The following is a 68,379-nucleotide window of genomic DNA, read 5'->3' as shown; positions in this document are numbered from 1 at the left end:
TAGTAGTAGTAGTAGTAGTAGTAGTAGTAGTAGTAGTAGTAGTAGTAGTAGTAGTAGTAGTAGTAGTAGTAGTAGTAGTAGTAGTAGTAGTAGTAGTAGTAGTAGTAGTAGTAGTAGTAGTAGTAGTAGTAGTAGTAGTAGTAGTAGTAGTAGTAGTAGTAGTAGTAGTAGTAGTAGTAGTAATAATAATAATAATAAAGAAAGAGAAGAAGAAGAAGATGATGAGAACTTTGAGATGGAATATTAATGTAACGATTAAACAATGATAATAACAAATGTCAAGGTTAGAGGTTCCACTAATGGTATATCAAACAAGTATAGTATAAACTCTTATTATTGAATTGGAAACCACACACAAAGGAGGTTCCAATCAGATTATATATTGTTAACATGATTACATTAGTCATCTTATTCAATTAATGCTAATACTTGTAAATCTCGTCAAGCATTCATGATTATAACTTATGTTAACAACAAATCAAGTTCCTTTCATAGCTCAGGTGTCGGTTATACCATACATTATGGGCTATGAAAGTGCCAAGCATTTGTTGTACCAAGTGTTATACAACATAAATCAAGATTAGTCATTTAACAAGCAAAGTATTAAAGAGTGAACAAGATAGCAAATATAAAACATGTTAGTATCAAACATTAAAGTCCATATTAAGTTTACATTATACTTATTCTTACACCATTAGTGTAACCTTTTCACCTTGACATAATTAACTTAGCTAGACATAATGAAAGAAAGCAAAATAGATAAACAAAATAAGAACATAAAAGTTAACTAAGTAAAGGAAAGGAAATGAAAGGCATAAACTTAATATTAATGAAAACAAAGCATAAAAAATACAAAGAGAGAAAGGAAGAGCATGATCTTGATCTGGAAATCAAGATGCCTAAATGCATGGCAAATGCCTCCTTTTATAGGCCAAAAATGGGAACTATTGATTTGATGACTAATTGATAAGTGGGTGACCAACTTTTGACTTGGTGACAATCCTTATCTTCTCTTGTCTGCCCAAAACGTCATTGATAACGTCAAAATTGGAGCCAGTTGTAAACATGAAAGTTGTAGGCAATTGTCTCAGCTTTCTTGTGTAAAAATTTCAGCTCATTTGGACTTCTAGAACTCCAGATATGGCCAAAATACCGAATAGTGCTCGGGCTGGAAGACAGATTCGGGCTTCTTTGTTGTTGCTACAATTTGGACTTGATAATGGCCTTTTTAGATCTTGGGCTCCATATGAAAGTTGTAGGCCTATGTCTTACCTTTCCATCCATATAAATTGGACCTAAATCTGAGATCTGTAGCTCCAGATATGACCCAATTACCGAACAGTGTTCCGGTTTGGATTGCACCGACATCTCTTTTCTAAGTTTGGCCATCTCTTTATCCTTGCAATTTAAGTTCTTCAAGTCATCAATCAATCCTTTCATTTATGTGATAGGCCTGCATTAAAAATAGACATTTACCATAAATTATAGGTATCTTATATTATTAGATACATTATTATAAAACATATTTTAGTTAAGGAGTTATTGATACTTCAAGTGCAAAATGATGATATAAAACCATGATAAAAATGCACTTTTAAGTACTAATCACACCCCCCAACCAGCTTATTACTAGTCCCTAGTAATCAAAGCGTTAAAATAGAAAACAAATTTGCAAATTTCACAAAGCAAGGTATTCATCATTTAACTTCCATTAGTCTATCCAGATAAACAAACTCTCATTAAATTTATATATCTGCTCAATACCTCTTAACAAGATATTAATAAACCTTTCTTTTGTGCTCAATGTATCAACACATAATTATGGGGCTTTTCTTGGAAGAAAACAAAATTTTTGTTCTAATGTTTAAGGTTAACTTCCTTGGGTTGGGATTACTATTTTTGTCTTTTTTTTTTTTTTTAACTCTATATACATATACTTTAAAAACATCATGCATCTTTAACCCATGTAACGAGCTTTCAGCTAATGACTCCCAGACCAGTTGGTCTTAGGGCATTAGGTGTTAAGACACCCCTACGAGCTTAGTAACTCGGGTCGCAGATACTGATATGTAGATAGTGCAATGTTTGATTCCCTTAAGCTTTTCTCCTCAACCCATGTAACAAGCGTTGGGCCAATAGCTCCCAAGTCAGTTGACTTTAGGGTATTAGGTGTTAAAACACCCCTTCGGGCTTAATTGCTTAGGTTAGGGAGGCTACGAAATCAAACTTATCTACATTTTTATTATCATCATTTTTTTTTCTTTTTTTTCTTTTTTTTTTCTTTTTTTTTTTCATGTTTTTTTTTTTTTTCTTTTTAATTATATACAATCCCTTTCCCTTAGTTGTTACCTTTAACAAAAGAACATAAATAATGTAATAATCCAATATGCAACCCACAATCATATGTTAAAGTGTGTGTGTGTAAATTAAGGTTTAAGAATACATGTTAAATAAGTATATGAGCAGAATTAAGTGGTAACAATACGAGAGTTTGTAAACCTGAATATTTCAGGAAGTATTATAATAGACCTTGTTAAGAATGGTTACTAAGATGCGTCTCAAGAGTCACTTTAACAAAAGAACTCCTTTACTCTGCCATCCTAGTAACAACAATTATGCACATGCTTTATGAAATGAAAAATATTTTTTTTTATCAACTACTACCCTCTCCCCCCAACCAAAACGAGACATTGTCCTCAATGTTCTAAGGTAGAAAGATAGAGTATAGAAGATATCACCTGAAATAATGAACATTAACAAACCTGAAACACACTGAAACAAAAATAAGAAATGACAAAACACAAATATTATGTTATTAATAAAATCAAAAGACACAAGTTTTTACAAATAAAAATTCAAATCGTAGTTGTGATTGTGGCTCACATCTTCCCTTGGTTTTACGTCCAAGAACGGCTTAAACGCCCTCTATGGGTCGGGGATAGGCTTCCCATCTAGTTTTCTTAAAAACTGGCAAACAAGGTCTTTTTTTAGTCAGATTCCCAAGACTATGCCAAGCATGTTCTTTATGAAAATGGGTTCCTAAGTTATGAATTGCACGATGCTTATCTCGACTATGATGAGACTTAAGAGTCAATAGAAGATTATCTAAAGACTCTCTGTGTTTTGAAATAAATCCCACCTTCTGACAATTTTCACAGTTTTTGCGGAATGCATCTGACTCCTTGAATATGATGGGCCAGTAAAATTCACTTTGTAAGATTTCTACAATCCTCTTTTTTGATGAGAAATGATCCCCACATGCCTTAGAGTAACAAAATTTAATGAAATTACTTACCTCATTGTCGACAATGTATTTTTGAAATATTTGATTAGGACAATAATTGAATAAGTAAGGGTCATCCCAACAAAAATTTTGCTCGTTGCTCAAAAATTTTCTTTTGTCTTCAATACTCCAATGAGTTGGCAAAAATCCTGAAGTAAGAAAATTGATATTTTTAGCAAACCAAGGCATTGAACTAAGAGAAAGTAGAGATTTATCAGGAAAGTAATCATCGATTGGTGTGATGTCGGGTGTCGAATCTGTTGTCACTTTTGATAAAAGATCCACATCAACCTTTTCGGTGCCTTTTTCATCCTCGATTTCTTCCTGATTGGTCATGGCATGAGAAAATGAAAGTGCTGGCGGAGAATCAGTCGTTTCTTTGCAATTTTCAGATTCAACCCCTTCCTTACCCTTAGAGATTGACGCATCATCTTTCACATAAGGTTCAAGAATTAGTTTGTGAATAACCTTACCACTACACAAAGTGATGACTGATTTGACTTGATCCATGTGTTGACTTCCAGGACTACTTGCATTTGCATCATATTGCCCCTTAAGATTTTGCTATGGTTGAGATGGAAACTTACCTTGCTCTTGAAAACTGAGAGCAGATATGAATTTTGCAAGAGTTTCTTTAAAATCTGTTATGCTTTGAGTAAGTTGAGTATTGATTATCTCTTGATTTTCAATGAATGCATACAAAGTTTCCTCAAAATTACTTCTAAGAGGTGTTGAGGCTTTACTTAGACGAAAATAAAATTTTGTTATAATGTTTAAGATTAATTTTCTTGGGTTGAGATTATTATCTTTTTTTTTGAAAAATATATATACATAAAACACAATGCATCTTTAACCCATATAATGAGTTTTTGGCTAATGACTCCCAGACTAGTTGGTATTAGGGCATTAGGTGTTGAGACTACCATTCAAGCTTAATAACTCGGGTTGCAGATACTGATATGGAGATAGTGCAATGTTTGATTTTCTTAAACTTTTCTCCTCGACCCACATAAAAAGCGTAGGGCCAATAAAATTCACATTATAAGATTTTTGCAGTCGTTTGTTTTACAAGAAATGACTTTCACATGCCTCAAAATGATACAATTTAATGACACTACTTATCTCATTATTGAGAATGCATCTTTAAAATATTTGATCATGACAATATTTGAATAAGTAAGGGTCATTCCAACAAAAGTTTTGCACTTCGCTCAAAAACTTTCTTTTATCTTTGGTACTCTAGTGAGTTGGCAAAAATCCTGAAGTAAGAAAATTGATATTTTTAGCAAACCAAAGCATTGAATTAAGAGAAAGTAAGGCATTGTAAGACTTATTTATTATAAAACATGCTTTAGTTAAGGAATTATTGATATTCCAAGTGCAAAATACTAATTTAAAACCTTGATAAAAATACAATTTTAAGTACTAATCACTTGGTAGTCTACTAGTGTTGTTGTTGTGGTCTATAGTGGGGCTGGTTGTGGTGTGGGCCTTAATATGGAGGAATAACTAGAGGCTGAAGGAGAAGTTATTGTATTGAGATGTTGTGGTGTTGAGAATCTAATAACCAAAACTAATGGAGGTTGCTTTGATGTTGAGGAGTTGGTAGTCTGATACGATCAAATAGTTAATATCTTATCTCAAGTGCAGGAGTGTCAAAATAATAAATAACCTGATAAGACTAGGGTCGATCCGCATGAAAGTCAACTACATATATTATAAATAAAGAGAAAGATTTGAACAGAATAATAATAAAAAAAGGAATTGAAGAGAGTTTTGGGATGTAATATTGATGTAAGTATTAAACAATGATAAAATAATTTTCAAGGTTAAAGGATCCAATAATGGTATTTCAAATAAGTATAATCATACTCCTTCTAGTGAGTCATGGTGTAACTGTTGGTGACTCACAGTGTAGTTGTCTTGGAAGGAAATAGAGAGGTTGACAGTGTCTGTTTTGGAGAAAAAAGAAGGGTAAAGATATTTGTGTTTGAGTCTTGGTTTTGTAGAAGTGAGTAAATGGTGAGACTATTGTTTTTCTCTTTCTTTTTTTTTTCTTCATGGTTTTCCTTTCCTATTCTCTCTTCTTCTTTTTTTTCTTTTTTTTCCTCCGTTATTACTTAACAAAATTCACCCCTATTTGCAAGGGGATGACAAAGGGACATAATGTCTTTCTTAAACCTAAATCCTAACCTATTATGCATCTAGTAAGGATCTCATTCGTTGACCATAAGCTAACAACTTGGTACTATCAAACCATGTTGTGAGGCTGGTTGGGTCAAGGGTTGTGGATTGGCGCTATAATGGTTATAGTGTTGCAAACTAGCATGGACAAAGACGAAGTTATAGTATGATGTAAGGAATACCAAATGATGTATTTGTTGTCTCATTTGGGGCATAGGTGATGTATTAAATGCATATGAAAAAAGGCATCTTAGCTAGCTTTTATGGTTCAAATAAAAAAGATAAATGAATAGTGCTAAACGGCATGTTGTCTGATAATTTTTTTTTACTTGTCGTTTGGAACCAAAACATAGTCAAAACACACCATTTTATTTAAATGAATTGATGTTGTTTTGGTGTTTTTTTTTATATATTTGAATTAGGCTATAAATCTTCTTTCTCAATTTAATCCTCAACCTTTAATTCATTCAATTAGGTACTTAATTGAATTTTGATTTAAAGAATCAATTCAATTTCACCCATTGCAAACTCTAAAAAACAAAAACCCTGATTTAAGAGCATTTTTCAACTTAATCTTTGGTTTTGACAATTTTTAATTTTGTCCTTAATTGACCTTTAAACTTCTAGTTTCTTCAATTTCACCCCTGTTTTCAATCAAATTAGGTTCCTTGATATATGTGTCTTTTACAAAAAGATCATTGATCCTGAATTTTTTCAATTTGATTTCTAATTGACCTCTAATCTTTGATTTACTCATAATTTTATTCTTGATTTCACTCATTTGTGCTTATAAAAATTAAATTTGATCCTTTAAAATTTCAATCTTTTCAATTAATCTCAAAATAAACTTCCAAATTTAATTTTTAAACAATTGAATCCCTAATAAAATTAATTTGAGCTATTAAAAATTTAATTATGTCATTACACTTAATTAATTCTTAAAATATAACCTAAATTAATTCTTGGGTCTAATTAATCCTTTAATTGGGCTTATAATTAAACCAAATTATGCTATTAAAAGTCTAATTAAGTCTTAGACTTAATTTTTATACAAATTTGTCCACCAATATTTTAATTTAACCTTGAATCTATATTGCCTTTTATTCTTGGGTATGCTTGGGTTTTTAATTTCTGTCCAAAATCTCAGTTTGGTTCCTTCATGCATTTGAAACCCTTCTTAACCTGCTCTTGTCAACTTACCAATCTTTTTTTATTATTTTTTTTGGCTTTTTATTTTTTTTTCATTTTTTATTTTTAATTTTAGAAGAAAAAAATAATTTTGGAAGAAAATCGAAATTAAGTTATGACACCAAGATCAAGAGAAAATTCTAAAATATTATAAAATTTCAAATATTAAATTGAAATCCAAAAATATCAGCAAAAAAACTTAAATTATTTAATTTTGTCTTGGTGATGTAAAAAAATGACCCGCTATGTCATACTTGAAATTATGGTGTGTGTAAACAAAAGTCAAGTCTCTTCAAATGCTTATTTCTTTGATGGTAATATTTATTTAAGAAGAAAGTCGCAACAAATTTATATGTAAAAATTATACTTAAAAAAAAAGATATAATACTATACATGTAATATCATACCAAACACATTAAATTAATCTATTTTGAACAAGCAAGTTTTTAATTTATAATGCCTTACATTACAATTATAATTTAAAAATAAAATAAAATAATTAGCTAATTCAATGCATGCTCTAAATAAGATATAGTTAGTGTAACCTTAAAAGGTAGCATCAAACCTTGGGTTTGTTCTTTAATGATCACGAGTTCGAGTCCCTTCAAAAGTACTAGAGACTTGCATGGTTGTTAATTTCAAGACTAGTGGAATTAGTCGAGGCATGCATAAGCTAACTTGAATATCCATGTTAATAAAAAAAAAGATATATTTAATGTTATGATAATGATTATTTTTAAAGTATTTTTTAGGGTATTTAGTGAATCTAAGAATTACTCGTGGAGCTTATAAATTAACCTGGACACCTCAGGTTATCAAAAAAAGAAGTGAAAAGAAGATAAATTGCTTCAATAATTTTGTTTGTTCAATTAACCCTTTAGTTACCTATTTTTACTATTTTGCCATTTATGGTCATATCAGCCCATTACATACATTTGAAGAGAATTTATCAATTAAAAGATTAATTTAAAATCTAATACATCAACTATTCTAAAAAAATTACATACCTTTCATATTCTATTAACTATTTTTTTTACGAAGACTCTCACACCTCGTATCATCTCAAGAAAATCATATATATTATAGTTATTTTTTAGGTAATGTCAAAATATTTCTCTTTAATTCTAATTTTACTATTTTTTTTTCTATCTAAAAAATAATATTAATGTAATGCAAGCGTTAAAAAAAAAAAACCTTGATACTTTAACCATTGAGTTTAATATAAAAAAAGTAAAAAAAATTAAATAAATTTTATTTTTAAAAGTAATTTATCTTTTAAAACTATTCTAATGCAAGGTTAAAAAACTTATTTATCCTAAACAATTGAATTATTACCAATTAATTATTTTTATTTTTTTTATTTGGATATTCTTATATCTTTTTAAAAAATAAAATTAATCCGGTTTAGGGTTTATTGTTAGCCCTTCTAATAAATATATTTTTTAAAAAATTAAACTTGTATTTTTATCTTTACATAAATAATAATATTTTAATCACTATATCAACACTTCATTAGTAAACAATTGATCATTTGAAAACTACTAAGTTATTCTTAAAAAAAAAAAAGCTAACAATTTTCTGGTTGGAAGGTCGAAAAAATTAATTACTCTATTCCGATGAATAGGATACGTGTCTATGGAGTTTTCTCAACCTCTCTCACGTTTTTTCTTTAATATATTTCGATTTCGAGATTGCCAAAGCTTCAGAGATCTAAGCTTGAAGCGGGCTGTGAAGATTTTAGTAATGTAATTGGTTCTTCACCATTTGGCACACTTAATGAAGAGAAAATTGAGAGAAATTTTTATGCCCAAAAATTGTTTGTTGAAACGTTTAAAAGGGATTTTATTTTGAGGAATTACGTAAGATAATATTTTAATGATAATTTTGTTATTTCGAGGATTTAAGGGTTTTTTATTAATTAAAATGAATACAATGATAAACTAAGTGTTAGTGCATATAAAATTTAAAATATAATTTTTTAAATTACATTAAAAAAATTAAACTTACGAACAAACTTTAGAAGGTATTTTATAACTAATTTTTTATAAATAATTAAATAATTTTTGTTGATATTTAAAAAACATATTAAATGTTAACGTTCATATAAAATTAATAATAAAAAATATATTTTTTTAAAATTATAATGTGTAATTATAATTTAGACCAAATTATAAATGCTAAGTGTAATTTTCCAAAGAAAAAAAATGACTTGTAAAGTATTTTCTTTTTTAATAAAAAACACAATTTATCTAAAGCGGACCTTTTTATCTATAAAACTTACGTTTAGTTTAATTTTAAAGGTTTGGAAGATTTACACATAAAAAACTTAGTTTTTTTTTTTTAATATTTTCAAAAGATAAATAATGCAAAACGTTTTGGGCCCCATAGGCTTAAGTTTTGTATTGAAATTCAAACTCACGACCCATATATAAAATAGGATCTCATTTCACCCACCAAACTTTTCGAGCTCTCTCCATCGTTAACAACGAACGAGAGGTACCCAAGCTCAGAAGAGTTAAAAAGAAACACCACAAAACAGAACTCCAAAGTTTTGAGTTTTGGATCTCTTATAATTTGATAATTCTAAACATAATAGATCTGTATTATCTTCTTGATTTAATTTCTTAATTTGTATTTTGGGGTTCAATGGATTCTACAATTAGAATTGGGTCATCAACACTCTTGCCCATTTCTTCTTCGTCTTCTTCTTCTCCAAAACCATCAAATATACAGAGGAATGATAAGATTGGATATGGGTTTCAATTCAGTGGAAATGGGTGCATCACAAAAATCTCTGCCATCACTCCTAATGGCTCTGTTTTTCCTTCTGCTTCTTCTCATGGGGTTAGTTCCTTTTTGCTTTCTTTATTTTATTTTCGGGTACATGTTTCTTTTGGAAACTGTATTGGAATGTAGGTGATCACTTATTATTATTATGTTATTTTCTTCTTTGTATTAGCAAATTTTGGCATGACTGCTGTTGTGCACCTGCATTTCTCCATTCATAAAATGAGAGAGCAACCAATGTCTAGGCTGGTGTAAGGATTTTTAGAAAGGTATAATGTAGAAGTAAATAAATAAGGTTGTGCTCAATAAAATAATGGATTTATCAATTTTACTCCCAGAATAATTAAACGATATTACATGATTATGCTGGTATATTTTCCTATATGTGAAATGAGATTCATGGGTGTGCTCATTATTGGCAATCAGTCAATTTTTCATCTTCACGTGTTTTTCAACGCGCGAGTTCCTCAGGAATTGTTGTTTGATTTTTCAGGAGTCAAGTTCAATGGCAGATGTGCATAGAAGGAGAAGCAGTCTTGAATCTCTGTTTTGTTATGATAAGCCTATACCAGAGGAGAGAATTGAGGAGCCCGTAGGTGTTTCGTTGGCTGCAAAAGTAATTGGAGATAATCCTCGGTGCACTGATTGCCAAGCCAAAGGCGCTGTTCTTTGCACCACATGCTCTGGTTCTGGCTTATATGTTGACTCTATAATGGAAAGCCAGGGCATCATTGTCAAGGTCAGGTGCTTAGGTAATTTTTCTTTCGCTTCATAGTGCTTATTCTTACAATTTTCTTTTTCAGAAAGTAATCGCTTATTTTTCATGTGAAATTTATTTAGTTGACTATCGTCAAGATCATGCTGAATAGTAACTGTTAATTGGTCACTATCTATTGGTGAAACCATTTTATTGTTATGGCAAACTATGGTCATCATCAAAACCTACTAATTGTTTTTTAACAAATTGATATGTGCTTACTTTCTGAGCTAATTGGCCAAGTCAATTACTATTTTGTTTGTTTTATGGAGTTAATTATCCGCATGTCACAAGTCTTTTCTCTAGAAATTAATAATTTTGTATTTCAAGAAAGTGCAATGTACTTTTTTCTGGCTCGTGCAAGCCCTTTATGCTTAGGCTCAGCAGGACCTTTTCAGTGTCTCATCAGCCCGTTATGTAGGGCAAGTTTACTGAGTAGAATTGATTCTGATGTAATGCTACTATGAAAGAAAACTTGTTTACCGCCATACCATGGACAATTATTTCTTGTGATGAGATCCCTTTCCGCAAAATAGCTCAATTAGTTACCTCTTTAGGGCTCCTTTTTTTTCACCATTCACCTTAGCTTATAAATTTTGATGTTTATTCATGTTTGTTGTTAACTTCAACTCACCAAGAGGATGTGTTGTAGTGAGTATACATTACAGTATCTCAGTGCATATTTGGGAAGTAGTAAACGTTGACTAGCTTGGCCTGTAGTCGTCCATGGGGCTTGGTCTTGTGGTATGATCACTGCATGCTACTTTAGAACAGTAGCATGGTAGCTGATTGTTGGTTATCTTCATCTGCTGTGTTATATTTTGCAAAGACAATGATCCTATGTCACATTCGTTTTTGTAGGTTGTGGTGGGACAGGGAACATCATGTGCTCAGAATGTGGTGGCCTAGGTCATATTGGACCCAAGTAACTTTTGTGTTTTTCTTTCTCAGTGCATTTTGTTGTACCCTTATTTGATGTTAGCACTAGCAGGTTGTCATAGTTTTTGTAGTCACGTAGCCTCGCATTACTGTATTAAATTTTTGTGTATTTGACTTGATTTCTCAATGGCATTCTTCGTCTGTAGTTTATTCTTCTTGATCTTTTGAATTGTAATGATCTGTTTTCACTATATAGGAAAGCTTCTGATTTTACCGTTTCCATTTCCCGTTCATTCAGTTGATGCAACAATGGAGATGCATTCATTTGCCTTAGTAAGTATTGCAAATGGAGCTTGAAACATATGCAGTTAAAAGAGTTTCTTAACATGATTACTCTTGAGATCAAAATTTGGTAGATATGATTTGCACTGCCTTGGAATTAGATCCTCTGTGACCTTAGATCTGCTGTCTGGAGTGTGACCATATTAAGCATCTGATCAAAGTGAAATTCAATATTTCTGAATATGATCTACGTACTAGAGAACTTGAGTGGATTATATTGAATCTAAAAGCAGACTTAAATGCCACTTACAGGACAACTTATCTTGCACAAACAATCAAAAAATTGTAATTATAATGTTTTCACAGAATCACATGCCTTCTAACATCAATTGATGTAGCTCTAGCGTAGGTGGTGTGTCTGGTCGTGTTTCAAATTTTCAATCTAAAACAATGAATCTGGAGTCAGCAAGCGAGATGAAGTTAGCTTCAGATGATTGTTAAGCTCCACGTCTCTGAAATTCTTGAATGCGAAATAGTATAGTTGGGTCAAGCCGTGGGTTCTCTGGGTTCTCTGTGTAAGCAATGTAGTAAGCTGCAACACATGATTGTTGCCATGCCATTGCTATCCGACACTGCAAGCAAAAAAAATCGTCATCGAACTTTGTGAGTTTCCAAGTACTGCTGTAAGAAATGTTTACAAGGCTAAAGATAGCTGATCTCTTACCATGAAGTAGCCAATCAGGAATGCATAGATTGACACTTCTGTAGCATAGCTCTTGTGAACGGCAAATGTCCATGTTCCTCCAACAAGGGTGCATATCGCACCTCCTGCCATCCCACAAAGGAAACAGAAAGACCCTGTCAGATCCCTGTCAATTATAGGCTCTAACCCAACTCTCCTGAGCAACTCCCATGTGTCCATGGATGCCTGCACAAACCCCTTATTATAAACCCCTACTTGCACAAGACCCCACCGATTCCCATAGTTAACTAGTGTTGCGGCAACAGCAGAATAACAATTAGCACAGGAAAACAAGAACTCGTCTGTGCCCCCTGCAATCAAACTAATTGCTCGCGCTGAACCCCGGATTACGGTAATTATCGGCACAAGGACTGAGCTGAGGCACACACTTCCCATTGAATATTTGATTGTGTCCCGTAAAGCTATTCTCGAGTCCATATCTGCCCCAGATGCAAAGTGTAGGTACTTGATGCGTGCAATTGTAACTTGCAATGTGTTTTTCATCACTTGCATACTCCATGCCAGGCTCGCAAGGATCACCAAAATGAACGAAGTGTCTATCACAGTTCCAACAGCAGTGGCTCCGCCAATCCCAGATACCAAGAAACAGGAATACAAAAAGCTTAGGATGATTGAGAGGTTGATTAATGCGGTGGTCTTGGCAGGAGGGGAAGCAGCAGTAACTGACAAAACCTTGGTGGCATAATCGAATCGAGGATTCACCCAACAAGCATAAAGGGATAGAATCAGGGCAAGAACTATAGAAATGACGCCTATTGTTAAACTTGCAGTAGAACTAATTAATACAAACAGCACGCCTGCTGCACAGGTTAGCAAGGGGCTAAGCCAGAAGGCTGCTCTCAGGGCTCTTGAAGGGTTGCGGAAAGTAAACCATTGCCATGTGAAAGCCACAATCCCAGCACATGCTGTTGATGCAAGGAGTGGAGGATACCACTTCTTAGGGTGAAAATGGTGGTTGTGGGAGGAGAGGAGGCCACGGATGGTGAGGCAGATTACTAGTATGGCGATTAGGAGGGTGTGAACAAAGAAGAGGGCTCGAAAGAGCCTCTGGACTAACAGCCCCGCCACCGTCGCGGTTTCCATCTGGACGCTTGATTCTTGAACCTGCAAAAATAACAAAGCGAGTTGGTAGATAATAATTTTGTAGGGTCAACTCACAGTATGAGCTGCTCAAGAAGAATAAAAAAATGAATGATCAAAACAATGGAGTAGTTAAAAAGACTAAAAACAAGAAATAAAGAATCAATAAAGACTATTAGAGAGAGAGAGAAAGGATGTTGAAGACAAAGAAAGATGATAAATTATTCAACCTTGGGAATTCTTGACTATTTTGATAGAGAAGGAGAACGGGTGAAGAGAACAAAATCAAGAGATTGACTTGAGGTAGGAGGAGGAGGAGAAAGAACCTTGATGGGGATTATGGATGGAGGTTTTCCCTCTTGATCTTGAATGTGGAAGTTCTGCACATTAATACCAGTAGCTGCAGCATTCATTTCGTTGGATCTTTCCTTTGATTGCTACCCCTCAATGATTGTTCTGAATCTAATTCTCAAATTCTTGGTCTTTCGTTGTTTAAAACAAGTAACTTCTGGGGTTCTAATTTCTTTCTTCCACTTTCTTGGTAGCCACGATTCACAAAAGTCTTTATCCTATCTCTCTTGTTCAAGTGTTCCTAGCAAATCATGATCGTTTGAAGTTCTACCGCATGAAACTGTCCAAGTCCTTCTCCTTCACATTAATTTCCACGGGATCTGACACGTATTACCTTGTGTATGAGTTTTGGCTTTGATGATGTGGTGCAACGACGTGGAAGGTAGAGAGGGTGAGGGATAGATAGGTCAACAGAAGTGACTTGTGAAAGAGGGTCTCTTCTCTCTAGGTCTATGCTGGTTCTCGTGACGCAGTTATCTTTGCACAAGAAAGAGAAGAGCAAAGTAGATAAATGGACATCTGTTTCTTTATGAGAAGAGAGGTGCTTGGTTGGCTTAGATGCTGCCAATTTTGGGCTTCTGTTATCATTTGATCAGTGTAATTGTTAGCTTACAAATACTGCAGATATCGCATTACCAAAGAAACCAAGATACAAGGTAACACGATCTTGATGTGTCTTCACTGGGAAATAAGTTGAGGAAGACTCAAAATCTTTCTTGAAGCCCAAGCGACGTTAGGCTACACGACGAAGTCAGTCTTCCTGGTTTCCAAGTCTTATCACACTCCTTCAGAAATTTGAAGAGTAGAAATGTTAAATATTATCAAGCGCAGAGGGCGCAGATTACCAAGTGCATGCTGCTTGTAGATAACGACTGTTAACCAACCAAATAAACAAACAAGTCAATTGCGTTAGGTGGGATGACTAAGGTTTAGTTAGGGGAACAAGAAAGCTGCTAAACGTTCTTTCAAATTATAAAAAACACATTCTCCATGCTTTTGCAGAGGAGAGTTCAAACACAGATAGATTAACGCGCAATCAAATTTGAGCTCCAGTATAATGATTTTGGACTTGTTTTCTTAAAATGAATTATTGATTTCTAGTGAGGCCTATTGGTTTTCTTCCACGTATTTATATAGACTTGGAAATGGCTCCTTCCATGATTCAAAATGTTTACCATGCACCACAGATATAATTATATAAGCTAGTCTTGGTTGACGATTGAAACTTGTTGGTATGAACAAAAAGATCCCCAGATCACGAGTCAAATAGAAGCATAAAGTTGGATTAACGTTCTCATCACTGTAGCGAGAGAGGTCTTTAGCTCTTTGCTATATCTATGGTAATTATTTAAAGGCTTCCCTCGGTGACATTGCCTTGTCCACAGGGAGTGGCCGCCAGACCCCTCCCTTAGTTCAACAATTTCCACTGCGTATTGTGAACGAGGATAAAACAGTTCCGAGTCGATGGAAGTTTCGTAAGCGGTGACGATTGTTATGATTTTCGACATTGAGCTTACGGCTGGAACATCACAGGGAGATCGACCCTGGTAGTGAATGGTTGTCGGATCATCGGAGCAGTCGTGCTGCCCAACGACGAGTATGAGGATGCCACCCTCAATAAATAATAGACATATCCTTAAAAGAGAGAGAGAGAGAGAGAGAGAGAGAGAGAGAGAGACACTTTAAATTATGCGATGCTTTCAACATAACCAAAAGTCATGTGAATAGGCGACGCATGGAACATGGCCAAAGATAGTCAAGAAAAACAACTCATTCAAATCCTTAAAACAATCAAATTACTGTCTATGTCAATTTTGCTCTCAAACTATCTTTATTTCTTTATTGATAAAATAATCACAGGTAAATACTAACAGATATTCCCACAGATAAAATTATTAAATTTGGTAGTGTCACTTATAAGAAATATTATTTTTTATTATTTTGGTTGAAAATATTTAAAAATAGAAGAAAAATCCTTAAATAAATTGATTTTAATTCTTTTATTGCATAATTAAGACTATCTATATTGGTGGTGGTACTTCTCTTGTTGATTTTAGTGAATGCCTTCTTAGTTTTTATTTATTTATTTATAAACCCTAAGTAGTTAAAGTTGTTAAGGCTTGGTTGTGGCTCTTGGAATTGAGCCAAGCTAGAACTGGGACTAGACTATGGCCACCATCTATTGAATTAGCTCATGAATTAGCTCATGTGAGGGACTGCGGCTTTGAGTAGACCCATCTAAGTATATATAACGACACGGATATGACATGACTATCACTTTCATACAAATATATTTTATTTTGAAATAATAACTAAAAAAACTCCTAAAATATCAATATAATCAATAATATCATATAATGAATCAAATGGAAAACTAAACACACAATCTATACAAGTTATCTATATTCACTTCAAGATTATAAATTAATTTGGAGATCTTATGATAATTATGATAATGGTGATGAGAAAGATCACTAATAATATAATTTCTAATCTAGAAATAATAATTAAAATAGTATTTTTATATTAAAATACCTCTAATATAAAAATATGGTCATTTATACATTATATTATGCTATTAGCTACCATCATCTAAATAAAAATAAATGATCATAATAATTTATTTGAAAATATAAAATTTCCATTGAGTGGAGTGTTTTAGCTCCTTAATTTCTAACACTTAAAATTACAATTATATCCTTTTTAAATAAAACTTCATTTCAAAATACATCATCTATATTTCTCCATGCATTTCTACCACATTCCTTGTGTATCCAAAATTTCTACTATTAATTTTATAAATTTCCTTTTATTTTTAGATATACTCCTATTAAATAATATTTATGTAGTCTTATTTATTAAGAATAGAATAGTACTTTCAGATTAATATATATATACTTTATTTGTATTTAGATTAAGGTTAAGCATTCATAATATACAGATTATTCAGAATTCTAGCCTCCTTCTTGTGTTTGATCTTAATTATTTTTACATGGTATCAGAGCTGGTTTTATGGAATGAGACTTAATCCTGAACACAGCTTCGCGGATCCAACTATTTTGGAGTGAGATTTTATCTCCCGCTTCTGCAAAATTTGATATTTCATCAATTTCTACAATTATTTTGGTATTTCGTCTTCCCTTCAGCTTTTGCAAATTTGTTTTGTGTTTTGGAGTAATCGTATAGTAGTGAGAAGATATTTGTTTAGTTTCTGAATTTCTGTTCAGTTTCTGCAATTTGGTATTTGGTTTTCCGCTGCTTTTGTATTTTAGTTTTTTGTGATTGTTGATTATGGCTACTGAAAGAGATGATTCACTTCAGTTTATGAGTGTGAGGTTGGATGGGAAGAACTATTTATATTGGAGTTATGTCATGAGAAATTTTCTTAAAAGTAAGAAGATGTGGGGGTATGTTAGTGGAACTTATATAATACCTAAAAACATTGAGGAGAGGGATGTTGTTTTGATATATACATGGGAGGCAAATAATGTAAAGATCATTACTTGGATCAACAATTCTATTGAACATTCAATAGGCATGCAGTTGGTGAAGTATGAGACAACAAAAGAGGTTTGAGATCATCTGCAAAGGTTATTCACGCAATCAAATTTTACAAAACAGTATCAATTAGAGAATGACATACGAGCTCTTCATCAAAAAAATATGAATATTCAAGAGTTTTATTTTACTATGACAGATCTTTGGGATCAATTGGCTCTTACAGAATCAGCAGAATTAAATGCATATGGTGCCTATATTGAGCGTAGAGAGCAGCAACGATTAATACAGTTTTTAACAGCACTTCGTAGTGACTTCGAAGGACTTAGAGGTTCAATTTTGCATCGTTCTCCACTGCCTTGTGTTGACTCTATTGTGAGTGAGTTATTGGCTGAAGAAATACGTCTTCAATCTTATTCTAAAAAAAGAATTCTTTCTGTTTCGAATCCTTCAGTACTAGCAGTACCTTCTAAGCCATTCTCTAATCATCAGAAGAAACCTTACACAAGGGTTAGCTTCGATGAGTGCAGTTTCTGTAAGCAGAAAGGTCATTGGAAGGCTCAGTGTCCTAAGTTGAGACAACAGAATCAAGCTTGGAAGTTTGACAGTCAATCACAACCTATTGCTCATAGACCATCTTAGGGTTATAAACCATCACACTATAATACTGCAGCAGTAACTTCCCCAGGCTTTATTACCGATCCCAATACTTTGGCTGAGCAATTTCAAAAGTTTCTCTCCTTGTAACCACAAGCAATGTCTGCTTTTTCTTCTATAGGTCAGTTGCCTCATAGATCCTCAAGTATGTCACACTCTAAATGGATCTTGGATTCTGGTGCTTCTCATCATATGTCTCTAGATTCCTCATCTTTTACCTTTGTGTCCCCTTTGTCCTCCATTCCTGTTATGACTACTGATGGCACTGGATTAGTACTTAAAAGTGTATTTTTATCAAGGTTTTATATCATCATTTTGCACTTGAAGTATCAATAACTCCTTAACTAAAGCATGTTTTATAATAATATATCTAATAATATAAGATACCTTTAATTTATGGTAAATGTTCATTTTAAATGCAGGCCTATCACATAAATAAAAGGATTGATTGATGAATTTAAGAACTGAAATTGAAATGATAAAGAGATGGCCAAACTTAGAAAAGAGATGTCGGTGCAATCCAAACCGGAACACTGTTTGGTAATTGGGTCATATCTGGAGTTATAGATCTCATATTTAGGTCTATTTTAAATGATGGAAAGGTAAGACATAGGCCTACAACTTTCATATGGAGCCCAAGATCTAAAAAAGCCATTTTCAAGACCAAATTATAGTAACAACAAAGAAGCCCGAATCTGTCCTCCAGCCCGAGCACTATTCAGTATTTTGGCCATATCTGGAGTTCTAGAAGTCGAAATGAGCTAAAGTTTTTACACAAGAAATCTGAGATAATTTCCTACAACTTTCATGTTTTCAAGTATCTCTAATTTTGACGTTATCAATGATGTTTTGGGCAGACAAGAGAAGATAAGGATTGTCACCAAGTCAAGAGTTGGTCACCCACTCATCAATTAGTCATCAAATCAATTGTTCCTAATTTTGGCCTATAAATGGAGGCATTTACCATGCATTTAGGCATCTTGGTCTCCAGATCAAGATCATGCTCTTGCTTTCTCTCTTTATATTTTTTGTAATGTTTATGCTTTGCTTTCATTAATATCAAGTTTATGCCTTTCATTTCCTTTCCTTTACTTAGTTAACTCTTATCTTATTTATGTTCTTATTTTATTTATTTATTTTTCTTTCTTTCATTATGTCTAGCTAAGTTAGTTATGTCAAGGTGTAGGCATATTGTCAAAACTGCTCATTCTCTCTTGTTGTCTGCTTTTGTTCCTAGTGAGTTTTGGGGAGAAGTTGTTCTTACTGTAGTAAGTTTGATTAATACAATTTCATCTTCTCATAGTTCGGGTCTATTTCCTTTTAAAAAGTTATATGAGTATGCCCTTGATTATTCCTCATTTAGAGTCTATGGTTGTACTTGTTTCGTTCTTCATCCTTATGTAGAATGCAGTAAGTTATCCTCTTGATCCGCTGTTTGTGTCTTTCTAGGTTATGGTGAAGGTAAAAAGGGGTATTGTTGTTTTAATCCAATAACTCAGAAACTTTATGTGTCTCATCATATTGTCTTTCTTGAGCATATACCTTTCTTTTCTATTCCATCCACTACTCATAACATGACTAAATATGATATTATTCATATAGATCCCTTTTCTAAGGATTCTGGTAATGATACCTCTCCCCATATTCGATCAATTTGTACTCGTAACTCTGTAGGTACTGGTACTTTACTCTCTAGCACACTTGAAACTCCATTCCCATCTACAGCCCCTCAAGCTTCATCTAAGATTGTGGATCCACCTCCACGTCAGTCCATCCGCATTCGTAAGTCCACAAAACTACCAGATTTTGCTTATTCTTGTTATTCTTCATCATTTACTTCTTTTTTTAGCTTCTATTCATTATCACTTTGAGCCCTCTTCCTATAAAGAGGCAATTCTTGATCCACTTTGGCAGCAAGCTATAGATGAGGAACTTTCTGTTTTGCATAAGACAAATACTTGGGATCTAGTTCCTCTACTTCTTGGTAAGAGTGTTGTTGGTTGTCATTGGGTGTATAAGATTAAAACTAATTCTGATGGGTATATTGAACGATACAAAGCTAGGGTGGTTGCAAAAGGATATTCTCAATAGTATGGTATGGATTATGAGGAGACATTGGCCCCAGTTACAAAAATGACTACTATTCATACTCTTATTGTCGTAGCTTCGATTCGTCAGTGGCATATTTCTCAACTTGATGTTAAAAATGCCTTCTTGAATGGAGATCTTCAAGAAGAAGTTTACATGGCACCCCCTCCTAGTATTTCACATGACTCTAGATATGTTTGTAAGCTTAAGAAAGCATTATATGGTCTCAAGCAAGCACCTCGTGCTTGGTTTGAGAAATTCTCTATTGTGATCTCATCTCTTGACTTTGTTTCTAGCAGTCATGATTCTGCTCTTTTTATTAAGTACACTGATGCAGGTCGTATCATTCTGTCTTTATATGTTGATGACATGATTATTACTGGTGATGACATTGATGGTATTTTAGTTTTGAAGATAGAGTTGGCTAGACGATTTGAAATGAAGGATTTGGGTTATCTTCGATATTTCCTGGGTATTGAGGTAGCATACTCACCTAGAGGCTACCTTCTTTCTCAGTTGAAGTATGTTGCAGATATTCTTGAGCGGGATAGACTTACTGATAACAAGACTATAAATACTCTCATTGAGGTTAACGCAAGGTACTCTTTTTTTTATGGTTTACCTTTGATAGATCCTACTTTATACCGTACTATTGTTGGGAGTTTGGTATATCTCATTATTACTCGTCCAGATATTGCATATGTTGTTCATGTTGTTAGTCAGTGTGTTGCCTCTCCTATTACTGTTCACTAGGCTATTGTTCTTTGTATTTTGCGATATCTTCGGGGTATAGTTTTTCAGAGTCTTTTACTTTCATCCACCTCTTCCTTGGAGTTGCGTGCATACTTTGATGCTGATCATGGTAGTGATCCCACATATCGCAAATCTGTTACTGGGTTCTGTCTTTTTAGGTGATTCTCTTATTTCTTGGAAAAGCAAGAAACAATCTATTGTTTCTCAATCATCCACCGAAGCAGAATATCGTGCCATAACATCTGCTACCAAAGAGATTGTTTGGTTACGTTGGTTACTTACTGATATGAGAGTTTACTTTTCTCATCCTACTCCTATGTATTGTGACAACTAGAGTTTTATTCAGATTGCTCACAACTCGGTTTTTCATGAGTGAACTAAGCACATTGAGATCGATTGTCATCTTACTCGTCATCATCTCAAGCATGACACCATTGCTTTGCCTTTTGTTCCTTCTTCCTTGTAGATTGCAGATTTCTTCACCAAGACACATTCCATCTCTCGTTTTCGTTTTCTAGTTGGCAAACTCTCAATGCTCATAGCTGTCACATCGTGAGTTTAAGGGGAGATGTTAAATAATATTTATGTAGTCTTATTTATTAATGGTAGATTAGTACTTTCAGTTTAATCTATATATACTTTATTTGTATTTAAGTTAAGGTTAAACATTCATAATATACAGATTATTCAGAATTCTAACCTTCTTTTTGTGTTTGATCTTAATTATTTTAACAGTAATGATAGTAGAAAATTTTAAGTAACTAGATCTAGAGATCTATAATAAACATATTTAATTATAGTAATGATAGCAAAAACTTTTAGAATAAACATATTCTATTATTCAATGAGAATTCAAAATTGTCTTCATATGGGAATTGTAAGAAAGAAGATCATGATTTTGGGTCGAAGTACTAATTCAAATATCGAACATATATAATCATGGTTTTAACATTGAATTCTTCTAGATATTTGTAATATAGTCCACTTATACAAAATTGTAATATAAATTATGAAGTATGTAATATCCATAGAGAGTAGGTTTCTTGTTCCTTTTTGTGATTCTCATTTTTTAAATTGTCCTAACTAGGCTTTCATTCTTTTTCTTTTTTGTTTCTATTAAAAAATGATTCTCAAGAGCAATTTATTTTAATTTCTTATAGGTAAATAGTTTTTTTTGGATTTGAGTTTGTATTATAGGAGAAAGTAGCGTAATAATTCTAAAATTTCAAACCATTTAGTGAGTAGAGAAATATAAAAAAAAATAAGTACAATCAATCATATAAAAGCATATATAAAATTTACATGGTTCATCACCTTGTAATCTTCTAATTTTTATAGTGAATGTCTATAAATAAAAAATTACAAAGTGTTGCACAAAATTATTCTCTCACCTAAAATCCAAAACCTTTTTTTTTGTCCTCTCTCTAGTTAACAAAGTGTAAAGAATCTTGAAATATGATAATTTTAGACTTTTATATGGACTACGTATATGAATATCTATTTTGTCGTTTGGACCCATAATTTAAGATAAACTCAACAAATTTTAATATTGTCTTAAATTGAGAAAACTTACAAAACTTGAATTTCTTTTTTATCACCTCCACTAAGCACCTCTAAAGTAATACACAAACCAATTAAGTTTAAGAAATGATTGAACTTTATTGTAGAGATGGACTTTATCAACATATTTGATTGATATCTAGATTGAAGTGATATCTCACATCTCCCTCTCGCCAACAAAGTGTAAATAATGGAAGCACAAACAAATAAGTTATACCCTGAAATATGATAATTTTAGACTTTTATATGGACTAAATACATGGATATTTATTTTGTCATTTGGACCCATAATATAAGACAAACCCAACAAATTTCAATATTGTCTTAAATTAAGCAAACTTATAAAACTTGAATTACTCTTTGATCACCTCCACCTCCACCAAGCACCTCTCAAATACTAAACAAACCAATTAAGTTTAAGCAATGGTTGAACTTCATTATAAAGATAGACTTTATGAGCATATTCAATTGATATCTAGATTGAAGTGATATCTTATATTGATATGTATGGTCTTTTCTTGGTATATTCGATTCTTGACCAAATGAATAGAGCTCTAACTAATACTATGCATAATAATCAACTCATGTAACAAATAGCGATTACCAACCAAACCTCCCAACCATATATCTTCTTTAACTACCTCTTTCAATGTCATATATTCACCCTCTATTTTAGACAAGGTAATAGTGAATTGCGAAATTTCTTTTCAACTAATAACACATCTTAAAAGAATTAAAACATAACTTGTTAGTAATCTTTTGTCAAAATCACAATGTAATTTGAATCTATAATATCCTCAACTCTACTTCTAGTGCTATAATAGCTATCATTTACCAAATCAACGAATGTGATACATTAAAGATAACAAAGTATCAATTCAATGGCCTACTAATGAAGTCTACCAAGATTTTTCACAAACCTGTTGACCATATTAATGATATATGAAATGTCTGGATGAGTGTAAACCATAGCATTATATATTGCTTCCAACTATATTAGCATATAGAACTCTTGACATATGCTCCTTCTCCATCTTAATTTTTGGTGATAAAGCTGAAGATAATCTAAAATAGAATGTAAGTAGAGTACTCTTTTACTTGCAATCTTGAATATTAAATGCTCAAGTATCTTTTGAAGATACTTTCTTTGTCATAAGTATATAACTGCTCAAAACTTCCAACTCTATGTAACTTTATATTTAAAATCATTTTTGTTGCGTCTAAATTTTTTATTTCAAAATTACTACTTAATTTATCTTTAAAATTATTGATGCAACACATATTCTTGAAGAGAATCAATATGTCATCACTATATATCAATAAATAAACAAATGAATCCTCTGAATGCTTTCTAAAATACACACAACTATTATAAATTATGAAGCATACATAATAAATACATATTATTAATAAATTTCAATTTTAATTAAACACCGTTTTTCTAACAGAAAGATATATATTCAATTTTTAGTGAACATTTATAAATCATAGATTATGGCAGCACAAGTTCAGTAATATGAACGAGAGAAGTGAAGTAGACAAGCATCCGCAAATGAATAAAAACTCAAGCCGACAACCTGAACCATTTCACATTGCAGTATTCGTATTCTTCAATCATTGTAAGAGTTACTAAGTGGCCATTTCACATTGCATTATTCTTCCATTATTGAATCTCGATTTTTTAAAAAATAATCCTAGTTCTTAAATTTAATTTAATGTTTGGTCGAGGGAACTGTAATGGGTAATATAAAAACCATATATAAATACAAAATTCGTACATAAATAGAATAAGACTTAATTTAATTCTTATACTTTTTAATACAGATCTCTTTAATTAATAAGTTTTATTCAATTCTAAAAACATAATTTACTCTAATTCCTTCTTTTCTTTTTAATTGTTACTTATTATTAAATCATATAAATAATTTATTGTTTATTTGAGCGATTGATGTTTCTATATACATTTGATGAAATTAAAAATCAAACTTTTAATACAATTATATTTTTAGAAAGTATTTTTTAAAATTGAAAAATTTATATGTGTGTGATAAAGAAATATTAAACAACCTCCTCCCTTATATATATATATAAGAATTTTGCTTTTATGTTTTCTAGTTTTCAGATCTAATAGTGTAAATTGAGTTAATTAAATTCAATAGTCCACATATGAATATAAAGATAAAAAATATAAATATAAATGTTTAAAGAAATATTTGTGAAAAACATTAAATTGAATATCGTTGTTAATTTCTACCTTTTTGTCTCTCCTTTTTAAAGGAACAAAAAATTTGCTAAGAAATAACTTGAGATATATAGAAATATAAATCAAAAATCCGATTTTGTTTCTTTTTGCGCAACCCAAATATGTTTTATGTTGTTTTTACGCTTCCAAATAAAAGTTCCCATTTAGTTATATAAAAGTCAATTAGCAAGTTGTAAAATTTGTAAGTAGGATTATAGATTGATCAGGTAGCTGAGCTTAATTATATATGTTGCTTAATAATTCATGAACTCAGAAGATATTGTAGTTTTGTTCTTACCTGTTCATTTTGCTATCAACTTCAACGAGCATATCTAAGAACAAGGAGAATTTCTTACCTGGTCATTTTGCTATCCACTTCAACGAACATATCCATGCAGTCTCTTTTTCTGACAATTATTTTGAAATCCATTTGTTACTCAAAATTTATTATATCTGAAGGGCCAAAGAAGAAAGATGATGAAAATGGTTAGACAAATTATTCAATTTTGGGATTATGTTAAGAAGTTAGATGATGGGATCTTATAAAATTCAAAATCTCAAAAGATAAATTGCAAGTGAAAAAGAAAATTAATAAACATGTTTTACATAAAACAAATATAAAAATATAAATGAAAATAAAATATGAAGAATGAGTTGCTTATTATAATAACATTTGGTAATTTCTAGAAATAATAAAATAATAATTATAATAAAGAGATGAGATAAAATAAAATAAAATAAAAGATAGATATTTACCTGTATTTAGTGGTAATGTATAAAACAAAGTGAGTATTATTATATTCTCTTTAATTAATAAAGAACAAGACAAAATAAAACTTAGAAAATTTTATTTTATTTTTGATATATATTATCATTAAACTTACAATATTTAAAACCATACATAGAAATCATCTTTTTTACTATAGTTTATAAAAAGTGTTATTTTATTACATTAAATTAAAATAATAATTTCTATCCTTGTTAAAATCATGTTGAAAAAACATTTGTAATTTATTGCTAGGAACATATAAGTTATTTTAAGAGATAAATTGCAAGTGAAAAACACCACAATCAATAATTGTTTTAAAAATTATGTATAAGAAATAAATTTGTCAAAACTATATAAAAGATAAACAAATCTAGAATTTAAATACTGAAAACCCGAAATATGTGATACAAAGCGTTGTTTTATGCAATCAATTACGCTTTAAATTGCATAAAGTTAGAAAATTAACTTACCAAGACATGTTATAAACTGTATTAATAACAACTTTCTCGATAATCTAGATTTTAAACTTTAAATGGTTTTTGCAATTTAAAATACTTTAATAAATCATTGTAATTTATCAAAAAAAATTAAAATATTTTAATAAATCATTAAATTTATATTAATTTTTTTTAATAAATTTGACTTAGTAGTTTGATTTTAATTAATTAATTAATTTAATATTTGTTTTGTTTGACTATGATTATAGCTAGGTTTAGTTTTGTTAGTAAGTTCTCTGACTCTCCCAAGTATTATTTTTGTACTTTTCTACGCTAAACCATGTTTTTAATTAATGATTATAATAATTAATTAATAAATATCTCATATGTAAAAAAAATAAAAATAAGAAGAGGAATCTAGCTTGAGGTCTCATTGCTATCCTTTTAAAGATATGTTAAATATACAATTAATGTGGCTTTTGTAGGCTCTTAAATTAAACTTCAAGGCTTTTTTGTCTAACATGCATCAAGGCTTCCTTCCATCTTTTAGCCCATTCTTGTAAGGGCAATAATGAAAATAGTCAAAACATAAAGGGGTAAAATTGAACAAATAAAAAAGTTTCTTGTAAAACCCTAAACCCCCAACACCTCCGCCTATATAAACCACAGCTAAAATCCTTCACCTCCATCTCTTCACCTGGCCCCTGCAACTCCAATCTCACGTGTCAAGGTGTGCGCCTTCTCTACACTACTTTCAACCTCTCTCATTCTTGTTTCACAGTTTGCACTGCATTTTTATTCTCTTTTGTATTAATTTTGAACTAATTGATGTAAATCTTGCGTGTTTTGAGTGTTGAAGAGCACATATCGAAGGCTTGCAGGTGGTTTATTTCAAAAAATCTGTGAGCTCAAAGCTTGTGCAATATCATAAATCACCCATTAAAAAAAAACCTTTTGACAATATACCTGTTTGCTTGAGGATTTTTTGTGGGGTGATGCACATTTTTTTATTCATTTGCTATTATTTTTGAAAGTTATGCTTTTGTATGGATTTGGGTCTTCGTTTTGATAAGAAATGCATGTTTCTGGATCTGGGTTTTTGCCTGTCTTTATGTTTGGTGGCTTTATCTCTTTGGATTTTTTTTTGGGTTTTGTAAAGCCAATTTGCAGAGCAAGGGTGTCGAAAATGGCACAACTTGCATTGAAGTTTGGCGATACTAATAGCAATTCTCCGTGCCTATCAAATCTTGATTTCATTTTGATTATGGCCTCGAACAAGTTGCTACATTGGTTATTCTTTTCTTTGTTCTTTTTTATTCTGTTTTGATGTTATAGTTGTTGTGGGAATCTAGTGTATGAAAATAGGCATTTAGGGATTGTTGCTAGTTTAGGTACTGAAATTTCTTTGTTCTTTTGATGTTTAACAGGGTTTGAATTGTGTGATTGAAGATGTCGAATCCGAAAGTTTTCTTTGACATTCTAATTGGCAAGATGAAAGCAGGGAGGATTGTGATGGAACTATTTGCTGATGCTACTCCAAAAACTGCTGAAAATTTCCGTGCTCTATGCACCGGGGAGAAAGGGATTGGAAATGCTGGGAAACCTTTACACTATAAGGGTTCGACTTTCCATCGCATAATCCCAAACTTCATGTGTCAAGGTGGGGATTTTACTAGGGGTAATGGAACTGGAGGAGAATCAATCTATGGCGCAAAGTTTGCAGATGAGAACTTTAAGCTGAAGCATACAGGGCCTGGTGTTTTATCAATGGCAAATTCTGGACCGAACACAAATGGTTCCCAATTCTTCATTTGCACTGAGAAGACCTCATGGCTTGATGGGAAACATGTTGTTTTTGGGAAAGTTGTAGATGGCTATGGCGTTGTTCAGGAAATGGAGAAGGTAGGGTCCAATAGTGGGACGACAAAGGAACCTGTTGTTGTTGAAGATTGTGGTCAAATAATAGAGAACTGAAGTGCATGATCAAGATAATGTCTTAGATGTATTTCACGTAATTAAGTGCTGCAAGCTTTATCTTTTGCAACAATGTAGTTTTTCATTTGAACTTGTAAAGCAATGCTCATCTTGTCATTTGCAACCTTAACCCCTGTTGTGTATATATGAGCTCCGTTTCTGGGAAATATTAAATTCTTGCTTGTTTGAACTTTTTAACACAAACAAAAGGGATACAGAAATTGAATTTATTTGAATAAAACTTCACAAAACTTCGCAATCAAATATTAGGGATTGCAAATGCAAATCAAGCTCACATTCAAATATCTTGTTATCCAAAAACCTGGATATACTTAGAAGTAACTCGCAAGAAAACCACACTAATTTTGTTGATGGCAAAATCACAAAGATGACTGCCTCAAGAAGATACTGTAGTCTTTCTGCCTCTATAATTTCTTCAGCCTAGGTGTGTGTGTATATATATATATATATAAATGATCAAAGCTAGGTTACACAGGTTCATATCCAGCTAAGAAACAAGTGCCAAGCCGAATTTCAAATCTTATTCTATTTATTGGATGAGAGGCAATGTATTTTAACTCTATTTGCTTAATTAAATCAACCAATCAATTCAAGCCACCTCATTATTTAATTCAAGTTATAAATTCCACCAGGGTCTGGTTACCATGGTTTGGAACTTGCAGGCAATGTTTGCTTTGTTGCCGATTAATGTTCTATGACCTGTTTTAGTGTTTGCAAAGTTGTTTATGGGCAAGATGCATAGAAAAGATTCTACTCAAGCTGCGTTGAACTGGATGACTGTCTTGAAGAAGTTTTAGGTTCATTTTCTCTTTAAGTTTAGCTAAGAGCAGTTGTAAGCCCCAAAACACCCTATAATAAGATCAAACAAGTCTAATTATATTTAGGTAAGTTTAGAGCTATCCATAGGTTCATCATTTACTTGAACAATCCAAATATTCATTACGAGCTTCTTCTTGTAGATTACTAATGGCGGCAATCTGCTAATTGTTGCACAAAATGGAAGCTCGGAGGCTTTAATTTTATTTCTTCCTGCCTTTTTCTTGGTTTCTTGGTGAAGCAGAGAATCTACATGTCGAACTTTTATGAATGCTGCTGCTTTGTTTCTTCCTTTTCTCTTTTCTTGGTACAATAGAGAATCCACTGGTCATACTTGAGACATAACTGCTCAAATCCTACCCCTCTATCACAATTCAAGAGCAGCTTTCGTTCCTTATGGTATTCTTTGATATGGGTTATTATTCTCCATACAGAGTACACTACTCTATCACTCAGAAGTCTGGCTTGATGTGTCAGTGTACTCTGTGAAGTTTTCTTTGCTTGCAAATCCTCTAGTTATGTAGTTATCCCCAATGATCTATTTTTCATACTAGCAGTTTAGCATAGAAGTTTTATCCTTACACACAGACACAGCGAGCTTCTTTGCATGCATCGCTAGTATTTCCAATCTCATTCTTCAACGACATAAAAACTCAGACCTCTTTTCAGATGTTGCTGCTTTATTTATGTATTACAATAGAGAGTCTACAACTCAAATAACCTTAGGATCACTGCCCAGATCCCCACCCAAGCTCATACAGCTCGAGCCAAATGCCATCTCTTGGTGGACATACTTATTTTACTACAAATTATTTCTTATATAACATATATAGCTTATTTTCTTATTCTTGTATAAATACTATTACGTACTACAGCTGACGAAGAAGCAACCTGGCCTGAAGTGTCAATCTCTGAAATTGAAGTTGGTTGCAAATCCTTCTAGATAGCTGGTTATAGAGAAGCCATATATATGCTCTCTGACTTTATTCTGATACTAGACTAGAATTACAGGGCCTTTTTTTTTTTCCCTCTTTTTTCTTACTTTCGAAGTTGAAAACTATGGAACTAATAACGGGTGTCTGGTGTCAGCAACATCCTATGTACTTGAAAAAATATCATCCAGAAAGACTTGATCGGCTAGCATGTCTTATGGCGGACAATCTTTCGGCAAGCCTGCAGAACAACAGTGCATAAACAGCTATAAATTACACTAATTAATTAAGAACTAATGATCAGCAGAGAAACAGCAAAGCCAAGAAGCACGTATCTTGTCCTTACTTAATGAGCTTTTCTTTATTAGCTTCCACTCTCTCTTTACCAATCTTCTCGAGATTGTCAAGGTTTTCTTTGCTCGAGTTGTCCATCGAGGCTTCGGCATATGTCAAGTTATCAACCTGGTTAACATTCAAGGAAAATGTATGATCATTTGGTTTTCATTAGACAATGCCAATCATTCAAGCATTGCAACATCTTTAATCATGAATTTGGCAGCATAAAAAACACATGAACAATTGTAGCTACCACCTGTGGAGCTTCATACGGAAAGGAAGGGGGTCGTAAATACCTGAATGAGGATATAGTTGTCTTCTAAACCAGAGAACTGAAAGAAACTGGATGTATATATTTCAACCATCTCATTCGATCCTGCCATCAAGACATCAGTCAATGGGCGAGATTGTTCAGGTCCAAAAAACCAGTTGACGAGTCCCCATGCGGTGTCAGGGCTTCCAACCTCGAGCTTGTTAGTTCCTTTTGATGATCCAGTTCCAAGGGAAAGAACAAGAAGTTTACGAGCATTGATTTTCTTTTCTTTCATCGCCTCGCATATAGCCAGAAAGGTCTGATAAAAACATTGTCAAAAGCAATTGACTATCTCCTTCAAATTTATTGAAGATAGATAATATACATAGAACAAGGTTACATAAACTGTGACTTACAGGATTGTTAACTGCAACGCCCCCATGCATCAACCGGGTTGTATTCCCTGGAAGTTTTAAGAGTACGAGGAGGGGGACGATCAAATATACTCGTGCCATGACAAACCTGTTTGAGCTCGGTGGTAGTTGAAAAATAGCTCGGTGGTAGTAGCTCTCAATCCAAGTACTTTAAGTGTTTATGATAAGAAGATCAAGTGAAAAAGATATAAAAAAATTCTTCCCCTCTCTTCTTATAAAAAAAAATCTTTGTTCGGCCAAAGTGACTTCCAAAAGAAACCAAGGTCACATATTTATATTCTCATGCTATTAATATTTACAACAATGTCCTCATGTCTAGTTCATGTGTTTTTCATTTAACCAAACACCTCATCTTAGCTTTTTTTTTTAAATATCATATATATAAGTTCTTTTCTTTAAAATTTCCTTTTAAATTATCCAGTACTACTTTTTCCTTTTCTTTTTCATTTAACCTATTTCATTATCAAGTTAGACTTTCAATAGTTTATAAACACCATATAAATTTTATATGAGGGTTTACATATTAGGAATTGATGATGATCAAATATACTCGTGCCCGAGGAGGAAGGTAGGTTGGTGCTACAGACGACCCAAGACATACTTCTGATAGCTGAACATCCATTGACTTCTCATGCCTTTCCTGCATTTTTTCATCAGAAAGGATAATGGCATGACATTATATATCCAGTTGCCTTTTTATTTTGACAAAAAATTTAAAACACATCAAGCCATTATTTATTACTGTTACATTTTTCTAAGTATATACGGACAAATGATTACCAGACAAGGCGATGCTGCCAGTTTAGGAACAGTGGGAGAATGGACATGCACATCTAGTTGACATGACAAATCCATCATGGCTTGAACTTTAATTTAAATTAATTTTAATATTAATTTAGTTAAATTAAAATGTTCTAATTGATTAATTTATAATTAAGTTGACGTGCTTAGCATAGTGAATTTTAAAAAAATAAATTTAAGGATAAAAATTAAAATAAAATTATTTTGGACACACAATGACAAGCAAATTAACCCAATGACTTCATGTAAACTACAAAATGGTATCATGAAATTACCAATTAGCGGTGTGTTTTCTACAAAACGAGGATATTATACGTTGTTTTTTTTTTTAAATTACTTGTGAACAATTTACACAGAATTCCTCTATTATTCAGTAACATCGCCACAGCTTGCTCTTGACGAATAATTTTCCTATAGTTTACCACAGAATCAAGAAGAATGACCTTCGATGTGCAGAAAACTGTTGGCTGTAGAAGCTTGATATCAAAAGAAGGAATTATCACATTAGTCAGATTCTCAGAGAGCATTGTCTCTTTCAATAATTTCTGGATTATGTCACGCAGAGGACCGCCATCATACCGGGGAGAACACAACGGTAAGATAAGAAACCAGATGGAGCGGATGATATCTAGAAAGCTAGAGCTCATCAATTTGTCACCTGAGCTCTTGCCATTATACCTGTTAACATGAGCTAATAAGTGCGTGCCAGTTTCTCCATCTGGAAAACAAATTAACAAACTAGTACTAACGTTTTCGACGAACTGAAGAATTTGCTCCGACTCCTCAAGGTTAAACTTTGCAATGTCTTTTGCAGCATTTGGGATTGGGTTACTTTCTTTTAGCGTGGTAACCAATTCTCCCAGAAGAGTTCCAACGTCAGGCTCGGTTTTCTGAGGAAATATAACAGCAGCATTTTTATGATAAAAGTCATTGATATCTTTTGCAGCAAACAAAGGTCGTTTCTGATCATTTGGTGCAGTAATCATAGCTGCTATAAGCCCTCCTGTGCTAGTCCCAGCAATGTAGTCAAAATAATCTGCAATCCTCACATCTTTGTTTCAGGATCCAACTCCTGCGAAATTAGATAAGGAATGATACCTCTCACTCCCCCACCATCAACATTCATTAAGAATGGTGATACAGATTCGAGTTTTTGATTGCTTATATGATAATTATTAGAAACTTATATGTTGCTAATTTTAGAACTTATGGGATTAGTTATAATGCACGCAAACTCCTAACACCACATTAATTAAAAAAAAATGGTGATAAGTTCTTCATCCGATCCATTCACAAACACTGTATTGCCTACAATTTTTTAAAGTAAACTAAGAACACGTACAACAATAGCAACAAGATTAATACTTGTTAATGTCAATATTGCAGAAGTTATAGGATTTCTCAAACAAAAGATTTTGGTTAGGAAACTTTGAAATGCTGGAGAATGCATGAATGCAAATTACACAAGTGCTCACTGCGGGTTTGCCATCTAGAACTGAAACTTGAACTTGTTAGGAAGTGTACGTAGCCAAGGGTGGAGCCTCACTGGGGCATAAGGGGGCAACTGCCCCCTTACCTTTTTATAAACATGTTTACGTGCAGAAACATAAATTAAAAGTTGAAAAGTCTCATGAATGGAAGGGAAGTTACAGAAAAATATGAGAAATAAAAAAGAGAAAAGGAATAGTACTCTGTGTCTTCATGTCCAAATAAAGCAAATGCATGTTTCGTGGAAAATCATCCATTTTTGGATTTTTTATATGCATTCTATTAAAATCACAATATTTTTTTTTCAGCAACGTTTATTTTTATATGATTTGGGCTATTTTGAAAAAAATATTTTTAATGAGATTGATAATAAAATCATCATGAAATAATTTTAAAATATAAAAACTTGAACATAACAATTATAATATAAATTTTTTTATTTTAAAAATGTTCTTAAATTAATTTCATTTGATATGAGTTAGAACATGTTTGAGAGTGTGATTGCGGTTATTTTTTAAAGTGTTTTTCATTCATAAATATATTAAAATAATATTTTTTTTTATTTTAAAAAAATTATTTTTGATATCAGTGCATCAAAATAATTTAAAAACACAAAAAAAATATTAATTTGAAGCAAAGAAAAAAATAAAAAAATTTATTTTTTTTAAAATACTTTTAAAATACAAAAATAAACAGGACTTAATATATATGTTTCGAATTAATTTATATATATAATACATAATATCAAATATTTATCAGTAATTTTGCCCTCATTTAAATTTTTTTATCTTCACCACCGTACGTAGCTGCCTCTTTACCACTTAAAGAGAAAGCACCAGCTCTTCTCCATCTTACATAGAAAAACTACGGCTTATTCGTCAATCTGAAAAGCGGGAAATATTTACTCAAAAGGCGGAAGAATTCATATCCGAGGAGGGGAGCAAAGCAAGTAGTTGATACCAATGATTTGTACTCATCTGGTATTGTCTTTCCTCCCATGAGTTCGATCAATCTTTTCATTTGTAACCCTAGTAAGATATGTAGGTCATGCAAAACAAAATATTTATAAAACCAAATCCAAAGATCGATTCAGCCTAAGACTCGGATCATGATTAATGATCAAGCTTTGAGTTTTTTCTTTTCTTTTCAAAACGATGTATTTTTATTCTTTTTTTAGTGACTTGACCTGAGCAGATCTCATGTCGACTGATTATCAAATTGAGCAGGCCAATCTTCTAAAAACATGCTAAACTTCGTGTAAGAGTGAGGATGTGAGTGGACGGCTGGAAGATTTATGGACATATGACAAATTAATAAATCCCAGCCCCATGAGATTGTTGACTTCTTGTCCACTCTTTGAGAATGGACCAGCTCTTCTCCGTCCTATATAGCAAAAGTAAGGGTGATTTAGAAATGTGAACAGAAGGAAATATTACTCGGGCGGCAAAATTAGGTGGTTCAATGCAATTCTCGTGTAAGAAATATTTTTGGTTACTTTGTTTACAATTTTAGCAGTAAACTTTTTATGCATTTATATGAAGCCCGAAATGTTGTTGAAAATTGAAGTTATGTTGTTGGCTTAGCTTCACGAACGGTTATTTCCGTAACCATTCTTTGCTAATATTTCAAGAAGATAGCTCCAGCATAAACCCATCTTCCATGGAAGCTCCCTTGAATGTTGTAGTAAACTTTTTTTTTTTAGATTAACGTGGGTGTCCGGGTCAGCTTGCGCGCACCACGACTAATCTCACGGGCCCTGAAGTTAACGACCATGTAAGCCTCCAGTGGCCATCATATGAGCAACCAAGAACTCGAACTTGAAACCACAGAGGGAGCAAACCCCTTGATCTCAAGTCTTTACCACTTGGTCACCACCTAGATGGTTAATGTTGTAGTAAACTTAATTAAGAAGATGGAGGATATCAACCACTAGCCACTAACCACAGTCAATCATCAACCGTCTTCACACTATCACTAACAATTTGTGTTTACACTTAAAATCTGATTTTTCATTCTTTTAATTTGTATATAAATAGACAATTAAATTTATGTTATTATATGTAAGAAATATAAAAGAAAAATAGTAGAGAGAAAGAGAGGGTGTGTTTGAGAGCTTAACAAACTTCTTATTTATGAAATAAAACGTTGTGTTTTACTCTTCAAAGGGTTTCAAAGCCACTACCAGTGACCTCTCCCATCAACAACTGGTATCAAAACCTTGTTCGTAAAAATTAGAAGAGTTTTTTAGATGCACCTGAATTTTCAAAGTTGTCAAAAATATATTTTGATCATTTCACAGTATAGAGTTCATCACTAAAAACTCAACGGTGCAAAAATCAGCCTAATCAAAGCTAGTGTTGTCCCACACACACCTCCTGAAGATTTGCCACTATCACCCACGAGTCTAGAGGAAGAAGACGACTAAGCCACATGCATGCCATATTGGAGCCGAGTCGAGCCAACCAAATGAAGCCATAACCCGAGTCACCAAGTTGTTCAGCCAAGCCAAGCCATCAAGTTGTGCTAAAAGAATATTTTTGGAATATCCCCGATTCAACCCTAGAGAATTGACTAACATCTAGAATTGGTTTTTTGACTAATTCAACCCATTTTTGACCTATTTTCAACCAAGTCAGATCAATTTTCTACTATTTTGACCATTTTGGATTCATATGTGGTGTCCATATTTTTCAAAATTCAACTCCTAAAAAGTGATATAGTCATTTAAATAATAAAAAGACTATAAAAAATGCATAAACACTCATCTAGAAGCTAACCAGAGATAATTATAATAATTGGTGTATCAGATTAAAGGCATTTCTTAGCTCATAAGAATGCTCATAAGAATGTATAGAGGTTGTGGAATGTGGTTATGATGAACCAAATTTTAAAGAAGTAGAAGATTCTCTATAAGAGGCATAAAAGCAAGTCTTTAAAGTCAATAGAAAGAAAGATAACAACGTAAAGACCATTATTTATCTAGGTTTTGATGAAGCCACATTTGAGATTATTGCTTCCAACAAAAACATCAAAAGAAATATAGGAGGCTCTCCAATAGAAATACAAAGATGCTGATAAAATTAAGAAGATTTGTCTCTAATCTTTATGAGGTGAATTTGAATTATTGCAAATAAAGTGCTCAGAATCTATTTTTGATTATCACACAAGAATCATAGTGATAGTCAATCATATAAGAAGAAATGGAGAAGCCCTCAAATATGCTTAGATTACAAAGAACATTTTAAAATCCTTATATCTAAAATTTGATTTTGTTGTTATCACTATTAAAGAGTCTAAAGAACTGGACAAGTTGATGGTGGATGATGAGCTTATAGGTTATTTATAAGCTCATGAACAAAATATTATGAAAAGAAATAGAGATAACGCAATTTAGCATGCTTTACAATCAAAATTATCCCTTAAAAAAGACAAATATAAGCAATGAGAGACTTTAACAAGTGGATATACCACCATAAAAAGACCAGCTGCATTATTTGTCTAACAAGGATTAGGTGAGAATCAAGAGAATGTATGTCATCTAGATTTTGAAGCCAACAATCACATGTATGAACAATAAAATCTATTTGGTGATCTAGATGAAACCATGTACAAGGGTAAATCACCTTTAAAGTTACCTTAAAAGTTCTAGTAAAAGGTAAAGGTAACATTACAATCAGGTTGAAGAGTGATGATCATAGATACATCGTAGATGTTTACTATATTTCAACCATAAAGCACAATATGTTGAGTGTAGGTCAACTTTTAGAAAAAGATTATACTCTTTTCATGAAGAATTGTCATCTAATAATCAAGGACTACAATGAGAGATTAATTGCTTTTGTGAAGATGTCTAAGAAAATGATGTTTCTTATAAATATCTAAAATGACATAATAAAGTATTTGAGTGTCATCTCCAATAATGAAGAATGTCTCTACATCTAAGACTTGGACATTTGAATTTTACAAGTCTAAAGATATTAGCAAGCAAGAAGATGGTTAAAGGTGTCACACCCTCATAAGAGCATGGCGTCGCGGTGACCCTTCCTGGAATGGGGAAATGATGTCGATGTCTTTGTTTTGTGAATAAAAGAGTTGTCACCTAGTATTATGGTCACTAGGAACCTTAACTGGTCTTTAAAGATTCTAAAGCGAGGGACTGGTTGCCTAAATGGAAGGTTTTAGCACCCCTACTACGCTCTACCTAAGTTAAGTTGCTTGGTATTTGGTTTGCCTTATAATTGTTATAGTGTTGGTGTTCTGTAATAAGTTTTTCTAAGATGAGTTTGCTATGATGAATGAACTTGGGTTCAAAGTCTAAAAGAAAGAACTCTTGATCAATGTGGATCACATCTTTAGATATGTCTATAGAGTGTCAAGGAGAACTGATACAAATCTTTTGAAATCTGTGTTTGATTTGAAATAAATTTACAACCTATGAATTAAGAGACAACTAAGATAGAAATCTAAGGAGATTCAATGTACTTAAAAGTTTATTTTTCTCTTAGTATTTCAAGTGTTCGCGGCTCATAAATCACAAGGAAGAGAAACAAAAAAACTAAGTTAGAAATCTAAAGAAATTTAAGGTGCTTTAAAAGCCTATTTTTACCTTAATATTTCTTACTTTCACATCTCATAAACCATGGAACAAAAATTGAAATGTCCCCAATTATAATTGAGACTTTTTTAAAAAATGTGTAATTAAATTGTTCTAAATAACATTTTGGGCACAAATCTACCCTTATGTTAAAAATGAATGAATTGTATTAATCTTAAAAACACTTTGGACATTTACCTTTCATAGGTTTCTTTGTCCTTATATTATTAAAAGATAATGACTTATTATTCCTAGAAAAAATATTTTCAATATTAACCACTTGAGATTTTTTTATCCAAATATTAACAGTGAATAATAGAAAATTATTTCTAATAATATTTTGGATATTAAGCTCTTTAGGATTTTTTTATCCAAATATTAATAGTGAATAAGACGAATTCCCTAAAAATAAAATTTTTATATTTTTGGAATATTGGCCAACACCCTTTGAAATTTACAAACATGTAAAATCCAAAATGCAAGAAAATAATTTTTGTATTTAAGAAATCCATGTGAAAACACATTTTCAAAACTTCAAATATTTATTTTTTTATAAAAAAATGTTCAAAATATATTAGGGTATTGACTATATGCAACACACAAGAAAAAATTTTTTTAGGGGTTGAGTCCAGCTCTACTTGTATGGCTGGGCTAAACCCAGCAAGTCTAGCCGTGTCACTTGCCCAAACTAGTGACCCAGCTAGGCAAAAAAAAAGGTACGCGTGAGTTTCCTCACACGTGCATGTCTGGTTACTATTCAAGTGAATTATAATTCACTTGAACAATACAAAAATAGAAATATCAATGCATGCAAAAAGATGAGGAGAACAAATATGGAGGTGGAAATAAAAGGATGACAATGATGTTAAAGGCGTGCTGGCTAGTCTATCAGTGTTGTCGTCTATTTCGGCTCTTTCCCCTCTATTCTCTATTGGTGTCCATCTCCTGAGCTTTTATCTTTGTATATTTATCCGTCTCTTTACTTGTTTTAGCTCCTCTGTTCTTCCCTGTTTTGCAGATCTTGTTTGCAGAAAATAGAGCAGAGACCGAAAGGCAATCCTTGTTTGTTTTTGGCTTTTGATAATCTTAAGAAACCATAATCTTTATGTTGTTTCCTTCTACTTTTTACTCTCCGCCTCTTTCCTCTTCTTTGTTCTCTCTTCTCCCTTAATCTTTTTTTCTCTTTTCTTTTTTTTTTTAGGTCAGCCCCAAAGGTTTATATAGCCTTTATGGAGCTTTATTTAAGAAACAAAATACACTAATATGGGATACAATCTTGGTTGACTTGCAATTAAATAAAGCAAATTAGAAAAACAAAATATTCTGATTGATTCTGTGATCTCAGAAATTATTCTCCACGTGTAGAATCCCAACCATTAAATTGAGGGTGTTCACAGTTCTGTTTGGTTCGGTTTAGACTAAAAAAACAAACCAAACCAAGTTATATTAATTTTGTTAATTATTAATCGAATTGGATCAAAATCCAGTTCAAACCAAACTAGTTTGGTTCGGTTAAATCCAGTTTTTTTGGAAAAAAATTAGGAAACCAAATCCCTTCACAGATCAAACACTAAATTTTCCTTGTTTGGAATTTTATATTTCCTGCTATTACAATGTAGTTTAGCTAACCATTTAGAGGATTTTGTAATAGATCCATCTTTGTTGTAGTAAACAACAAAAACTATAAATTCATCTTCGGTCATTAATCATTGTTTCTTATTGATATGCCTTGGATCCCTAGGCAAACACCAAGTACTGGATCAAAAATTACCTTGTTGTGTTTTTTCTAAATGAGTCGTCTCCTTCTGTCACAACTACAACAACTTGCGCAGAAGTAAAGAAGGCTTGTGCAAAAGTAAAGAAGGCTAGAATCTTGATAATGTGGGACTTTTGAGATGGAGACAAACGCAGAGGCAAAGCAATTGAAATTTTAAAGGTGAAGGAAGATTGAGATAAATATTCTCAGGGGTTAAGGCATTGGTTTTTCGAGGTTTGGTTTCAATAGTAAACTATCTATACCCTTCTTAATTTATATTGCTTTGGTTTTTTGGTTGGTCCGGTTTGGTTTGTCGATTTCAGTTTTAAATCCAAAAGTGAACTGGACCTGTTAAAATTTATGGTTTTGAAAATCAATTTAATTAGGTTTTTTATCTCAATTCGATTATTTTGGTTAATTTTTCTTTGGTTTTCTTTAAATGATGGTACAACTCCCCTCTACGTTCCTCCACAACTAGCATAGGTGTTCAAAGCCATTGCCTTTAGACCAAATATGAAAAACTAGCAGGGATTTTTTGCAAGGTTCAGTGCGTGTAGAACAATGGTTTGTTCTACAAGTAACGTAATTAATTACCCAGGTTTGGGTTACCTTTTACCCTTTTCATATAGGGGTGGGTTGGTCTTGACCCATTTTCTTATTGGTCATGACTTAGTCTTTTTCCTCCTAGTTGTCATTAGTTTAGGTTTAGCCAAAGACCCTCAAGTTGCCTTTGAGGCTGGCAGGACCCCTCTTCTCTTTGGGTCCGGCCATGGCTTGGCCTCTTTTTAGGGCCGGCCAGGACCCGTCCTCTCTTTGGGTCCAGTCATGGTTTGACTCGTTTTTAGGGTAGGCCAGAATGCCTTTTCATTTAGGTCCGGCCGGTTAGGACCTCTCTTCTTTTGTGTTTAGCTACGACTTGGATTTTTTTGGGGGTCGGCCAGGACCCGTCCTCTCTTTAGGTCTGGCCATAGTTTGGCCCCTTTTTGGGGCTGGCTAGGACCCGTCCTCTCTTTTGGGGCCGATCAGGACCTTTTTTTTTGTCATGTCATGACTTGCCCCTTATTTCTTGGGCTGGGCCCAAAAATAGGTAACAAAAAAAGGTATGTCCCATATTGATCATCCAAATAAAGTATGTGAGAGTATTTTCCTTAACAAGCATGAAGAGCTAGTTTTGCTAAAGAGGTCGACTAGAAAGCAAATAAGCTACTGAAGTATATACAAATTGATGTGTTTGGTCCCATAAAGCCAATATCAACTAGACATAATAGGTACTTCCTTACCTTTATTGATAATTATAGCAAAAACATATGGTTATACTTTCTAAAGAGAAAGCTAAAAGTGTTAATTTTTTTAAAGATTTTTAAGCAATTATTGAGAAGCAAAGTGGTTATAACATCAAAACTGTAAGATCTGATCAAGGTTGAGAATATACATCAAATGACTTTGAAGTGTTTTATACACAACAATACATCAGGCATCAAACAATATTAACCTCTACACCACAACTAAATGGTGTAGCTAAGAGAAATAATTGCACTATTCTTGATATGGAAAGAAGTCTACTCAAAGCAAATAAGCTGCCTAAACAATATTAGGAAAAAGTTGTATCATGTGCAATGTATTTACTAAATATGCCTAATTAGAAGTTTGCAAGTTGTCACTTTAGAAGAAGCATGAAGTGGTCATAAACCAAGTGTTACTCATCTTTGAATCTTTGGTTATATGACCCATGCAAAGATCTCAAATGCAAGAAGAACCAAATTTAATGAGAAAAGTGAGAAATGCATCTTTGTTTGATATAGAGATAAAAGGATATGTGATTTATACTTAAAAGTATATTTTTATCAAGATTTATATCATCATATTGCACTTAAAGTATTAGTAAATTCCCTAACTTAAACATGTTTTATAATAACAAGTTTGATAATATAAGATATCTTTAATTTATAGTAAATGCTTATTTTAAATGTAGGCATATTTCAAAATTGAGAAGACAAAGAAAAGGTTAAGCTTGGAGAAGAAATGCTAATTCAATTCAAACTAGAACACCATTTTGTTATTGGATAATAACTGGAGCTATAGAACTTGGATTTAGGTTTGGTTTATATGTATGGAAAGCTAAGACATAGGTTTAAAACTTTCATGAAGAGTCCAAGATTTAAAATAGCCATTTTTAAGCTCAAATTGTAACCACAAAAGAGTTGTCGGAATCTGTCTTGCAGCCCAGACACTATTTAGTGTTCAGCCCATATCTCGAGTTCTAGAAGTCCAAATGATGTTATTCTTATTTTGTTAGAAAGTTAAGATAATTTTCTAAAACTATCATGAAGACTATCTATTCAAATTCTAATGTTAGAAATGATGTTTTTGGTAGAAAAGAAGATAAGGATTGTTACCAAGTTAAGAGGTGGCTACCCACTCAACAATTAGTCATCAAATCAATAGTTCTAAATTTTGGCCTATAAATAAAGACATTTGTCATGCATTTAGACATCTTGGTTTTCAGATCAAGATTATATTCTTGCTTTCTTTCTTTGTATTTTGTAATGTTCAAGTTTTATTCCATGTTATATTTTCTTTAATCTCTTGTTCATACTTTTTATTTCCTTTACTATACTTATATAATTATGTTCTTATCTTATTTATCTATATTTTTCTTATTCATAATGTTCACCTAAGTTTATTATGTCAAGGTAAAAAGGTTACACTAATGGTTGACACGACTAAAAGATTAATGTCTTCTTCCAAGTGCAGGAGTGTCGAAGTAATAAATAACCCAACAAGACCGAGGTTGAACCATAAGGAGGTTACTTGTAGAAATTATAAACAACAACAATAGTAACAATAACAACAATAATAATAATAGTAGCAATAATAATACTAATAGTAGTAGTAGTAGTAGTAGTAATAATAATAATAATAATAATAATAATAATAATAATAAAGAAAAAGAAGAAGAAGTAGAAAAAGAAAAGTTGATAAGAACTTTGAGATGAAAAATTAATGTAAGGATTAAATAATGATAACAAACAATGTCAAGGTTAGAGGATCCACTAATGGTGTGTCAAACAAGTATAGTATAAACTCTTATTATTTAATTGGAAACCACACACAAAGAAGGTTCCAATTAGATGATAGATTGTTAACATGATTACATTAGTCATCTTATTCGATTAATGCTAATACTTGTAAATTTTGTCAAGCATTCATGATTATAACTTATGTTAACAATAAATCAAGTTCCTTTCATAGCTCAAGTGTCGGTTATTCCATATAGTATGAACTATGAAAGTGCCAAGCATTTGTTGTACCAATTGTTATACGATATAAATCAAGATTAGTCATTTAACAAGCAAAGTATTAAAAAGTGAACAAGATAACAAATATAAAACATGTTAGTATCAAACATTAAAGTCCATATTAAGTTTACACTATATTTATTCCTACACCATTAGTGTACCCTTTTCACCTTGACATAATAAACTTAGCTAGACATAATGAAAGAAAGAAAAATAAATAAACAAAACAAGAACATAAATAAGATAAAAGTTAACTAAGTAAAGGAAAGGAAATGAAAGGTATAAACTTGATATTAATGAAAGCAAAGCATAAAAAATACAAAGAAAGTAAGAGTATGATCTTGATCTGGAAACCAAGATGCCTAAATGCATGGCAAATGTCTCCTTTTATAGGCCAAAATTGGGAACTATTGATTTGATGACTAATTAATGAGTGGGTGACCAACTCTTGACTTGCGAACAATCCTTATCTTCTCTTGTTTGCCTAAAACGTCAAAATTACAGCCACTTGAAAACATGAAAGTTGTAGGAAATTGTCTCAGCTTTCTTGTGTAAAAACGTCAACTCATTTTGACTTCTAAAACTCTAGATATGGCCAAAATACTGAATAATGCTCGTGCTAGAGGATAGATTCGGGCTTCTTTGTTGTTACAACAATTTAGACTTGAAAATGGCCTTTTTAGATCTTTGGCTCCATATGAAAGTTGTAGGCCCATGTCTTACCTTTCCATCCATATAAAGTAGACACAAATCTGAGATCTATAGCTCCATATATGACCCAATTATTGAACAGTGTTCCTGTTTGGAATGCACCGACATCTCTTTTCTAAGTTTGGTGATATCTTTCCCCTTGCAATTTAAGTTCTTAAAGTCATCAATCAATCCTTTCATTTATGTGATAGGCCTATATTTAAAATAAACATTTACCATAAATTAAAGGTATCTTATATTATTAGATATATTATTATAAAACATGTTTTAGTTAAGGAATTATTAATACTTCAAGTGCAAAATGATGATATAAAACCAAGATAAAAATGGACTTTTAAGTACTAATCACACCCCCCAACTAGCTTATTACTAGTCCCTAATAATCAAAGCGTTAAAATAGAAAAATAATTTGCAAATTCCACAAAGCAAGGTATTCATTATTTAACTTCCATTAATCTATCCAGATAAACAAACTCTCATTAAATTTATATATCTGCTCAATACCTCTTAACAAGATATTAATAAACCTTTCTTGTATGATCAATTTATCAACACATAATTATGGGGATTTTTTTGGACAAAAACAAAATTTTTATTTTAATATTTAAGGTTAACTTCCTTAGATTATGATTATTATTTTTGTCTTTTTTTTCTTTTATATATATACATATATACATATAACTTAAAACATCATGCATCTTTAACCTATATAACGAGTTTTCAGCTAATGACTCCTAGACTAATTGGTCTTAGGGTATTACCTGTTGAGACACCCCTACGAGCTTAATAACTCGGGTCGCAGATATTGATATGCAGATAGTGCAATGTTTGATTCCCTTAAGGTTTTCTCCTCAACCCATGTAACAAGCGTTGGGCCAATAGCTCCCAAGTCAGTTGACTTTAGGGTATTAGGTGTTAAAATACCCCTTCAGGCTTAATTGCTTAGGTTAGGGAGGCTACGAAACCAAACTTATCTATATTTTTATTATCATTATTATTTTTTAATTATATACTATCCCTTTTCCTTAGTTGTTGCCTTTAACAAAAGAACATAAATAATGTAATAATCCAATATGCAACCCACAATCTTATGTTAAAGTGTGTGTGTAAATTAAGATTTAAGAATACATGTTAAATAAGTATATGAGCAAAATTAAGTGATAACAATGTGAGAGTTTGTAAACCTGAATATTTCAAAAAGTATTATGATAGACCTTATTAAGAATGGTTACTAAGATGCGTCTCAAGAGTCATAAAAGTTCTCCTTACTCTGCCATTATAGTAACAACAATTTTGCACATACTTTATAAAATAAAAAAATACGGTTTTTTTTAGCTACTACCCTCTCCCCCCAACTAAAACAAAACATTTTCCTCAATGTTTAAAGGTAGAAAGATAGAGTATAGAAGATATCACCTAAAATAACAAACACTGACAAACCTAAAACATACTAAAACAAGTATAAGTAACAACAAAACACAATAATAAAACCAAAAGACACAAAGATTCACAAATGAAGGCTCAAATCCAATCTAAGCTTTTTACGACTTTCCTTAGTTAACCAATTTATGCCACTCATGGAAGGATCAATTACAGGAATGAAAGATTGTAGTTGGTCAATTAATTGTTCAGCAATAGCAGCAGAGATTATGATTTGTCGTGTAGAAGATGTTAGAAATTCCTGTTCCACAGCATGATCAAGAAAAGACAACAACTTATCATAATAACCATTAACATTTAACAAACCTATGGGTTTATGGTGAATGTGCAGTTGAGCTCATGAGGAAATATGAAAGATCTCTTCCAATGTGTCTAGACCACCTAGTAAAGCAATGAAAGCATCAACATGGTTAAACATTGCATTCATTCGAGTTGACATTATGGAGACTTGAAGTTCCTCTCCAATTATTTTTCCAATGATGTTCCCTTGTGCTAAAGCTTTGGGGACGTCCCCCAAAACTTGACTACCTCCTAAAAATACAGCTATTGACACACCTCCCATTAACTCAAGACTGTCTCCCCCATACATTAAATGAACCTTTCTCTTACCTGATAATTGGACCTTTGCTTCAATCAACCAGCGAATATCTTCAAGAATTCCATGATTCATTAACAATCTTAATCTTGCACATCTAGCACGATAAATTTTTGTAATCGTATTCTGAGGCAGAGTAGGAAAATACTTTTTTAATTTTTCAAGATTAGTGTTCATTTTCAAATGAGAATTGGAAGAGAGATTCAAAAAATTGCACAAATATATACACAGATATCAATTATTGTGGGAAACTGAAAGAACCGATTTAAGTCACGGAGTACCATTATCCGCCATTTGACCAGGGTGAGAAAAACTAGAAAAAATCACTCAAAAAGAAACACAAAAATAATATGAGAAAAACAAAATAATCAACCTTTATATACAAGATCATTCAAACTAGTTGATTCATTTTCACTAGGAAAATTATCAAAGTAAGCTTTCAAACGATGTCCATTTTCCTTAAAAACATTGTCATTCATTGAATTCTCAATATCATAGGCCCCATAAGGATTGTTCCATCTTGATCTTAGCTCTCTAGGGAATGAATAGAGTTGAGAATTATAAAACAAAACTTTTTAACCAGTATCAACTTTTTGATAATTTTTACAAGTTTTGCAGAATGCATGCGTGTCTTTGAACATGGTGGGCCAATAAAATCCATTTTGAAAGATTTTTGCAGCTGTCTTTTTTGACACGAAATAACTTCCACATGGTTCAGAATGATAAAGTTTAATGACACTACTTACCTCATTGTCAGGAATGAATCTTTGAAATATTTGATCAAGACAATATTAGAATAAGTTAGGGTCATCACAATAAAAGTTCTTCACTTCATTCAAAAACTTTTCTTTGTCTTGGGTACTCTAATCAGCTGGAAAATCTCCTAAAGCAAGAAAATTATTATTTTTATCATACCAAGGCATTGGATTAAGAGAAAGTAAGGATTCTTTATGAAAGTAATCATCGATTGGTGTGATGTTAGATGTCGAATTTGTTGTCACTTTTGATAAAAGATTCGTATCAATATTTTTGGTGTGTTTTTCATCCGTGATTTCTTTAGAATAAATCATTTGCAAATCTTCAGATTCATCCAACTCATTTTTACTTAAAGTAGATTCAAGTTGATCATAAACCAATTCGTCAATATGATCTACTTCTTATAAATCATTATCATCTCTAGGTTGCTTGCAAATGTTGAAAATATTCATCTTCAATGTCATATTTCCAAATGATAACTTTATCAGTCCATTCCTAGAATTAATCAATACGTTAGAAGTTGCAAAAAACAGATGTCCTAAAATAACAGGAAATGAATTACATGATTCAATAGGTTCTGTGTCCATAACAATAAAATCCATAGGATAAATGAATTTATCAACTTATACTAACACATCTTCAATTATTTCTCTAGGCACTTTTACAAATCTATCAGCAAGTAAAAGAGATATATAAGTTGGTTTTAACTCACCTAGATGGAGACTCTGAAAAACTGAATATGAAAGTAAATTCACACTAGCACCCAGATCAAGTAAGGCTCTTTTAATTTTTTGTTCTCTAATAAAGCAAGAAATTGTAGGACAACCACGGTCTTTATATTTCAAAGCATTATTGTTCTGAAGAATGACACTTACTTGTTTTGCTAAAAAGACTTTCTTTTTCACTTTTAGTTTCCTCTTCACAGTGCATAGATCTTTCAAAAATTTAGCATAGAAAGGAACATGTTTAATAGCATCCAACAAAGGTATATTGATTCTTACCTATTTGAAAATTTCAAAAATTTCAGAGTTGTGATTGACTTTCCTTTGTTTGGTCATGGCATAAGGAAATGGAAGTGTTGGCGGTGAATCAGTCGTTTCTTTGCAATTTTCAGATTCAACCCCTTTCTTACCCTTAGAGATTGACTCATCATCTTTCTTATAAGGTTCAAGAGTAGGTTTTTTAATAACCTTACCACTGTGCAGAGTAGTGATTGATTTGACTTGATCTATGTGTTGGCTTCCGAAACTACTTGCATTTGCATTATATTACCCCTTGGGATTTTGTTGTGGTTGAGATGAAAACTTACCTTTCTCTTGGAAACTGAGAGCAAATGTTAATTTGGTAAGAGTATGTTTAAAATCTGTCATGTTTTGAGCAAGTTGAGTATTGATTGTCTCTTGCTTTTCAATGAATGCATGCAATGTTTCCTCAAGATTTCTTCTAGGAGGTGAAGCATAAGGAGGTACATATCCATGAGAATTTTGAAAATTATGGTGTGCTTGAAATGGTGGTTGTGAAGTTTGTGCATTGTTATTATCACTCTTCCAACTAAAATTTGGGTGATTTCTCCAACCAGGATTATATGTTTGTGAGTATGGGTTGTGGTTGGCCCTTTGAAAACTGTTTAAAGCATGAGTTTGTTTATGGAGACATTCTTTAAAAGAAGACAAGGTTGGACAATTATTGGTTGAGTGTTCATTTGTTTCACATATTTGACACGCAATGTTTTCAATAGATTTTAATTGACCACTTTTTTTCAATTCTAGCGCCTCGACTTTTTTAGCTAAAGATGCAAACTTGGCTTGGATGTCATGATCTTCCCTAAGGTTGTACATACCTCCACTAGATGTATAAGGTTGAGTTTTACTCGGTGCCTCATAAGTACCCGCGATGTCCCAATTTTGAGCATTTTAAGCTAACAAGTCTAAGTACTCCATTGCTTCATCAGGATCTTTATCTTCAAAAGTTCAATTGCACATCAATTCAACCATTTGCCTATCTCTAGGTGCTAACCTTTCATAGAAATGTGAAACCAATCTCCATGTTTCAAAACCATGATAAGGACAAGTATTAAGCAAGTCTCAATACCTATCCCAACATTGGTAAAATGTTTCTCCTGGTTTTTGAATGAAAGTGGTGATTTGTCTTTTGAAAGAGTTTGTTCTATGAGATGAGAAAAACTTCTTTAAAAACTATTATTGCATTTCATCCCAAGCATAAATGGATCCTGGTCTCAAATTTTGTAGCCATGTTTTAGCTTTATCTTTTAATGAAAAAGGAAAAAGCTTTAATCTAATGGTGTTCATGCTACAATTTAAATTATTACATGTGTTGCAGACCTCCTCAAATTCCCTTAAATGTAAGTATGGATTTTCGAAATCTAAGCCATGAAAAGAAGGTAAAAGTTGAATAATGCCTGGTTTAAAATTAAAATGAGATGCATCGGGAGGTAAAACTATGCATGATGGTGCACTTGTTCTTGTGGGATTCATGTGGTCTCTAAGTGTTCTAGCATGATTATTCTCATTATGAAGTGATTGATTATCTTCTTCAGCCATATTTTCAGAAAATGATGAGGATACCCTACAAAGTCTACCACTTGATGTACGCGACCATACTCTTATACACATGTAGGAATAGAACAAAAGGAAAAAGAAAACAAAAAAAGAAAGAAACAAAAGAAAAGAAACAAAGTTATATACAAGAAAAGTAAAAAGAGAAAATAAAATAAATATTATAAATTATACAAAACTTACCTCCCCGGCAACGACGCCAAAAACTTGACAAGACTAAAAGATTGATGTCTTCTCCCAAGTGCAGGAGTGTTGAAGTAATAAATAACCCAACAAGACCGGGGTCAAACCACAAGGAGGTTAATTGTACAAATTATAAACAATAATTATAAACAACAACAATAATAACAATAACAACAACAATAATAATAGTAGCAATAATAATACTAATAGTAGTAGTAGTAGCTGAAGGGTTAACACCTAGAGATAAGCAAATGGTTGAATTGATGTGCAATCAACTTTTCAAGATAAAGACCCTGATGAAGCAATGGAGTACTTAGACTTGTTAGCTGAAAATGCTCAAAATTGGGACACCGCGGGTACTTATGAGGCACCGAGTAAAACTCAACCTCATACATCTAGTGGAGGTATGTACAACCTTAGGAAAGATCATGACCTTTAAGCCAAGTTTGCATCTTTAGCTAGAAAAGTCGAGGCACTAGAATTGAAAAAGAGTGGTCAATTAAAATCTATTGAAAACATTGTGTGTCAAATCTATGAAACAAATGAACACTCAACCAACGATTGTCCAACCTTGCCTTCTTTTAAGGAATGTCTCCATGAATAAGCCCATGCTTTAAACAGTTTTGAAAGGCCCAATCATAACCCATATTTGCAAACATACAATCCTGGTTGGAGAAATCACCCAAATTTCAGTTGGAAGAGTGACAATGCACAAACTTCACTACCACAGTTTCAAGCACACCATAATTTCCAAAATTCTTATGGATATGCACCTCCTTATGCTCCACCTCTTACAAGAAATTTTGAGGAAACTTTGTATGCATTGATTGAAAAGCAAGAGACAATCAACACTCAATTTGCTCAAAGCATAACAGAATTTAAAGATACTCTTGCAAAATTCACATCTGCTCTCAGTTTTCAAGAGAAAGGTAAGTTTCCATCTCAACCACAGCAAAATCCCAAGGGGCAATACAATGCAAACGCAAGTAGTCTTGGAAGTCAACACATGGATCAAGTCAAATCAGTCACCACTCTTCGTAATGCTAAGGTTATTCAAAAACCAATTCTTGAACCTTGTGAGAAAGACGATGAGTCAATCTCTGAGGGTAAGGAAGGGGTTGAATCTAAACATTTCAAAGAAAAGACTGATTCCTCACTAGCACTTCTATTTACTTATGCCATGACCAATCAGGAAGAAATCGAGGATGAAAAAGGCACCGAAAATGTTGATGCGGATCTTTTATCAAAAGTGACAACATATTTGACACCCGACATCACACCAATCAATGATCACTTTCCTGATGAATCCTTACTTTCTCTTAGTTCAATGCCTTGGTTTGCTAAAAATATCAATTTTCTTGCTTTAGGATTTTTGTCAGCTCACTGGAGTACCGAAGACAAAAGAAAATTTTTTAGCAACGTGCAAAAATTTTATTGGGATGACCTTTACTTATTCAATTATTGTCCTGATCAAATATTTCAAAGATGCATTCCTGACAATGAGGTAAGTAATGTCATTAAATTTTGTCACTCTAAGGCACGTAGGGATTATTTCTCATCAAAAAAGAGAATTGTAGAAATCTTACAAAATGGATTTTACCGGTCCACCATATTTAAGGAATCATATGCATTCCGCAAAACCTGTGAAAATTGTCAAAAAGTGGGATTTATTTCGAAACACAGAGAGTCTTTAGATAATCTTCTATTGACTCTTAAGTCTCATCATAGTCCAGATAAGCATCGTGCAATTCATGATTTATGGCCCCATTTTCATAAAGAATATGATCGACTTAGTCTTGGGAATCTGACTAAAAAAGACCCTGTTTGCCAGTTTTTAAGAAAACTGGATGGGAAGCCTATCCCTGACCTATAGAGGGCATTTAAGCCGTTCTTGGACGTAAAACCAATGGAAGATGTGAGCCACAATCACAACTACCTGCCCATAGACATGCTTTTTCAAAAATAAATAAATAAAGAGAGAGTGTGAGACTCTAGCTGGCCTACACATAGGTGGTATGATTCCCCTTTTAATTTCTCATCTATAAAATCCTCTCTTCCTTCCCTTCATTTCCACTCAACCCCATACATTCATCAAATATAGAAGTGTGTAGAAATGACAAGTTCCTCAGGTCATTATATAAGAAATATTTGTGTTTTCGATGGATTTAGTCCTGGGAAAGAAAGGGAGTTTTTAGAATCAGCAAATCATCTTGGTCAAGTGCCAGTTGAGAGAAAGATTCATTTAGTGTATGGGGAAGGCAGTCTTGGGTTAATGGGAGGTGTGTCAATAGCTGCATTTTTAGGAGGTAGTCAAGTTTTGGGGATCGTCCCCGAAGCTTTAGCACAAGGGGACATCATTGGAAAAACAATTAGAGAGGAACTTCAGGTCTCCACAATATCAGCTCGAATGAATGCAATGTTTAATTATGCTGATGCCTTCATTGCTTTACCAGGTGGTCTAGGCACATTGGAAGAGATCTTTCATATTTCCTCTTAGGCCCAACTGCACATTCACCATAAACCCATAGGTTTGTTAAATGTTAATGGTTATTATGATAAGTTGTTGTCTTTTCTTGATCATACTATGGAACAGGAATTTCTAACATCTTCTGCACGACAAATCATAATCTCTGCTGCTACTACTGAACAATTGATTGACCAACTACAATCTTTCATTCCTGTAATTGATCCTTCCATAAATCGCATTAATTGGTCAACTAAGGAAAGCCGTAAAAAGCTTAGATTGGATTTGAGCCTTCATTTGTGAATCTTTTTGTCTTTTGGTTTTATTATTGTGTTTTGTTGTTACTTATATTTGTTTCAGTGTGTTTCAGGTTTGTCAATGTTTCGTTATTTCAGGTGATATCTTTTATACTCTATCTTTCTACCTTTAAACATTGAGGACAATGTCTTGTTTTAGTTGGGGGGGGGAGGGTAGTAGGTACAAAAAAAAAACTGTGTTTTCTATTTCATAAAGCATGTGCAAAATTGTTGTTACTATGATGGCAGAGTAAAGAGAACTTTTATGACTCTTGAGACGCATCTTAGTAACCATTCTTAACAAGGTCTATTATAATACTTCATGAAATATTCAGATTTACAAACTCTCGCATTGTTATCACTTAATTCTGCTCATATACTTATTTAACATGTATTCTTAAACCTTAATTTACACACACACACTTTAACATATGATTGTGGGTTGCATATTGGATTATTACATTATTTATGTTCTTTTGTTAAAGGTAACAACTAAAGGAAAAGGATTGTATATAATTAAAAAAAAGGAAAAAAAGAAAAAAAAAGAAAAAAAATGACAATAATAAAAATATAGATAAGTTTGGTTTCGTAGCCTCCCTAACCTAAGCAATTAAGTCTGAAGGGGTGTTTTAACACCTAATACCCTAAAGTTAACTGACTTGAGAGCTATTGGCCCAACGCTTGTTACATGGGTTAAGGAGAAAAGCTTAAGGGAATCAAACATTGCACTATCTACCTATCAGTATCTACGAACCGAGTTACTAAGCTCGTAGAAGTGTCTTAACACCTAATGCCCTAAGACCAACTGGTTTGAAAGTCATTAGCCGAAAGCTCGTTACATGGATTAAAGATGCATGATGTTTTAAAATTATATGTATACATATTTAAAAAAGAAAAAAAAAAGATAAAAATAATAATCCCAACCCAAGGAAGTTAACCTTAAACATTAAAACAAAAATTTTGTTTTCTTCTAAGAAAGCCCCATAATTATGTGTTGATACATTGAGCACAAAAGAAAGGTTTATGAATATCTTGTTAAGAGGTATTGAGCAGGTATATAAATTTAATGACAGTTTGTTTATCTGGATAGATTAATGGAAGTTAAATGATGAATACCTTGCTTTGTGGAATTTGCAAATTGTTTTTCTATTTTAACGCTTTGATTACTAGGGACTAGTAATAAGCTGGTTGGGTGGTGTGATTAGTACTTAAAAGTGCATTTTTATCAAGGTTTTATATCATCATTTTGCACTTCAAGTATCAATAACTACTTAACTAAAACATGTTTTATAATAATATATCTAATAATATAAGATACCTTTAATTTATGGTAAATGTTCATTTTAAATGCAGGCCTATCACATAAATAAAAGGATTGATTGATGAATTTAAGAACTAAAATTGAAATGACAAAGAGATGGCCAAACTTAGAAAAGAGATGTCAGTGCAATCCAAACCGGCATACTGTTCGGTAATTGAGTCATATCTGGAGCTATAGATCTCAGATATAGGTCCATTTTATATGGATGGAAAGGTAAGATATAGGCCTACAACTTTCATATGGAGCCCAAGATCTAAAAAGGCCATTTTCAAGTCCAAATTATAGGAACAACAAAGAAGCCCGAATCCGTCCTCCAGCCCGAGCACTGTTCAATATTTTGGCCATATCTGGAGTTCTAGAAGTCGAAATGAGCTGAAGTTTTTACACAAGAAATCTGAGATAATTTCCTACAACTTTCATGTTTTCAAGTGGCTCTAATTTTGACGTTATCAATGACGTTTTGGGCAAACAAGAGAAGATAAGGATTGTCACCAAGTCAAGAGTTGGTCACTGACTTATCAATTAGTCATCAAATCAATAGTTCCCAATTTTAGCCTATAAAAGGAGGCATTTGCCATGCATTTAGGCATCTTGGTCTCCAGATCAAGATCATGCTCTTACTTTCTCTCTTTGTATTTTTTGTAATGTTTATGCTTTGCTTTCATTAATATCAAGTTTATGTCTTTAATTTCCTTTCATTTACTTAGTTAACTCTTATCTTATTTATGTTCTTATTTTGTTTATTTATTTTCCTTTCTTTCATTATGTGTAGCTAAGTTTATTATGTCAAGGTGAAAAGGTTACTCTAATGGTGTAAGAATAAGTATAGTGTAAACTTAATATGGACTTTAATGTTTGATACTAACATGTTTTATATTAGTTATCTTGTTCACTCTTTAATACTTTGCTTGTTAAATGACTAATCTTGATTTATGTTGTATAACACTTGGTACAACAAATGCTTGGCACTTTCATAGCCCATAATGTATGGTATAACCGACACCTGAGCTATGAAAGGAACTTGATTTGTTGTTAACATAAGTTATAATCATGAATGCTTGATGACATTTACAAGTATTAGCATTAATCGAATAAGATGACTAATGTAATCATGTTAACAATATATAATCTGATTGGAACCTCCTTTGTGTGTGGTTTCCAATTGAATAATAAGAATTTATACTATACTTGTTTGACATACCATTAGTGGATTACTTGTTTGATATACCATTAGTGGAATCTCTAACCTTGACATTTGTTATTTTTATTGTTTAATCCTCACATTAATATTCCATCTCCAAGTTCTCATCTTCTTCTTCTTCTTCTCTTTCTTTATTATTACTATTAATATTAATATTACTATTACTATTACTATTATTATTATTATTGTTGTTGTTGTTGTTGTTGTTGTTGTTGTTGATGTTGTTATTGTTACTATTATTGTTATTGCTATTGTTGTTGTTTATAATGTGTACAATTAACCTCCCTATGGTTCGACCCCAGTCTTGTCGGATTATTTATTATTTCGACACTCCTGCACTTGGGAGAAGACATCAATCTTTTAGTCGTGTCAGCACTCCTATGCCCTTAGCAGGTGTTGGTTCTGTTGTCACACCTCACTTGTCTCTCCCTAATGTTTATCTTATTTCAAAACTCAAATTGAATCTTGCATCTGTTGGTCAAATATGTGATTCTGGTGATTATTTAGTCATGTTTTCGGGTTCTTTTTGTTGTGTACAGGATCTGCAGTCTTAGAAGCTGATTGGGACAGGCCGTAGGGAGAATGGACTATATATTTTGGATGAGTTAAAAGTGCCAGTTGCTACTGCCGCCGCTTGACATTATGAAAAGATTGATATCCTTTCCCAAGTGTAGGAGTGTCGAAGTAATAAATAACCCGGCAAGACCGGGGTCGAACCATAGGGAGGTTAATTGTACAAATTATAAACAACAATTATAAACAACAACAATAGTAATAATAACAACAATAATAACAATAGCAATAATAATACTAATAATACTAGTAGTAGTAGTAGTAGTAGTAGTAGTAGTAGTAATAGTAGTAATAATAATAATAATAATAATAACAACAACAATAATAATAACAATAATAAAGAAAAAGAAGAAAAAGAAAAAGAAGAAAAGTTGATGAGAACTTTGAGATGGAAAATTAACGTAAGGATTAAACAATGATAACAAACAATGTTAAGGTTAGAGGATCCACTAATGGTATGTCAAACAAGTATAGTATAAACTTTTATTATTCAATTGGAAACCACACACAAAGGAGGTTCCAATCAGATTATAGATTGTTAACATGATTACATTAGTCATCTTATTCAATTAATGCTAATACTTGTAAATGTCGTCAAGCATTCATGATTATAACTTATGTTAACAACAAATCAAGTTCCTTTCATAGCTCAGGTGTCGGTTATACCATATAGTATGGGCTATGAAAGTGCCAAGCATTTGTTGTACCAATTGTTATATAACATAAATCAAGATTAGTCATTTAACAAGCAAAGTATTCAAGAGTGAACAAGATAACTAATACAAAACATGTTAGTATCAAACATTAAAGTCCATATTAAGTTTGCACTATACTTATTCTTACACCATTAGTGTAACCTTTTCACCTTGACATAATAAACTTAACTAGACATAATGAAAGAAAGAAAAATAAATAAACAAACTAAGAACATAAATAAGATAAAAGTTAATTAAGTAAATGAAAGGAAATGAAAGGTATAAACTTGATATTAATGAAAGCAAAGCATAAACATTACAAAAAATACAAAGAAAGAAAGCAAGAGCATGATCTTGATCTGAAAACCAAGATGCCTAAATGCATGGCAAATACCTCCTTTTATAGGCCAAAATTGGGAACTATTGATTTGATGACTAATTGATGAGTGGGTGACCAACTCTTGACTTGGTGACAATCCTTATCTTTTCTTATCTGCCCAAAACATCATTGATAATGTCAAAATTGGAGCTACTTGAAAACATAAAAGTTGTAGGAAATTGTCTCAGCTTTCTTGTGTAAAAATTCAGTTCATTTCAACTTCTAAAACTCCAGATATGGCCAAAATACTAAACAATGCTCGGGCTGGAGGACATATTCGGGCTTCTTTATTGTTGCAATAATTTGGACTTAACAATGGCCTTTTTGATCTTGGGCTCCATATGAAAGTTGTAGGCCTATGTCTTCCCTTTCCATCCATATAAAATAGACCTAAATCTGAGATCTATAGCTTCAGATATGACCCAATTACCGAATAGTGTTCCGGTTTGGATTGCACCGACATCTCTTTTCTGAGTTTGGCCATCTCTTTATCCTTTCAATTTCAGTTCTTAAATTCATCAATCAATCCTTTCATTTATGTGATAGGCCTACATTTAAAATGAACATTTACCATAAATTAAAGGTATCTTTTTTATTAGAAATATTATTATAAAACATGTTTTAGTTAAGTAGTTATTGATACTTCAAGTGCAAAATGATGATATAAAACCTTGATAAAAATACACTTTTAAGTCTATATATTTTGGATGAGTTAAAAGTGCCAGTTGCTTCAATCACCATTACTACTACTGTTGTTGATTTGTCTTCCTTTCGTTTAAGTCTTTCATCTTCTAGTTTTTATTTATGGCATTCCCGTCTAGGTCATGTTTCGTCTTCTCGTTTGAGATTTTTGGCATCCTCAGGGGCTTTAGGAAATTTAAAAACTTATGACATTTCTGATTGTAGTGGATGTAAACTAGCAAAATTTTCTACTTTACTTTTTAATCGAAGTATTTTTGTTTCTTCTTCACCATTTGATTTGATTCATTCTGATGTATGGGGACCTTCTCCTATTGCCACAAAAGGAGGGTCTCGATAATATGTCTCTTTTATTGATGATCATACTCGTTATTATTAGGTTTATTTAATGAAACATCGTTCTGAATTCTTTGAGATATATACAGCTTTTCGAGCTCTTATCAAAACTCAACATTCTGCCATGATTAAATGCTTTAGGTATGATTTATGTGGGGAATACACCTCTAATAAATTTTGCCAATTGTTTGCTTTAGATGGAACCATCCACCAAACTTCATTTATAGATACTCCTAAGCAAAATGGTGTTGCTAAAAGAAAACATAGGCATATTGTCAAAACTGCTCGTTCTCTCTTGTTGTCTGCTTTTGTTCTTAGTGAGTTTTGGGGAGAAGCTGTTCTTACTGCAGTAAGTTTGATTAATACAATTCCATCTTCTCATAGTTCAGGTCTATTTCCTTTTGAAAAGTTATATGGGTATGTCCCTAATTATTCCTCATTTAGAGTCTTTGGTTATACTTGTTTCGTTCTTCGTCCTCATGTAGAACGCAGTAAGTTACCCTCTTGATCCGCTGTTTGTTGTCTTTCTTGAGCACATACCTTTTTTTTCTATTCCATCCACTACTCATAACATGACTAAATCTGATATTATTCATATAGATCCCTTTTCTGAGGATTCTGGTAATGATACCTCTCCCCATGTTCAATTAATTTATACTCATAACTCTACAGGTACTGGTACTTTACTCTCTGGCACACCTGAAGCTCCATTCTCATCTACAACCCCTCAAGCTTCATCTAAGATTGTGGATCCACCTCCACGTCAGTCCATCCACATTTGTAAGTCCACAAAACTACTAGATTTTGCTTATTCTTGTTATTCTTCATCATTTACTTCTTTTTTAGCTTCTATTCATTGTCTCTTTGAGCCCTCTTCCTATAAAAAGGCAATTCTTGATCCACATTGGCAGCAAGCTATGGATGAGGAACTTTCTATTTTGTATAAGACAGATACTTGGGATTTGGTTCCTCTACCTCCTAGTAAGAGTGTTGTTGGTTGTCGTTGGGTGTATAAGATTAAAACTAATTCTGATGGGTCTATTGAGCGATACAAAGCTAGACTGGTTACAAAAGAATATTCTCAACAGTATGGTAAGGATTATGAGGAGACATTTTCCCGGTTGCAAAAATGACTACTATTCATACTCTTATTGTCGTAGCTTTGATTCGTTAGTGGCATATTTCTCAGCTTGATGTTAAAAATGCCTTCTTGAATGGAGATCTTCAAGAAAAAGTTTACATGGCACCCCCTTCTGGTATTTCACAAGACTCTCGATATGTTTGTAAGCTTAAGAAAATATTATATGGTCCCAAGCAAGCACCTCGTGCTTGGTTTGAGAAATTCTCTATTGTGATTTCATCTCTTGGGTTTGTTCCTAGCAGTCATGATTCTGCTCTTTTTATTAAGTGCACTGATGCAAGTCGTATCATTTTGTCTTTATATGTTGATGACATGATTATTACTGGTGATGACATTGATGGTATTTCAGTTTTGAAGACAGAGTTGGCTAGACGATTTGAAATGAAGGATTTGGGTTATCTTCGATATTTCCTGGTTATTGAGGTAGCATACTCACCTAGAGGTTACCTTTTTTCTCAGTCAAAATATGTTGCAGATATTCTTGAGCGGGCTAGACTTACTGATAACAAAACTTTAGATACTCCCATTAAGGTTAATGATTGATACTTAAAAGTATATTCTTATCAAGGTTTTATATCATCATTTTGCACTTGAAGTATCAATAACTCCTTAACTAAAGCATGTTTTATAATAATATATCTAATAATATAAGATACCTTTAATTTATGGTAAATGTTCATTTTAAATGCAGGCCTATCACATAAATGAAAGGATTGATTGATGAATTTAAGAACTAAAATTGGAAGGACAAAGAGATGTCGGTGCAATCCAAACCGGAACACTGTTCGGTAATTGGGTCATATCTGGAGCTGTAGATCTCAGATTTAGGTCTACTTTATATGGATGGAAAGGTAAGACATAGGCCTATAACTTTCATATAGAGCCTAAATCTAAAAAGGCTATTTTCAAGTCCAAATTGTAGCAACAACAAAGAAGTCCGAATCTGTCATCCAGCCTGAGCACTGTTCAGTATTTGGCACATATTTGGAGTTCTAGAAGTTCAAATGAGCTGAATTTTTTACACAAGAAATCTGAGACAATTTACTACAACTTTTATGTTTTCAAATGGCTCTAATTTTGATGTTATCAATGATGTTTTGGGCAGATAAAAGAAGATAAGGATTGTCACCAAGTCAAGAGTTGGTCATCCACTCATCAATTAGTCATCAAATCAATAGTTCCCAATTTTGGCTTATAAAAGGAGGCATTTGCCATACATTTAGGCATCTTGGTTTCCAGATCAAGATCATGCTCTTGCCTTCTCTCTTTGTATTTTTTTGTAATGTTTATGCTTTGCTTTCATTAATATCAAGTTTATGCCTTTCATTTCCTTTCCTTTACTTAGCTAACTTTTATCTTATTTATGTTCTTATTTTATTTATCTATTTTTCTTTCTTTCATTATGTCTAGCTAAGTTTATTATGTCAAGGTGAAAAGGTTACACTAATGGTGTAAGAATAAGTATAGTGTAAACTTAATATGGACTTTAATGTTTGCTACTAACATGTTTTATATTTGTTATTTTGTTCACTCTTTAATACTTTACTTGTTAAATGACTAATCTTGATTTATGTTGTATAACAATTGGTACAACAAATACTTGGCACTTTTATAGCCCATACTGTATGGTATAACCGACACCTGAGCTATGAAAGGAACTTGATTTGTTGTTAATATAAGTTATAATCATGAATGCTTGATGAAATTTACAAGTATTAGCATTAATTGAATAAGATGACTAATGTAATCATGTTAACAATCTATAATCTGATTGGGACCTCCTTTGTGTGTGGTTTCGAATTGAATAATAAGAGTTTATACTATACTTGTTTGACGTACCATTAGTGGATCCTCTAACCTTGACATTGTTTGTTATCATTGTTTAATCTTTACGTTAATTTTTCATCTCAAAGTTCTCATCAACTTTTCTTCTTCTTTTTCTTTATTGTTGTTATTATTATTATTATTACTATTACTACTACTACTACTACTAGCATTATTATTGCTACTATTATTATTGTTGTTATTATTGTTACTATTGTTGTTATTTATAATTGTTGTTTATAATTTGTACAATTAACCTCTCTGTGGTTTGACCCTAGTCTTACCGGGTTATTTATTACTTTGACACTCTTGCACTTGGGAGAAGACATCAATCTTTTAGACGTGTCAGTTAACGCAAGGTACTCTTCTTCTGATGGTTTACCTTTGATAGATCTCATTTTATACCGCACTATTGTTGGGAGTTTGGTATATCTCACCATTACTCATCCAGATATGGCATATGTTATTCATGTTGTTAGTTAGTTTTTTGCTTCTCCTACTACTGTTCACTAAGCAGCTGTTCTTTGTATTTTATGATATCTTCGGGGTACAGTTTTTCAGAGTCTTTTACTTTCATCCACCTCTTCCTTGGAGTTGCGTGCATACTCTGATCCCACAGATCTCAAGTCTGTTACCGGGTTCTATATCTTTTTAGGTGATTCTCTTATTTCTTGGAAAAGCAAGAAACAATCTATTATTTCTCAATCATCTACCGAACCAGAATATCGTGCCATAACATCTACTACCAAAGAGATTGTTTGGTTACGTTGGTTACTTGCTGATATGGGAGTTTCCTTTTCTCATCCTACTCCTATATATTGTGACAACTAGAGTTCTATTTAGATTGTTCACAACTCGGTTTTTCATGAGCAAACTAAACACATTGAGATCGATTGTCATCTTACTTGTCATCATCTCAAACATGGCACCATTGCTTTGCCTTTTGTTCCTTTTTCCTTGTAGATTGCAGATTTCTTCACCAAGGCACGTTCCATCTCTCGTTTTTGTTTTCTAGTTGGCAAACTCTCGATGCTCGTAGCTGTCGCATCGTGAGTTTGAGGGGAGATGTTAAATAATATTTATGTAGTCTTATTTATTAAGGGTAGAATAGTACTTTCAGTTTAATCTATATATACTTTATTTGTATTTAGATTAAGGTTAAGCATTCATAATATACAGATTATTCAGAATTCTAGCCTCCTCGTTGTGTTTGATCTTAATTATTTTAACGACTCCCTCCTTTAACTTACAAAATTTATAAATCAATATTAATTTTTTTTATTAAACTCGTTTAAATATATCAAGATGAAGTGGAGGATCTGCCATCAAATTATTAAGAGTAGATATATAAGTTTGATTAATCACTTATTCGAAGATTTCCCTACCTATTAATTAAAAAAAACATTAAATTATATAAAAACATAAGTCTATTTCAGAAAGATATTCTAAATGAATGAGGAAAATATCAGTCCTCTCCTTTTTCTCTCTCCCTCTCTTCTTTTTTTCTCAATAAAATCCTCATTTTAATCTTTTAATCTCAAGTTGAGCCTTCACCAACTAAAAGAAGCTGATGACAGCCCTTTTTTGTTTTTTATTTTTTTCATGGTTGAAAATTTCTTATATTTTTGTTTAGTCTTCTCATATTATATTTATATCTCATCAGTAAAAGTTTGAAGATTGTATTTTGTTGTTTTAAAGAGATTAACATATTAATAATATTGATTACTTTTTTTATTTATTATAGTTAAGGATTATTATTTTTGGTTTGGTTCAGTTTGTATAAAAAAAAATCAAATTAGGTTTTTTTAATGATATATTCTTTTGTAATAAATTCTTGTTTTCATTTCTAAAACTCAGTAATGTAAATATGCTAGTTTGTTATACATCAATTTTATATTAATAAAATCAATGTATTTCTAAAAATAATAATAATAATAGCAACTGTTATAGTGATAATTGCACGTCTTCCCTCCACAACAAGAAACCTCTCCGAGAAGATCTACTATATTACACTTTCATGCCTTTTTTTTATCATTCCTATGCACCTCTCACAATGCCCCCTTCAACATTAACAATTTTTATTACCTTTCTCCCTTCCTTCACTACCGAACTTCCCGTTCAAAACTTTCCCTTCCCTTTTCTTCTAATTCAATTAAATAGGCATCAAAATTTTCATGATCTCATTCATGGTGGCTTCAATATACTCTTCTCTCAATTATACAACCCAACAAAACTAACCATGCTTATTACTAGATACAACCCTTTGATTAAGTTAAACAAGATGAAAGACCTCAAACCATATCCAATAACATTTGCTTATACTTGATATTAGCATCTAAAGGTTATACAAAGAAGATAATACATGTGATCAAGGCATTGTACCATCCAAGAAATTACTATTTGATTTATGTGAATGTTGATGCTCTAGAAAAAAAAACATAAAAAATAGGTGAATTTGTGTCTAGTGATCTAGTTTTTGGCTCTATAGGGAATGTTTGCAAACCAAATTTGGTTATTTATAGAGATCCTACCATGCTTACTACTACACTTTATACAATGTCAATATTGTAAAGGTCTTTCAAATGGAATTGAATCATTAATCTTATCACCTCTTATTATCCCCTAATTGCCTAAGATGGTACGGTGAGTGCCCCTTTCATTTTTGTTTTATTTACACTATCCTATTTAGGTCCTCCACAACTTTTTTTACTTTTTATTGAGTTGGTGTTAGGAATTATAAGAATGATTATTTTTTAAAATGTTTTTGCTTGCAAATATATGAAAATAATATATTTTTTATTTTTTAAAATTTATTTTTAATATTAGCACATTAAAATAATCAAAAATCATAAAAAATTTAATTGAATTTAAAAAATAAAATTTTCAAAAAAAAGCTATAATGGAGGAAGAAAAAGAAACTTGTTGCGACGCTACCTTCTGACGTGAGGAGTTGTCAGCTAGTGGTTATGTTGGTGGATCGCAGTGGAGCTAGTAGTGGATAAGCCCACAACAAGATGGTTGGTGGATGAAGAAGAGACTAGAAGAGAGAGAATAAAATTGGAAAGGAAAAAAAAAAGAAAGAGATGATTTTTTGCCAACTTTACATGCTGATTTCTTAATGCTAAATGCATGGAATCCACTCCTATTTATAAGAGGTGGAAGATGAACATTTTATCTTTATTAGTGCCAAGTCTTGGCCCTTGATTCCAACTTAAAGAATCTTAACCATTGGTTCAAAATTATCATCATGAACTATCAAATGTTAAAAGTTAAAAGCTACATGAGTTGACATCTTAGAGCTAGTGTCGCTGCTATTATGGTGTCAATCAACTGGAAAGAACAACATCAAGGTATGGTCAAAAGTCATGTCATTATGATAGTGTATGTTTTGTCAAATTTGATGAAGAAATGAAGCATTAAATGCTTTGAAAAGGTGGTCACCCGAGCAACTACCGGGTGAAAAAAGAAGGAGACAATGAGTAGTAACCAAGCAACGCATTGTCTAGTCAACTTTTTTTTTTTGTTCAAAAAGGTATCATTTTGGACTTTTTAGGGTTTTAATGAAAGGGTTTGACCAAAGTTCAATTTGATTCTCTAACTTTTAATTTTTTTCAATTGCACCCCTAATCGACCCTACACTTTTAATTTTATGTAATTTTACCCCTTCCAAACTTCAATGTCAATCACAGATTTCAACGTCTTTTTCATTTTAGTTCTTGATCTTGGATTTATGCAAATTGACCCTCAATTGACCATTAAATTTTCTAATATCTTCAATTTCATTTTTGGTTTCAATCAATCAAGTCCCCAAAGTTTGACATCCTTTTCAAAATAGTCATTGGCTGCAAATTTCTTCAATTTAACCTTTAATTTACCTTAAAATTTTAATTATTTTTAATTTTACCCCTGATTTGAACGAATTATCTTAGTAGAAATTAAATTTGGTCCTCTAAAATTTCAATCTTCTCAATTAAGCTCAAATTGAGCTCCAAACTTAATGTTTCACTAATTAAATCCCTGAAAAAATTAATTTAACCTATTTAAAGTATAATTAAGTTCTTGCACTTAATTAAATTCTTTAATTTAACCCAAAGTAACTCTTAAATATAATTAAAATTTTTAATTTGACCCATAATTAAATTAAATTAGCATATTAAAAATATAATTATGTCATTGGACTTAATTTTTATATAGATTCATCTAATAATAATTTAATTTGACTTTAATTTGCATTGTCTTTTTAGTTTTGGGTACAACTCCTAATTCATTCAAAATTACAGCTTACTCTTCTTCTATATTTGATCTTCTTCTACATTTGAAATTCTCACAACTTACTTTTATTATCAAAATGTCAGTCTTCTTGTTATTATTATTTATTGATTTTTTTAATTTAAAAGGAAAAAGGGTAATTTAGAAAATAAATCCAAAATAATTTATGACAAGAGGGGTAAGATTAAATGAAAGAAAAATGTTATGGTATAAAGTATGTAAGAAGAGAAAAACTAGTGGGGAAAAAAAGAAATATGGAATAATGAGGTGTAAATATGCAAATAATAAGAAATTAGGTATATAAATACCCAATTTCTTCTTTTATGATCAGCAGTTCTTCATGCTTAGTGGCTATTCGGTATTGTGGCTACGAGTGAGATTCACCTGCAGCTACAAATATTGTTCATTAGTATTGCAAAAAAATGTAATTTTTTACTAGTAGAGCTTACCATAAACTGTGGTTGTGCTGCAAATTTACCAAAATCACAAGAAGTAGCTCTTTGCTGCTTCTTGTGCAGAGAAATCATATGAATAGTGTAGGCATGCTCCACTATTCGCTACCCTATTCACGTGAACAGTAAAGAAATTCTTCACTATTCCGGCTGGACCGAGTCCAGTTCAAAGCAAAAAATACATTGAACCGAGTCTGATCCAGCAAAATAAAAAAATTATTTTTTATTTTTAATTGTATTTTATGCAAAAAAACTAGTTTTAAATATTATTCAATAACACTACATAAATTAGACGGAGATCACTTGATGATATAACATTTGTAGAATTTGATCACAATTCTATTTTTTTTTCTGATTATATTTTACCTGATGTAATTGCAATATTAAGAAATTTATGAAAACTATAGTTCTTATCAGATGTATTTCATACATGATGAAATTATAGATAGTTTAATGGAATAATAAAAAATATTTTATATAAAATATTATTTATTTCATGATGTAATAACAATAGTTAAATTTATAATATTTAAATTAAAAACTATCAATATTAATATATATTTTTTTAAATTATCTTATAACCTCAATTTCAAAAGCATTATTAATCAAACACATTAAATTACTTTTTATTTAACCTTAATTTCAACCACAGTCTTAACCAAATATATATTTTTTCAAATTAATTTTAATTAAAAGTACTTTTTATAAAATAAATTTTTTTAAACTATAATTACAATAGTTATCATAGTACCAAACACATTTTTAGAAGGAAGGGATCATTTTTTTTACTTATTTTCTACTAAATTACATCAAAGAAAGAGAGAGGTGTAGCTAGGAATAAAAAGCTATTTGATATTGAGAATGTTAATCTGATACCTCCTCCGTTATTAACAAAAGATCATGTTAGGACATTGTCACTAGAATTGTCTTTGTGCACTACTAGTAAATAAATGTCTTTGTCATCATCTTTTGAGACTAGTTCTTCATCTCGGGTACCTTCAACAAACTTATATGAGATGACAGTATCTTGAGCACCTTCTCCAGCATCTCCATCCACTGCTCCATCTGTTGGGTGTGATGACAAGGGATTTGCTCTTGTTACTCGAAGAAAAAAGAATAAGGATATCCTCAAGACAAAACTCGGGCAACTCGTATATTTACTCCTCATGTGGCATCATTTTATTATAAATTAATGATGCTTTTGCTTCACAGAGAAAGTATAATTATAGCCTTTCCAACTGAGTGGTAATCCTATTTAAGTTTTGGTTTTTTCTATTTTAGCTGGCTAGTTGGTTTATATTGTTTTGTATTTTTTATTATTATTATTATACAAGCTTGTTTTTTTTTTTTTTTTGTTGATCTTACTGGTCTTTTGTAATACTTGGGGCATACCTCTAATATCTTGTATTTTTTTTTAATCTATACAACTTAACTTTTTTCAAAAAAAAATTAGGAATAAAAAAGAGGTTACTAAGGGTTTGTAGGGCTATTTTGAAGAGAAAAATCAAAAGTTAGGGTTTAGGGAGGAAAAGAAGAGAAGTTGAATTTTCTTGCATTCCATCATTGAAACATCATTCAAGTAAGGTAGTGGATATATCCAATGTGATTAATTGTTTTGATTTTATCTTTTGACGAAGAAGTGCAATTGTTAATATTATGTGGGGATTTGTGATATGAATTGTGGTCATGATGCATTTAATGATTGAATGATGTTTATAAGCCTGTTGGCTTCGGCTCAGCCTGTTATGCATACCCATCACCTATTGTGATCCCAAAAGATCCATATCTATTGGATACAGTAGGCTTTTTAGTAGGTGGCCTGCTTGGGGCACTTACTGTTTTACCAGGAGAAATACGAGGCTTGACTGGGTGCTGGGAGGACTCTTAGCTGTATACTTGATGACTGCTTCTTCGAGGGTAATTCAAACTTTGAGCTCTATGCTTAGCTGTAACTAGCTTCCATCCTGTACTAGCTACTTCTGAGTGAAAGTTTGTTTATTTCTTTCAAGCTTCCATGAAAATTAGAATGGCCCATAAACCGTAATTTACAATCTTGAATCTTGATGACACAAATTTGAAAGCTATCAGAATGAATTCAGCAACTTGTTTGAAAACCATTTTTGCATAATTCATTTTTATTGTAATTTTGACGAAATGATGAATTTATACTAATGTGCGATACCCTGGTATTTCAAGACCTGAGAATATTAATCACAGAACATTTCGCAGAGCAATTAATGGGGCCTGGACTATTTTCATATATAAAGCTGTTAGAAAATAATTTGGGATTTCCTTTGATTCTCCAACTATTGGATATCATGATTCGATCCTTGATTTTAGTATTGTTTCAACATGATTCTGGAAGATATTTGTTTGATTTATATGCATGTATGATTATTTTTCTCGTTAAGTAAGAGATTTAAGTGTGTGACTTGCATGCATGAAGATGCAAATGATGGAACTTGGGATTTGGGATGGTGATATGCTGCGTTGTCAATCACTAGTTTAGCATGGTTCTGTCAAGAAAACAGATTGATAGATGTAAATATTGTGGGTTAGCATAGCTTCAAATATGAAAAGGAACTTGTGTTTTTCTTAGCAGAACAATACAGAAAAGAAATTTCATCTGATTGATTGTCAGGTTTTGCTTTTTGCGCATCTTTAGCTGTCATGGTTCTTTTCTCCAACATGCAGCGATTTCCATGGTATATACATCATCATAGTTAGACATACAGGGAGACTCACTTACCAAAAATCTTGATCAGGTTTACACTCTGCAGTACTTCAATTTTGCTCATTCCAACGCAACGAGGAATTGAGTGATTCTCAATATTTACGTGTTAAGCAGTTTAATGGTGATGCAAAATTGTCTGGAGGTAGTCATTTTTCTATATTCCCAGACCCCACTACTAGGAGGAAGCAACCAAACTTATCACATTTAAAAATATAATACAATTAAAATAAAAACAAAATAAACAATAAGTCCAAACACCTTAAAGTATATAATTCAAATAAAAATTTTTATATATATAATCGTTACAATCTCAACCAAACAACACAAAAAAATATAAAATTTTATGGAATAATCAATGAAATTAAATAATTCATTAACAATTTTATTGGCAATGTTATGTCACATTTCATTGAAAACTTATAAAAGATTTTGGAATTATTAATGAAACATCCATGATATATTTCATCGGCTTTTATATCAGAAATGGTTGCTTGTATTCTAATAGAATAGGCAACATAATATTTTTAATAGAATAAGCAATGAAATATTTCACATAAAAAGCATTTCTAATGAAATATACAAAGAAATATTTCATTGACATATAAAATTATTGATAAAGTTACTAATAAAAAATGAACGACAAAATATATTTAGAAAAAAAAACATTGATGATCTAGTATAGTGAGCATCTTATATATATACTACTTTTAAATCTACTTTTCAAGAGGAAAAAAATAAACTTATTTCTAAAAAGGGAAAAAAATAATTTGAAACACGTTTTTTTAACAAGAAAAATTTGTAACCAAAGGAAAATAATTTGGAGATATAGAGACTAAATTAAATAATTAAAAAAAATATAAAAACCTAAAAGACAAAAGAAAACTATGGTAGCTTTAAGTTACTGTCTAAAAAAAGAAAATAGAAACAACTAACATATACTATTACTATTAGTTTAATGACCTTTTCATTGTACTCTAAATTATATATATATATATATATAAGAGAAAAATTAAGATAAGGTAGATTAAACAATTGTTACATAATGATATACAAGAAATAATGAATGTTTGGTTGTTGAGAAACGAGACAAAATTAATTATAAAAATATTTGTTTTAACAATTAATATATATTACATCTAAACATAGAATGTTTAAAACAATAAGCATATATCATTATTTCATTTAGTTTATAATGAATATTAATTTTTTTAACTAACTTAAAATGATAATTTATTAGCTCAACAAAAATTCTTTTGGAAAAAGGAATCTTTAATCATCATAAAAATATAATTCATTGCTAAAAGGATAATATAATTAAATTTATAATTTACTTTTTCATTAAATCATTTCTTCAAATCATATTTAATAATAAAATAAATAATTAAACCAATCATATATTAAATAAAATATTCATAAACACAAAATTAAAACCTAACATGGTTAGAAATGTAAATAATAATTTCACCGTATAA

At 31.9% G+C, this 68,379-nt stretch overlaps 5 protein-coding genes across 8 annotated transcripts; 2 read left to right on the top strand and 3 right to left on the bottom strand.

Moving 5' to 3' along the window:
• Positions 1-9,103: 9,103 nt before the first annotated feature.
• Positions 9,104-11,905, top strand: LOC105111180 (uncharacterized). Of its 4 annotated transcripts, none has more exons than XM_011006467.1 (5): positions 9,104-9,499; positions 9,936-10,194; positions 11,061-11,124; positions 11,335-11,411; positions 11,770-11,845. In XM_011006467.1, exons 1-4 carry the CDS (start codon positions 9,302-9,304, stop codon positions 11,378-11,380), a joined length of 567 nt encoding a protein of 188 aa, XP_011004769.1. In that variant the 5' UTR covers positions 9,104-9,301; the 3' UTR covers positions 11,381-11,411; positions 11,770-11,845. The 4 variants fall into 4 exon arrangements, with proteins under 4 accessions (XP_011004769.1, XP_011004771.1, XP_011004770.1 ...); XM_011006469.1 differs by having other exon boundaries at positions 11,377-11,411; positions 11,770-11,843; XM_011006468.1 differs by lacking the exon at positions 11,335-11,411 and having other exon boundaries at positions 11,770-11,905.
• Positions 11,832-14,309, bottom strand: LOC105111181 (protein PNS1-like). Its single transcript, XM_011006471.1, has 3 exons — positions 13,530-14,309; positions 12,085-13,227; positions 11,832-11,992 (listed from the first exon to the last, which is right to left on the bottom strand). The coding sequence occupies exons 1-3, from the start codon at positions 13,614-13,616 to the stop codon at positions 11,858-11,860; spliced, it is 1,365 nt and encodes a 454-aa protein (XP_011004773.1). The 5' UTR covers positions 13,617-14,309; the 3' UTR covers positions 11,832-11,857.
• Positions 14,310-26,203: 11,894 nt separating this feature from the next.
• Positions 26,204-27,715, top strand: LOC105111179 (peptidyl-prolyl cis-trans isomerase CYP19-3). The gene is made up of 2 exons (XM_011006466.1): positions 26,204-26,288; positions 26,986-27,715. Exon 2 carries the CDS (start codon positions 27,008-27,010, stop codon positions 27,530-27,532), a length of 525 nt encoding a protein of 174 aa, XP_011004768.1. The 5' UTR covers positions 26,204-26,288; positions 26,986-27,007; the 3' UTR covers positions 27,533-27,715.
• Positions 27,716-29,018: 1,303 nt separating this feature from the next.
• LOC105111178 (patatin-like protein 2) lies at positions 29,019-32,207 on the bottom strand. The gene is made up of 7 exons (XM_011006465.1): positions 31,875-32,207; positions 31,569-31,803; positions 30,882-30,964; positions 30,307-30,443; positions 29,934-30,209; positions 29,648-29,763; positions 29,019-29,542 (listed from the first exon to the last, which is right to left on the bottom strand). The coding sequence occupies exons 4-7, from the start codon at positions 30,403-30,405 to the stop codon at positions 29,485-29,487; spliced, it is 549 nt and encodes a 182-aa protein (XP_011004767.1). The 5' UTR covers positions 30,406-30,443; positions 30,882-30,964; positions 31,569-31,803; positions 31,875-32,207; the 3' UTR covers positions 29,019-29,484.
• On the bottom strand, positions 30,768-32,111 carry LOC105111191 (patatin-like). Its single transcript, XM_011006482.1, has 3 exons — positions 31,548-32,111; positions 30,875-30,964; positions 30,768-30,776 (listed from the first exon to the last, which is right to left on the bottom strand). The coding sequence occupies exons 1-3, from the start codon at positions 32,109-32,111 to the stop codon at positions 30,768-30,770; spliced, it is 663 nt and encodes a 220-aa protein (XP_011004784.1).
• Positions 32,208-68,379: the final 36,172 nt, after the last annotated feature.

Source organism: Populus euphratica, unplaced genomic scaffold (genome assembly GCF_000495115.2).
Source record: "Populus euphratica unplaced genomic scaffold, PopEup_1.0 scaffold482.1, whole genome shotgun sequence".
In the NCBI taxonomy this organism is placed as follows: Eukaryota; Viridiplantae; Streptophyta; class Magnoliopsida; order Malpighiales; family Salicaceae; genus Populus; species Populus euphratica.
Note: the sequence above shows the minus strand (reverse complement) of the source record. Positions and strands in the feature narration are given on the sequence as shown.

Bases quoted from the DNA above. Each gene is read 5' to 3' on its own strand.
- LOC105111180 (XM_011006467.1), top strand. From the start codon at position 9,302: ATGGATTCTACAATTAGAATTGGGTCATCAACACTCTTGCCCATTTCT. The intron at 10,195-11,060 runs GTAATTTTTCTT...TCGTTTTTGTAG, and splicing joins TGTCAAGGTCAGGTGCTTAG to GTTGTGGTGGGACAGGGAAC. The intron at 11,125-11,334 runs GTAACTTTTGTG...TTCACTATATAG, and splicing joins CTAGGTCATATTGGACCCAA to GAAAGCTTCTGATTTTACCG.
- LOC105111181 (XM_011006471.1), bottom strand. From the start codon at position 13,616: ATGAATGCTGCAGCTACTGGTATTAATGTGCAGAACTTCCACATTCAA. The intron at 13,228-13,529 runs GTTCTTTCTCCT...TTATTTTTGCAG, and splicing joins CATCCATAATCCCCATCAAG to GTTCAAGAATCAAGCGTCCA. The intron at 11,993-12,084 runs GTAAGAGATCAG...TTTTGCTTGCAG, and splicing joins TCCTGATTGGCTACTTCATG to TGTCGGATAGCAATGGCATG.
- LOC105111179 (XM_011006466.1), top strand. From the start codon at position 27,008: ATGTCGAATCCGAAAGTTTTCTTTGACATTCTAATTGGCAAGATGAAA.
- LOC105111178 (XM_011006465.1), bottom strand. From the start codon at position 30,405: ATGGCACGAGTATATTTGATCGTCCCCCTCCTCGTACTCTTAAAACTT. The intron at 30,210-30,306 runs GTAAGTCACAGT...TGTTTTTATCAG, and splicing joins GCGTTGCAGTTAACAATCCT to ACCTTTCTGGCTATATGCGA. The intron at 29,543-29,647 runs GTAAGGACAAGA...GTTGTTCTGCAG, and splicing joins AATAAAGAAAAGCTCATTAA to GCTTGCCGAAAGATTGTCCG.
- LOC105111191 (XM_011006482.1), bottom strand. From the start codon at position 32,111: ATGATTACTGCACCAAATGATCAGAAACGACCTTTGTTTGCTGCAAAA. The intron at 30,965-31,547 runs GTAAACTATAGG...GAAAAAATGCAG, and splicing joins TCATTCTTCTTGATTCTGTG to GAAAGGCATGAGAAGTCAAT.